Source organism: Amblyomma mixtum, chromosome 10, assembly GCF_055824585.1.
Source record: "Amblyomma mixtum isolate Tamu chromosome 10, ASM5582458v1, whole genome shotgun sequence".
NCBI lineage: Eukaryota > Metazoa > Arthropoda > Arachnida > Ixodida > Ixodidae > Amblyomma > Amblyomma mixtum.
Window position 1 is genome coordinate 186,874,203 of NC_143021.1, and position 71,523 is coordinate 186,945,725.

General features: G+C 48.3%; 1 protein-coding gene, 1 non-coding gene and 1 pseudogene across 2 annotated transcripts; 2 read left to right on the plus strand and 1 right to left on the minus strand.

Annotated features, from left to right (window-relative positions):
- The first annotated feature begins 6,935 nt into the window (after window positions 1-6,935).
- Window positions 6,936-15,168, plus strand: LOC149327970 (uncharacterized). The gene is made up of 5 exons (XM_089563660.1): window positions 6,936-7,719; window positions 7,803-7,844; window positions 9,952-10,038; window positions 11,741-11,988; window positions 14,101-15,168. Exons 1-5 carry the CDS (start codon window positions 7,611-7,613, stop codon window positions 14,275-14,277), a joined length of 663 nt encoding a protein of 220 aa, XP_089419786.1. The 5' UTR covers window positions 6,936-7,610; the 3' UTR covers window positions 14,278-15,168.
- Window positions 15,169-27,455: 12,287 nt separating this feature from the next.
- Window positions 27,456-28,424, minus strand: LOC149327971 (uncharacterized; annotated as a pseudogene).
- Window positions 28,425-39,439: 11,015 nt separating this feature from the next.
- Window positions 39,440-39,513, plus strand: TRNAN-GUU (transfer RNA asparagine (anticodon GUU)). Its single transcript has one exon. It is a non-coding gene; the product is annotated as a tRNA-Asn (tRNA).
- Window positions 39,514-71,523: the final 32,010 nt, after the last annotated feature.

Consider the following 71,523-nt stretch of genomic DNA (forward strand, 5'->3'; position numbering starts at 1 on the left):
CAGTGAACTGAATCTCAAAAGGGATGGTAACAAAATGAAAACAACACTCAATAACTATACACAGTTAATGTTACATGGTGTAAAGAGCCATAAAAGCGAATAAAAACATAACAGGGTGAAAAGGCTAAAAGTCACCAGAATCTGAAGGGGATGGTAACAAAAAAATACATGATGACATAAACAGTTAATGTGACAGGGTGTAAAGAGCCATAAAAACCGATAAAACATCCATAGCAGGTAACAAGGGTAAAACCGATAAAAACTGACGAAATGGAATTGTGGAAAGAATAAAAACTAACTGAATGTAACAACGTATGGCTAAAAACATGCACAGACCTTAACAATAAAACGATGAAACAGTGACACTCAACGATTGAAACACGCGTAGTCAACAATAAAAATTTAGCAATGTTTGGCTGTTTGCACCATGTGACGTTGACTGCATCTGACTATCTTTGCCACTGCCTTCCTATATATTGCGCGAGTTTCGCTCAATAAATTCAGTTGTCAGTCAGCGCTCTTTCCTGTCACTTCCTCGTTTCGCCTTCCGGCTTCTTCTTTCGCGCTGTTTTCACTAATGTCAGAATGAACCAACTAGCCCAGCAAAAACTTCTGCTCTGTAACATATTACCCGTCATTTTCAGCAGAAATTCAATCTTCCTCTTCATTGCTGCAATATTTTAAGCGCCGAAAGGAAAGGCCCAAGCAGCACATGACATCGGTCCAATGTAGGATCTGAGTTGGCAAACGACAGCCCTGTGAAGGCCCCGCGTTGCCTCTGTTCTCCCAGCCTTGGCTAAGCCATTTTTAGAAGTTGGCAGTATTGGACCAGTTTCTCGGACGTTCTCCCAGCCTTGGCTCAGCCATTTTTAGAAGTTGGTAGTATTGGACCAATTTCTCGGACGTTTTCCCCGCCTTGGCTCAGCCATTTTTAGAAGTTGGTAGTATTGGACCAATTTCTCGGACGTTTTCCCCGCCTTGGCTCAGCCATTTTTAGAAGTTGGTAGTATTGGACCAATTTCTCGGACGTTTCACCCGCCTTGGCTCAGCCATTTTTAGAAGTTGGCAGTATTGGACCACTTTCTCGAATGTTTCCCCTGCATTGACTTTGCCATATTTAGAAGCTGACCAATTCCTGCAATAGGCAACGCAACTTTGAAGTGCCGACTGCTATGGAGCATCATGCAGTTGCTATTGTGACTTCTTAGTTTTCTCAATTGCGGCGATAGGCGCGATATATATATATATATATATATATATATAGCTCGCACATTGTTAATTATTTATTAGCATATATAGTCCGGGGCGTAGATAATGATATCTTCGTAAAAACCCGCATAACCTCCTGTGAGATTTTTTAAATCTCAGTTTTTTAAACTAAAATATGCAAAGTTGCATGCATGCATGCGATTATTTCCCCCTTTAAGGTTGTGGTCTTCGTTCTGTGTAAATGTGAAAAGTCCAGTCGTGCAATGAAAGAATGCGAGTCGGAGAAACATATATGCAGCACCGATTTTCAGGCCTGAATTTCAAAAACTATAAATAGCATTTTATAAAAATAACTTCTCGTCTCTAACGTTAAATACGCTGTACCTTGATGTGCTTGGGCGTCGCAGTTAATGCGGTATACCTGCAGAACAGCACCAAAACATATATGCATGGCGCAACGTGTCGAGCACTCCATTAAAGCAGGAATGGGTAAAGAGTAACGTGCGTTTGCTCCATGATAGGACAGCTCTGACCATGCGCTTATATAAGAGATACATATAGCTTAAGAAAAAAACGTTACATCGTCTGCGGGAACTCGAATTGGAAGAATGCGAAGGCATTGCGCCTCCACGGTACTCGTTCTCTCCCTTTGCCTCGTATGCAGCCCATATGAGTTATATGTGTCAGTATATGTGCCTCATATGAACACATATAGGCTTCATACGAGTTCATATGTGCCTCGTTTGACTCATATGGGCACCATATGAGCCATGTGTCGACCAATGCGCCTCGTATCAGCACATATACTTCATACGAGTTCATGTGTGTCACAAATTAATGTGTCTCGTATGAACGCGTATAGGCTGCTTACGAGCTCATACGCGTCACAAATGTCACAGATGAACACATCTTCTGCATATATAGTAGTTCACGCGCTACGGAAAGGTGACTTGTATGGATTACATATGTGGCATACCTTAACTGACACGCGACACTCGTGCGTACACAAGAGCTCCGATATGCACCGTATCAGCTTACATGCATCAATCTCGTGCGAAACACATAGCCGCTGATGAGTGCCTCTCATAGAGTGGGCCTTGCTGTTTGAAACACGCGGAAAAGAAGGGATGAACAAGCGATTAACAAGTGCCCAACCAACGCATAAAAAAAACTCTTGGCCTGTTTCAAATATTTTTCTCCTTGATTCTCTGCTTGTGCCCTCTTGTTGTAAACCGCGCCTATCCAAACAGTATGACGTTAGGCGTTTCCAATGTGCTTGGACAAACGTTCAGCCAGAAGGCAAATGTTGCCTTCTGGGCTTAGTTGAGCTAATAACGCCAGGTATTTTCATGCAAGAGCTCCGACTGTAGTTAACAATATGTGCGCAATGAGAGTACTACGATCAATGGTGCAGGCGCTGTGAAAATTAAAATACATACAAATATCAGATCATTCAGTGCTTATCACAGAGCACATCAAGATCCACAAAATCAGTGGAAGTGCAATCGGCTGTAGTTCAGCTCCTTATACCTTAAAAATGAACATTTGTCCTCGCACCTAACCGTCGAATTCTATAGTGGGAAGCATAGCATAAGTCTTGTCATCGAAATGTGAAGCACTTTTCGCCATGCCAGCAGTGGTGTAGTGGGTAGTGTAGTGAGGTGTGAATCTCTAGGTCGGTGGTTCGAATCCGGAACGGCGCGTAGTTTTTTTTTCGCGTCCGAATTTTTTTTTTTTACTTTCTTTAGTTTACTAACTTCAATGGAAGCTATTTTAATGTTAATTGCCTTATAATTCCACCCCAGCCCTTCCCTTTCCTTTCCCAAAAATTGCAAACCAGACACATATGACACACATATGTGTCATATGTGTCATATGACACATACGAGATATTCCATAATCATACGAGATATTCCATAATCTCGTATGAACCAGACACATATGACACATATATACGAGATTTTTCGATAGGGACGTATTAATCGCTATCGGTTAATCGTCTTCATATTGATTACGGTCATAGATTTCAATCACGCGTCTTCAGCGCGCACTTCGCTTCTGCGTCGCGTGGTTGCTTCGGACGGTAGCAAGAGTTGGGGGGTGCGTACGTCAACTGATGTTTCGGAGTGCGATCGTTTCCTGCCGCCTTGATCCAAGCTTGAAGACGTAGATGCGACCGGCCGTTGTGAAATACCGAGATCTTGCAAGATCTCACGGTATTCTTTTTCAACGATACGGTACTTGCGTTGCTTTGCATTCATGGCGAAATGCAGAAGCTTTGCGGTGAAAGACGAGGACCGCAACAGCCGCACAAAGGGACAGCAGACAGGCAGTACGACCAACACCTCCACACCACAAAAGAAAAACAAGCGCGATGACTCGCGGGCAGGGTTGCCGTTGGGAACATTTTAAAAGGAGCCAAAACTTGAGCTGAAAGTAGTCAAAAGTAGCCATGCCATTCCATCTTAGCTGTCGCGTAAAATAAGATGTGTTGCTCATTAATAAATTGAAGTATAAAAAAAATTGATAAAAATTATTCTTGGCGGTGTTGTCAACACTAAGCTTCAAAGAAATTTTTCGAAACTAAACACCGCTTTACGCATAAACGTAGGCATCCGCTCTCGCTCCCACGTACGTTCCAAGCCAATCCCAATCCATAGCTTGTGGTCATTTCGTTTGGACGTTTGGCAGCAAAACGCGCGCTTGTGAATTTTTATTTCTTCAAGCTTTTTGAAGTTTGGTGGCGGCACGCGTGAGTCACCGAGGGGAACCAGGAGGCACTGCTTGCGTAAGTATACATTCTGTCCTTTTTTCCCTTTCATGTTAGTTGTCAGCTAATATTTACTTGTGAACTTGTCAAGAGTGAGGACAATGAGCACGCCTCGTATGTCGCCCCTTTATCTAACTTGTCTGTAGGCATCTGTCAGCAGTTGTCTTTTGATTAACTCAGCGGCGCATTGCAAGGTGTAACTGCGTGTAAGGGTTGGGGTAATATGAAGTAACACACACGTACACGAAGGGAAGCGCTTCTAAATGTCGTGTGTGTTTGTGTGTTCCTTCATCAGGGTGAACGCACTATCCCGGCAAATCTTGTTGGCGCATTGCTTCTGAGAGGGTTTGTTTCTCACGGCACATCGTACATTTATGTACGTGTATAGATATTATGATCATGATCGCAATGACAGTCGTCACGTGGTTACGGCGCTCGGCTGCTGACTCGAAATACGCGGGTTCGATCCCGGCTGCGGCGGTCGAATTTCGATGGAGGCGAAATTCTAGCGGCCCGTGTACTGTGCGCGATATCGGTGCACTCTAAAGAACCCCAGGTGGTCGAAATTTCCGGAGCCGTTCTCTGCGGCGCCCCCCATGACCAACCAGTTGCCACGTGCGATGCAGTTGAGTGTTTTTCATCGCCAATTTTTGCTTTTGTGAGGCTAATCGCTTGGTTCAGGCATGCATGTCAGACGTCATAGAGTCGCAGCCTGCATGCCTTGTGCTTGATTGACAAATGCTTCCATGGCAGTGTTGACATTGTTGCGTTGCGAGTCTCCGTGCGATGAGAGAAATGTGACAAGAACAGGATGAATGAACACAATTCTTCTGTACTGCCAGAAGTAATGCTGCTCCTGCCAGTGATCGGTTACAGAAAAAAAATTGAGAGTACTTTTTATTTATGTGTGTCCCTTCCCGCTACTCAGAGCCTTGTATTACAAAGTCTAGATCAGTGTGACTCTACATATAGCGAGTGCTAGTTTCGAGCTCGCTAATTGAACGCGCTTGTTTTCTCTCTTCCTCATTTGGTCAATCTTGCGTTTTACTGGTTTCTTTTTTCATCACTATGCTCCTGGTAGACTGCACTCAGTTTGATGTTCAATGCAGTGAAGTTGCACGCCACTATTGCTGGCTGTTATTTGTTTCACATGACAGCAGGCACAGAAATATTGTTTAAATAAGTCCCAAATTGCAGGCGCTCGTGACACTTGTAACTCTCAACTCATGAAAGTTCAGAAGTGCGTTGCGAAGTAGAACGAGATGGTTGTAAGAGTACCTGTCAGTTGTCATGGTAGTGTGAAGTTTTCGGCACCCAAACAGGCAAGTGCCAGTAGAGAATGGCACAGAGAGTGTCTGGTAAAAATCCTTGTTTGCCCATTAATCTTTTGTCGTGTTTCCTCTGTGCAGCATGTCAAAACCATTCGCTGTGGTGAAGTTTCCTCTTGAGGACGACTGCCTTGCAGTCATTCCTGTCGGATGGCTCACAGAGACAAAAGAAGAGTGCTACTGGCCTGTGGCCAGGAGCTCGGAGGTGACGCGGCTCACAAAAGCTGAGGCCGAGCCAGCTCTCGGAGGGGAGTGGATGCGTTGCCCAGTGGTCGTCGTTACCACTTGCCATAAGTAGTCTTATTGCAGACATATTGATGGTAGCTTCATCAGCGATTGTAAAGGCCTCTTTGCTAGATTCTGTGAGTCTGCACCTCTGCATGGCTAAATTACGACTAAGAAGTCATGTTGATAGCCACCGCTTAGCCAGCTGTCAAAAAGAGGAGCAGAATGAACTGTTAGCTATTGCACTTGTAAGCTGATGAACTACATCTGAAACTCATTAGTGCCTTGTTTTTGAAGACCTGTAGTTCCCAGAATTAGTGCTGCACTCAGTATGCTTAATAATATTTAGTACAGAAAGGTTTAGTATGGTATTTTTTTTTTTGAATTATGAAACATTTTTTGGCACACAAAAAGCACAGACAAGGAAAGAGCACACAATACAAATGCCAGACATCAATTGATGCTTTGCGTTGTGTGCTCTTTCCTCATCCATGTTTGTTGTGCACTGAGACAGTGTTTCATAATGCAAATTCAGAACCAACTCATCCAGCTGTTTACATTTAGTTCAGTTTGAATTGTTAGCCTGTCGCAGTAGCTGAGTGGTCCATGCTGCTGAGCCGAGGGCCCAGGTTACATCCTGTCTGTGGTGAAATGGAGCAGTGCAGAATGCGCTTGTGCTCTGTAATATCAGTGCATGTTAAACAACCCCATGTGGTCTAAATTAATCTGGAGTCTTCCGCTATGTCATTCTTCATAGCTTAAAGCTGTTAAATCCTAGAAACCAGAATCACACTTTTAATTGTAAATAAAACAATGCCTCTGCCACATGAGTGTTTCACAGGCTTTCAAACTGATAGTCTGTTGGCCTGAGTGTTGCTATACAGGCAGCTGAACGGGCATCAAGTCAGCAAAGCAGCCCTCGGACATATTTTGTAGCGACAATTCTGTTAAGTATGGATACGTGTTTAATTATGAGGAATTATGTGAGTTAGTTTTTGGAACCCATAGTTTGTACGAGATTTTGGTGCATGGTATTGAGGGTGCCTAAGACTGTATGCTGTTTGGGCAATTAAATATGTGCTCTCGAAAGTCTGCCAGTTTCCTTTCATAAGGTTTCTGATATAAACAGCAAGCTTCTTGTGGTAAGCGGCCGTGATGGTTAGCAGTCTATGGTTGAGGAAGGAAGGACCCGTGCTCTCACTGTAATGTAAGTTATCAATCGCTCGTACAGCTCTTTTTTGTAAAGTAAGTACTTTCACAAAATTGGTAGAGGTAGTCGTTCCCCAGATCAACAAACAATATTGTACATGCGAAAAGACTAGAGAGAAATAAATTTGTAGTTTGAATTTTCGAGGCAGTATTGTGCGAAATTTATTTAGGATACCAACAGAGCGAGCCATTTTAGTGCAAACGTAGCTTACACGATCTGTCCAGAGTAAATGTTCTTCAAAAATGACTCCAAGGAACATTGTAGAGCTGACACGAGTTATAGGAGCTTGCTCGAAGTGAATTTGGAAGTTGTTCGGAACTTCCTTATTTTTGGCTCTAAACAGTATGTACTTTGTTTTCCTGACATTAAGTTCTAACCTATTTGATTTTAACCAAACAGACAATTGGGATAACCAACTATTGGAGGCTGCTTGCAAAATATTACTATCTTGCCCTGAAAAAAATACGTTAGTATCGTCTGCATAGATTATAATGTTGTCTGCTGGATGAAGGTTGACGATATCATTAATATATAATAAGAACAACGTTGGTCCTAGAACGGAGCCCTGTGGCGCACCAGACACAATCTGACCGATCCCAGATGAAATACCGTTAATGATAGTTGTTTGAGATCGGTTGTCAAGGTAGCTAGCAAATAAGGTTAAAGGAACACCGCGTATTCCATAACACTGCATTTTTTCAAGCAATATCTTATGGTTAACCGAGTCAAACGCTTTCCTCATATCAAGGAATATGCCAACTGTTAGCAGTTTATTTTCTATGTTTTCAATTAGCTTTTCTTTGATTTCCAGTAAGGCGGCCTCAGTTGTTTTGTTTTTTTGAAATCCGTACTGTTGCTTGGAGATGACATGGTTTTTGTCGAGATATTGAGAATGTTTGCAGGATCCTACAAGAGCGCCGAAAAAAAGGTGCGGCGCTACGAGTTCACTTCAGCCCTAGAAAGCTCGGCAGTTTCTGGTAATTGAAATTCTCATATTTCTTTATTGATGAGAAATTATTTTGCATACTCAACAAGACGTTCATGTGCAATTCTTTTTTAGGAAATGAGGGCCACAACGATGTTGTACAGCTGCCGTCACCACGTAAGACATGAATTCTCATTTGTTAAGCCGCCGCGGTGGCTCAGTGGTTACGGCGCTCGGCTGCTGACCCGAAAGACGCGGGTACGATCCCGGCCAAGGCGGTCGAATTTTGATGGAGGCGAAATTCTAGAGGCCCGTGTGCTGTGCGATGTCAGTGCACGTTGAAGAACCCCAGGTGGTCGAAATTTCCGGAGCCCTTCACTACGGCGTCCCTCATAGCCTGAGTCGCCTTTGGATGTTAACCGCCTTAAAACTAAAACACCATTTCTCATTTCTATTTAATGTAAGGTCGACATTGTGTTAGTTTTGATTGGGGATTTATGGTAGTATGCTTGCAAAATCTGGGAAAAAAACTCCACCGTAGCTAATTGCACTTGCAGAGAAATGGAACGTGCTCAGACTTGGCATCAGCTTTTTACATTTGCCATGCTCTCAGATCAGCAGTGATTCTGCCAGTAACCATTTCGTGGCAAACTCTCTTACCCACGTTAACAGTACTGCGAACAGGTTTCTATTCACATGACATATATTCCGCTCTCTGTGTTTGGTTTCGCCATGACAGTTTCTTTTGTGTCCTTAAATGTACCGTATTTTCCAGTGTATAAGACGCACCCGCCATATATGCAGGCTGTAACTGAAAAAGTTGCTATATAAGACGCACCCCAGTTTTCCCAGTTGGGCTAGTGAGGATCAATTAAACACGCTTGCGCGACCATCACGAAATTCACCGTACTTGTGAGAAATTCTTAAGCAACGCTAAGTGGTCGAAAAAGGCAACACTCACGCCATTCCTGCCCACGTTTTGGAAAAAAAGAAAGAAAAACGAAAAAACTCTCCCACATGTCCATAAGAACATTTTATTTCTACTTAAAACCTTGGAAGTCTTCACCTTCGGATGCGCTATCAAAAAGTTCGCCCATTTCTGGTGGCAACGCGACTGAAATATTCTCTTCGCACTACGTACATGGAGCAAACAAAGTGGCAAAGGGTGGCTGAAAAAAGAACGCCGGCTTGTCCTGGCTTGTCTTGACAATGGCGAGAAGCGTGATTGTCGTCATCTTTTGGCATTTCACATTACTTTTGCTTGGGGCCTCCGAAACGGTGGTGTGTTTGTGATCCCGGAAGTCGTCATCCCCGTCGTTTCATGATAAAGTTCACCTAAAAAAAGTTGCGCACGGTGGTCCCCGTATTGAAGTATTAACCGTGTTACAACCGCTTCATTGCTAGTGATATTTTTTCGGTAAAAAAGGCTTGAACATGAACCTGAGTAATTTCTGAACTCTCTAAAAAAAAAACGAAAAATTCGCATATAAGACGCACCCTTGTATAGGACGCACCACCAAGATTTTTGAAAAAAGCCGCGTCTTATACACCGGAAAATACGGTACCAATGCACCATGCTGGTGCATGAGAAATGTAATTATTGAAGTACTATAGACACATATTTAAAAAATTGAAAACTGATTTTTCAGGAAAGAAAGTGGTGCAGTAATTCTCTCGCATTTCGGTGGACATTCATAAGAGAAGGGATAAAGGAGGGAGTGTGAGAAGAAAGGAAGAAGGAGGTGCCGTAGCGCCCTGGGATAATTTCAGCCGACTGGGGATCTTTAACGTGCACTGACATCGCACAGCACACGGGTACCTCTTGCGTTTCGCCTCCATCGAAACGCGCCGCCGCAGTTGGATCACAACGTTCTTTTATGTGTCATAGGTATCTGCATGATGTGACATTGTTTTTCACGTCAACTACTTGTCATGGAGGTGTCGGTTTTGATGGGTTTTGAATTATGAAGTCTTTGTACAGCCTGTGATTGAAACCAAATTAAAATATCTTTTCGGCCAAAGGAAGTGTTACTATTGCCTGGGGGGCATCTCTATATAACCAGGAATTTGTTTCTGAACTTCGTAATTTTGTGTCTATTGTGTTTTAAAAAGATCACCTGTATGAAAAATAGCCTGGCCATGCAACTGTTCTGTCCCTTCTCCAAAAATATCCTGAAGTAGCATTTCTGCATTCAATTAGGATAGAAATGTGACATTGTGGTTGTACACAGTAGTGTGTTCTGTACTTCCTGGATTGCCATCAATGACGCATGTTCATCTCCAGCCCCACTGAATCACGCTGGGGAGAGCGTGAACGAAAACAGTGCGCCACCCAGCAAGCTGGAGGGGTCGACAGCTGGGACTGTTGATGGTGAGATTTTCACTTTGTTTACTTTTGTGCAAAAAGAGAAATGCAAGCCAAACATGGGGACACAGTGAGAGGACAGAACAAATGCTGCTTGTCCCGTCTTTTCACTGTGTTCCTTTCTTTTAATTACACTCCTATTTTGTCTAGTATCAAGTGACACAACAAAATATAGAAGCTAGATCTGCTTTGCCTTAAAGAAAAACAGAGCAAATTTTAAATTTCTCATTGTCCCTGCTGCTGCCGAGCAGCAGTCAACAGGCCCAGAAAGACCTAGAGAATATACTTATTCAGGAAGATATTTGCACGGAGTTCTCCTCAGTGGCTCTTGAAACGGTGCTAGGAGCACATTTCTAGTTTCAAACTATGTGCTTTGAAAGGGGTCACTCTGAAAATCATCACATGTATTTCTCAAAAACCATTGTATTGAACTGAAGTGGTACTGGAATTTACAACCTAGTACTTCCATTGCTTTCTCCTCTTGTGATTCATAGTGGAGTGGTTGTTGTGTGCCCTTCCCAAGAGCTGTATGTTGTGCTTTTGTTGGGTTCTTTTGGATCCTGGCATTTCTGTTGCCTCTCTCGGCCTACATCACCACCAGGAAGCCACTCCTACGAATTGCACTCTACACAGTAGTCCCATGTTCTGTGCATTTGTTTCCTTACCAGCATAATTTGGTCGCTTGGTCGCGGTTGGTCAGCAAGGCCCATATTGTAATTTTTCATTGTCTTTCAAAGTATTTTAAAAGTTTACTGGTTGGAAGTCAATGCAGTGCCTTGGATGCAGCGAAATGTGCTGAAAAAAAAATTAATTGCGCTATCACAAAGCTCCCATAAAGGGTGCTGAAGGAGATAAGCAGCCAATAATAGTGGCATGCTCTGAAGGAGGACCTCTTGCTTAGGAAAGAACTGAACAGCCTAACTGCCTTGTGAGCACATCAGCTGGCTCCTAGTCTTGTCTTGCCTGCAGAAAATGGATGCGTGGTAAGAGATAAATGTGACCTTGTTTTATTTCTCAACGGTTTGGGACCTCCTGTGCCTAGCAAGAAACATTTGGTCCACCTCTTTGTTGCATTTCGCTTGTCAGCTAAGGGCTATAATTCCATAAGGGCTATCTTTGTTGCAGTTTTAATGCATTGATCCCTGCCAGCACTTGCAGTTAAAACAGATGTCTACCTCCAGCATTTTGGCCAATGTGGGTTTTGCCGTGAGCAATACTTTCCAAATGGTGCAATGCTATATTAAGGGCACAGGCCTGCTCTGCTTTCTCGCTTCTATTAGCACATGCTTCTCATGACACTGGAAGAATCCATTTGCGACTAACTGCTGCCATCTCTGCCATGGTGCAATAGCAGTGGAAATGCCCATGAAGCAATGTAAAAATTGGCGAAGCTCATAGACTGAGAAGTCCTTTACACTACAAGGCTGCAGGTTCTGTGCTAGCTATCACACATAGAGCAGCTCCATTTCACCTAGGTGTTTGTCAGTGCATGGTGACATTTATGGCATTTAAATTAGGCTAGCAAGGAATAGAACATGAATTAGAAGTGTCCTGGAGGATAAAAACTGGGGGAAGTTTAGGAGCATAGTACAGAGTGTGTTGCTGCCTACTGTTAGCCTCATACTGTTCTTTATTGTACCTCAGTGCGCAAATGATATTATTGCGCCCAGGTTAACCCTGCTCTCACTGAAATTGTTGATTGCTTCAGTTTCAGCTACCCTGCTGAAGCTGATGTGCCTGGTGCTGGAGGTCCGACAGCAGCAGCGCGACTTAATGCAGCGGTTACAAAGGCTGGAGGATCATGTGCTGCTGCGGTCGGACCGGCAGCTGGAGCAGAGGACTCGGCCAGTGTCCCCCTCGCCACCGCCTCCCACCCTTGCACTGCCCGCATTCTCCCCCGAGGAGTTGGACACTGTGGAAGCTGCCGTCCAGGACGACAGCGTGGCTGCTGGACTGGTGATTTAATGTTTCTGATAATTCGTGTCTGGAAAAAATGAATGCCTACTAACGAATTGCATGCATAATGTAATTCCGAGGTTTGTGAAGAAATCTTGAGCTCCAAGAGTATTTGCATGCCGTGCTCTGTGAATAACATGCTCTTCATAGATATAATTCCTACTGTTGTGCTGGAGTGTGCTGTCACAGTGTGTTTTGTTAATGTAAATGTCTTGTTCATGAAAGTTGCTTGCTGATATACACACTGGCTGTTTCAGTGAACATTTTCAGGAATTCCTAAGAATAGGGAGTTCAAAATAGAAGAAATATTTGCAGGTACACACGCACAGTTATGCAGTAAATTATGTCCACCACTGCTGAGAGATCGTTCCTCCAAAAAAAAAATTGTTTTCCCATATCGAACTTGCGCTTCTTTAGGAATTTTTGAGAGTGTTCACTGGAACGCCCTGTCGATTCCTTGTGTGGTGAGATTTACTGTTGGAAGCAAAAGTGGTACGCAATGCCCAGCCGGTAGCAGAGCTTGCAAAAACTGCATCACGTGTCGGGACAGCTGTTAGGGGACTCTCTTTATCTGCTCTTTGGCTCCTATCAATTTGTTGGGCTCAGTAGCAGTGCTGAACATGTGGCGCTCGCAATATTGCTTACGGCAAGTGCCAGTTGTCACATCATGTTTCAGCCACGCAATGCAAAGAAAATGCCACCTGCGAGACTGCTGTCGCATCAGAGCGTTTAGGCGAGAAGGAGCGCTAAACAGCAAACCAAGCTACTGATGCTGGTTCTGTGCGAAGCATTGCACCTATCACATCTTGTAGTAGCTTGGTATTTGGCGGTGCAGTCACAGGCTTTTTTGGGGCAGTTGCTCTCAGATGGTGTCACTCAATGTCATTCGATGTAGTTTTCCAGAGCTCTGCCGGTGGCCGGTCGTTGCATAACAGACTTGGTTCCAACAAATTTTTTTTCTCAGTCAAATATTTCTGTGATTACATTATTGTTTTACATCGATCAACAGCAAAAAAAAAATCCCCTATGCTTTTGTTGCCTGTGGCTGCCTTTCTTCGTATGTGTCTCATAACGAGCCCCTCATTTTCCTTACATTTGTCATTTATTGTTGTGCTGTTTTAATTTAGTTCAGCAGTGGACTTTGTAGCTAACATTAAGGATGTTGTAAGGTCTGTTTTACAGGAAGCTGAGCTTTCGGTTAATATACTGTTGCATGAACTGCTGTGAACACAGCTGGAAGTTGGTCCTCTCTCAGCGCGTCTTTAATTTCGGCTAGGTTTCCCAAATAATGGGGCAGCTTTAACCCACCTCTTCCCTGTCTTTTGCTCACATTATGCACATTTCATTACTTAATCTGCTGCCAAAAACAAGCAACATCGTTTAATTAAATGTGGTTGCTAAGCACGCAGCTTTACTCAGGTGCTTGGGGATTTAAATAAGCGCCCTTTGTATAGCATTAATTAGACTGCTCAATTTCAGGGTAGTGAGCCCCGCCATGGTGGCTCAGTGGTTAGGGCACTCGACTGCTGAACCCAAAGACTCAGGTTCAAACCGAGCCGTGATGGCCAGTTTTCCATGGAGGCGAAAAGCAAGGCGCCCGTGTGCAGTGTGATGTCAGTGGCGCATGTTAAAGACCCCACGTGGTCGAAACTTCCGGAGCCCTCCACTATGGTGTCCCTCATCATAGCCTGAGTCACTTTGGAACTTTAAGTTCTAAAAACCAAATCAATTTTAGCGTAACCGCTGTGCAGAGAAAACACATCCAGCACATAGATATCTGCAAAAAGCATTATAGTTATAATATAATAATGTCCAAGATGCAAAGCATAATGGGTAGGAGTTGGCCACCTTTGCTTAATCGCTAAAGTTTCCCTGCTCTTAGTAAACTGGGAAAAAAAAGAATGTCCATATTGGTGGTGGTGCTTTCTGCTGGTAGCAACTAGTCAAGCTATTGTATCATACAGAAATTATGCATTATGATTGTAGGTACTCGCATGGGCTGTTGACAGGTAGTCACACAATTGTCTTAGCTATTCGATTCTGCTAAACTAAATGAAATTATAATTGATGTTTGTGCCTAATAGCTTGTGCACCTGTGGTGTTTCTTTTCAGCGAAAGCAGCTGGTCCGCCTGGGGGGCAAGGGCCTGAGGGAGGTGGGCTCCAACATAATGACCGCCATCATGGGGGTGGCTGTACAGAGGATGTACAGCCTCCATGGGCGCAAGGGCAAGTGGTCATTTATTGCCCTGAAGTTATGCAAGGTGGCAACAGGTATGTTGTTGCAGTAGCTTTTAACTGAATTTTAGAAGATGAGTGGAAGAACATGCACCAGGTTCTGCTGTGCTTTGTTTTCTTTTCTTCTTTTCAGTTGATACTTTACCAGTTTTCTTTTTCATTACAGGTGAATATTTTGTTACTGTTTTTATGGGGGTAGTCATCTGCAGTTTTCTTCCATGTGCATCTGAAGATATATGAGTCAGCAGATGCCTTTCAAAGAAAGCCCTCCCATCAGTCACATCCATCTCTTGTCATGGATCGTAGTCATGCCTTGTATCTGCCAGCCATTTGTGCTCCCATATGTTAGTAGTGCAAAGTGGTCGACCGTGATGTCGCAGCAGCTTTATACAGTTGGTTAGAAGAGCTTGCAGGTGGATTTTCTCCTCAAGTTGTATTTGGATACTGTAGTCCTTTCATTTTGGCACGCACTTTGAGTTAACATGTACTTGTGGCCTTTTCTGTTTTCTCTGTTGCTGAAATAATCTTGATTTCTGTTAACGAGCAAACTTTTTCTGCTGGCCTAAAATGAACGCTTATCTTATGCAGATGCCATCTGTGAGAAGACGGGGGCGGATGTGGTGGAAGCGCAGGGGTTTATTAGGAAGTGGTTGCCAGGTTCGGTGGACCGTGGCGGCGGACGCAAAAGGCGTTTTGCCGAAGCGTTTCTGCCAAGTACCGCTGCCGGCCTGGCAACCACTGCGAGCCCCTGTGCTTCAGCCCCCAGCACAGTGCCCTCCCTTCCCCAAGCGGCCCCCACCTCCCAGAAATCCTCCTCCCGCGCGGCCCTGGCTCCTTCCCAAGGTCCCGCCTCCTGCGCGGCCCTCGCTGCCTCGCAGGACTCGCGCAACCGCGCGTCCCCAGCCACGGTGCCTAATTATTTAATAAATAGTTTCTCAGTTGGATTCTTTCGTTGCCTCATTTTGTTGTGCATGTGTATAGAAGAGATGATTGCAGCTTTGCAATGCCAAAACCCATGGCTTTCCCAATGCGAACATTAACTGGAATGTGAATATTCGCTGAACTGGAAATGCAATGGTATAAACTTCGGGCAAGCGTTAGCAGAAAGGCTGAACAGTGGCCTAATTGTGGTATGTCAAGCCGGTGTTGGTAGAGCAGCTGAAAGTGGGTACAATAGCGGCATGAATGTCGGTTCAGTGTTGGTAGAGCGGCTGAACAGTGGTCTGATAGTGGCATGAATGTCGGTTCAGTGTTGGTAGAGTGGCTGAAAGTGGGTACAATAGCGGCGTGAATGTCGGTTCAGTGTTGGTAGAGCGGCTGAACAGTGGTCTGAGAGTGGCATGAATGTCGGTTCAGTGTTGGTAGAGCGGCTGAACAGTGGTCTGAGAGTGGCATGAATGTCGGTTCAGTGTTGGTAGAGCGGCTGAACAGTGGTCTGATAGTGGCATGAATGTCGGTTCAGTGTTGGTCCGAACATCAGGCCAAGGTTGGAAAAAGTAACTTTTTGCCCCAATGCCGACGTCGGTACGACTTTCGAGCCGGTTTTGACCAGCATTATGCCAGCGTCGGTCCATTGTTGGTGTGCTGCTTGGGGGGGACATGAAAGAGTCAGGACACGGCGCGCTGTCATCTCCCCTTTTTTTGGCGCTTTCAAAGGTAAACTGCCAACTAGCCCAAGAAATAGCCTTGTTGCTCGTGCAGGCGATTTGCCCTCTGAGTGCCTCCGAGAAAGCTCGGGGCAACTGCAGTGATAGGCATGCTCAGTGCGCGCGCAGTCAGCTCGAGGTATGCAGCTGATACAGCGGTTTGCAGCGCGCTTCACAAGAGGCAGTGGCTCGCGCAGAGCACAAGCGAAAACCGCTCAAGGTGCGCAACTGGTACTGCGGCACAGCGCGCGCTTCACACTAGGCTGTGCAGGCTGCTGGCTCGAGCGATAGACAGTGCAGGCAAAGTTGTTGAAGAAACGCAGAAACATGCAAAATGTTTGTTGGTGCATACAATGCATTCTTTTCCATTTTGGTACTTACAGCGGTCCCCTCGAAGCCCACCCCCTTGGCAAGAGCCGTCCAGCTGGCAAATCGCCAGTCGATATCCTTGTATAAGGAGCCCCTCTGGTCCCAAATTGCAGAATGCCTTCGCACTAACTATATCAACAGTTCATTTTCGTTGATGCGGAATTGTCTGAATCCATTCATGGTTCCAAGTGGCACAAACTCGCGTTGCACAGAGATGGCACGGCTTGTCGGGTCAGCGGTCACTGGTAAACAGGGCACCACCATGAAGGCCGGGATACATGGAGTGTTTTTACCGCTGCAAGTCGAAGATCTTCGCCCGACGGCGCGCAGTCGACGCCCCGCATCGACAAAAACGCCCGCCGCCGTCCATCTCCCGCCAGATATTGACGCGCGGCGTCCGGTGAGACCAGAAGCGGCGGCTGAAGCGAGCCAATAGCAGCTCAGAAAGCCCGCTCTTTCGGTTTGGCTGCCTCTTCCTGCCGGCGTCAACATGGCCCTCATGGCCTACGAGCTATGCAGTGATTTTGGCACGCAAATGTTATTGTCGTGAAAGTAAACGCTTCGTCAGACACGAAATGTCGCCTTTTTTGGAGAACACGGACGAATCTTGGATCGAAATGCCTGCGTTTCCTTCCTGAAACGAATGTGTCGAAGAAAACCGCAGCCGCTGAAGTCCGCGGCTGAGCGCGCGTCCAAAGGTAAGCGACGGCATGCATTCGAGCATGCAAATCTTTATAGACACTTATGCACGCGGGCTAAAATTCGTACAGTGGTGTCGAAGCGAACACTCGTGATTTTAACCGAATGGCAAGCGTCGCTGCTCTCGCAGACCTCCTTGGTCAGTGGTGCTTGCCGCTTGTTGGACACATTTCCTTTCGCGTAGAGGGGGATACGCGGCGGCGCGCCGCCGCTTCTACACTCCGTCTATATGCAGCCGGGCATCGCGCCACCGCGGCGTTTTCTGCCACGCGAATATCGTCGAGAAAAACGTCGCATCTATCCCGGGCTTGATAATGTTAACAAAGCGGACATCATCATGACGCTGCCGCTCTCCGAGCTCGTATTCAAATTCACTTTATTTCTGGTAGAAAGCAAGTATACATCATGAGCAAGAGAGTTTAAAAGAGGATGATTCTACCAAGGAAGACGAGGCAAAAGGCGTTTCATCTACGCCTGACAAGGCCTCGCCTCCTGGCGAGATACATTGCACTCTCTATGCTACAAATGCCGTTGAAAAAAAGTATGGTACACCATTCATTACGTGCAGAAAACAGAAGCATTGTGAACAAGCATTATATGAAATTAAAACCGTAAGTACTACAGAAAACAAGAGAATTTTTCTTCAAAAAAAAAAAGCTTACATCACAACCTGTTAGTTATTATTGTGTCAAAAGGTAAGAACCACAGTTGCATAAATATTTATCTCAACAAAAGATTAGCTCCTAACCAGAAAAATTATTACAGTGTCAAAAGCATGAAGAAGCAACATTTGTATCGACATATTTCAATAATCTAACAATGAACACAGCAATACAAACGAAACACAAACCTAAATGAGATAACAAGGAGACAGATCATTTTTTTTCTACCAGGAGTACTTTTTTTATCCGTGCTTTATAAGTATACGGTGACTGTACATTCACTGCACTGTCAATAAGCTCTGGAAACAAATTTAAAAGGACAGGAATCTGGTAGTCTAACGGTTGTGTACCATAGGAAGTTCTGACTTTTTTCTTAGCAAATGAATCTGCCCTAAAGTTATAGCCGCATTCTTGACGTCGGTACTTCCCAAGAAATGAATTTAGGTTACTTTTTATTTGAGTGAATATGTTGAGTGCCAAGCGCTGTCGAAATATACTTGTAATTGCAAGTATTTCATTTTTTCGAACAGTGGAGCTGTGTGTTCTCGCAACGCTGCATTTTGTATGAATCGGATGCATTTCTTTTGAAGAATATGAAGACGTTCCAAATTACCAGTGGTAGTGGTGCCCCAAACTAGTATGCAGTATTGCAATCTTGAATTAATCATGGTGTAATAAAGCTGGTGTTTGAACCACGCTGGGAGCATAAACTTAAATCTATTTAGCATTCCAATAGTTTTCGCGAGGTCCATAGTCAAATAGTTTATGTGGTGTGTCCAGTTCAAGTTTTCATGGAAATGTACACCCAGAAATTTCTGAGCGCTCACACGGTTTAATGTTTGCCCCTCGAAGACTAGTTTAAGTTTAGTGTCAATCGCCTTATTTTTAGCCCGAAAGATAATGTAGTTCGTTTTGTCTGTATTGAGTCTTAACTGGCTATGCTGCAACCACGTCGTTAATTCTTCGAGCCATGTATTGGCATTCTTCATTAGGGTGATTAGACAATTGCCATGGAAAAACACATTAGTATCATCAGCATACAACACTATTTCGGTGGTTTGGGGTATTGATACAATGTCATTAATATATAAGAGAAATAGGAGAGGACCTAAGATGGAGCCTTGGGGTACGCCATATTTAATTACCTGTGCTGTTGATCTGCTGTTATGAATACTGACGAACTGGAGGCGGTTGTATAAATAACTTTTTATCAAATCAAGAGCTTTGCCGCGGATTCCATAGTCGTAAAGATTACTAAACAATATATCGTGTTTAATGGAGTCAAATGCCTTCCTGAAATCTAGGAATATACCAAGAGTATATAGCTGTCTCTCTATGTTTGTTATTATTTTTTCCTTAATACTCAGTAGTGCTGATTCAACGGATTTCCCTTTTTGGAAACCATACTGTTGTTTTGAAATTATACCCTTAGAGGACAAAAAACTGCCGATTCTAGTGTTGATTATTTTTTCCGCCACCTTCGCGAAAACTGGAAGCACGGATATCGGGCGATAGTTACCAAGATTGTTCTTTGCCCCGCTCTTATGTATTGCGCACACTCGGGCGATCTTCATTTCATCAGGGAATGACGCATGACGCATTATGCAGTTGCAGATATGACAAAGTGGTACGCTCAAAATGTCGCATGATCCTTTCACCGGACGGACTGCAATATCGTCATGACCACATGCGCAAGTATCTTTGAGGCTTTTGATGACTGTTTCGATTTCACTTGGCGTGGTTGGAGACAAGAATATGGAACTAGTTTCTATCTTAGTTATGTAACTCCTAGATGAACAGCTCTGCGTGCTCTGTGACGCACCAGATGCTAGAAAATGATCATTAAATTTATCTGCCAGTATTGGCTGCCTCTTCCAGTCGTTGCGCTTGCCGCGAGCGGACCGTCATTACAGAGTTTAAGCTGAGTGGGTTTGTGCGTCCGCTCCGCTCAGCCAGCTAGCGGGAGCGCTACTGCTCATGCGCAAAACGCTCAGGCGGGAGCGCGTACGCGGAACGGCTCCTCGGCACCGCTCCCGCGCGAGCCAAGCGGAGCTCGGAGCGGGGCAGCGAGCGGGCCTCGCGCAAAGCCTTCTGGACTGGCGCTAGCCGAACCGAACGTTCACATTCAACATGGCTGCCGCCAGCGCGAGTGCTGCAGACTCATGTATAGCAGAAGAACTTGCTTTGGGGCTAGTTGGTTCATGATTGAATTTCAGAATGACGCAAAAGACACACACACACAGGAAAAAAAGGGGATGACATAAAGAGCGCCTACTACCTACTGGGTTTATTGCGGAAACACCCTCTTTTATAAGGCAAGACATATCAATCACAAACCGGAAGCAGAAAAAACACATATTCATGGTTTGAATTCACATTTCGAAACACCATCGGCAGAAAAGAAAAAGCCACAAGAACAAAAAACAGAATCTAGAACTACACGTGCCCGTCTAAGAAACCCAGCTCCTGGCGGCATAGTTTAATAGATGAAGTGCTAACGCACGTGGACCCAGCTTTCTGTATATGATATGCTTCTATAATCTCTCTTTCAAATCGCTCCTTGCCTCTGCCGATAAACGTTGCCTGTTCCAGCATCGGTCCGCAATCTCTGCATTCCCTACAGTGATCCGGCAGGTTGCCCCTGTCATTGTTTTTAATTGTTCTTCTGTGCTTGCTAGCTCTCTCGTTGAAACACCGGCCAGTCTGGCCAATGTAGGCGGATCCACAGCTGAGCGGTATGCGATACACGACTTCGGACTTGCATTCAGTGAACCGTATCTGATGTTTGATAGCGAATCTTCGGGGTCGTCTGTTCATCATGGAGCAAATTTTTGCAAGCTTGCATGGTGCTGAAAACAACACATTTACACCATATCGACCCCCTACCTTCTTGATATTGTGCGCTATCTTATGCATGTACGGTATTACCACCATAGGCCTCTTGTCTTCCTGCTTGCTTTGCGTATCACCGCTAGAAGTGACCTTGATTCTTTGTAGCAGAGATTCACATATCGCTGTTATCATCATATACGGGTAGCCAGCGCTACCCAGTCTCACTAGCTGCTTGTCAAAGCCAGCCTGCACACAATGATCGCAGGATTTCGAGAGAGCTGCGTGTAGGCACGTGATGGCAATGCTGCGTTTGACCAGTTTGGAGTGGGCACTGCTGAACGGCATGAGGCTTTTCTTAGAACGGGAGCAAAAGTCACTCTATATAATGCGTAAAACCGGGTAACTAAACATCTTCTGGAATCACAGATAGTAAACTTTACACACGGAAGGACAGACGATCCAGGAAAGAACAAAACTATGATAGCAGAAGTCGCGATATGTACGTGGGTCATGCTGCGGTCGGTGACAGTTTGAAAAAATTTCGGTGGGGGGGGGGGGGGGCTGAAGCCCCATAAGCACCCCCCCTGGCTACGCCCCTGCGAGAAAGGATTTGACTAATGGACACCTCAGCTCTCATGCAGGCATTGCGGAATCAGGGCATGAAAGAGTTTTATGTGAAAATATTGGAAGATATTTGTAACGATTGCACAGGTACTATAGTCCTCCATAAAGTCAGCAATAAAATTCCAATAAGGAAAGCTGTCAGGCAGGAAGAGACGATCCCGCCAATGCTATTCACCGCCTGCTTATAGGAGGTATTCCGGGGCCTGAAATGGGAAGAGTTGGGGATAAGAGTCAATGGAGAATACCTGAGTAATTTGCGATTCGCTGATGACATTGCCTTTCTAAGCCACTGAGGACATGAACTGCAAAGTATGATCAAAGAGTTAGACAGGCAGAGCAGAACGGTGGGGCTAAAATTAACATGCTGAAAAACCAAAGTAATGTTCAACAAGCTAGCAAGGGAACAGCAGTTCGCAGTTGGTAGCGTGGTGCTGGAAGTAGTAAGAAAATATGTCTACTTAGGGCAGGTAGTGAGCGCAGATCCGGATCATGAGACGGAAATTACTAGAAGGATAAGATAAGGACAGGATAAGAGGTTTTCTCAGATCATGAATGACAGTTTACCAATATCCCTCAAGAGAATAGTATTCAACAGCTGTATCTTAACGACACTCACCTATGGGGCAGAAACGTGGAGGCTAACAAAGAGGGTTTCGATTAAGTTAAGGACAACGCATGATAGCTGTAACGTTAAGCGATCGGAAGCGGGCGCAGTGGGTGAGAACAAACGCTGGTTAATGATATCCTAGTATAAATCAAGAGGAAGAAGTGGGCTTGGGCAGGGCATGTAATGCGAAGGCAGATAACCACTGGTCCTTAAGTGTAACGGGGTGGATTCCAAGAGAAGGAAAACGTAGCAGGGTGCGGCAGAAAGTTAGGTGGGCGGATGAGATTAAGAAGTTTGCGGGGATACGGTGGCTGCAACTGGCGAAGGACAGGGCTAATTGTGGGGACACGGGAGAGTACTTTGTCCTGCAGTGGGCGTAGTCAGACTGATGATGATGAACGCCGAGATAGACTACAAGTGAGTTTTGAGCGGACAAGGTTGCACATTAAATCAACGAAAAAAGTCAGTAATTCACTAGTAGGGTATATAATATCCGCTGAAAAAAAAAGTTGTCTTCTGAAATATAAGCTAAAAAAGTAAGAATTTTTGTAACTTAAAGTTGATGTCCAAACCCTATGCATAAACATCCACACTGCACTTTGAAAAAGGATGTACACCCCCCGTCAAAAGTATACAGCCCAAGGGGTGGTGTACACAGGCATGTATGCAATTTTTTGTTTTTGGCGTGTTTACAGTTCCCTGTTGTACATGCATCCTTTAGTTGGAGAAGGCGAGTAGATTACAAGTCACACAGGACTTTTGAGAACTAAATTATGTTGTGTGACGTCATCCTGATGTGTTTTTAAACATTACTAAGATTTTTTCTTTTGTTATCCCAGCAGGTGTCCGAGGGCTACAAGAAATGGGTTTGGAGCTCCTGGTCCGCCGTGGGAACTACGAATATCAGCTGAGGAGTGCAGAACTTGCGCTAGCAAGACAGCGGCTAGGCCTCGACGTGAGGAAATTGGCTCTTGAAGAAGAGAGGCACCGCCTTGATATGCAACGCCGGAAAGAGGAGCATAGTTGTCTGCTTGCCCGCCTGGACCGGCTTGAGCAACTTTTGCAAGAAAAGAGCACCTCAGGGGCTTGAATAATAAATAGCAAAAATGAGTGGATGGTCATACCCATGTTTTGTGTAGGTATCAAGAGCACCTGTAATATATGCAGGCCATCAATCACAGTAAATCTTGACGGAATGTTCATTTACTGCTTGCAAGTAGCAATGATGTGGTTGTGGTTTGTAGGGTTTAACGTCGCAAAGCAACTCAAGCTACGATGTATGCAATGTTAGAGAGCGGCGGAAAATTTCGACCACGTGGGGTTCTTGAATGTGCACTGACACCGCACAGTACACGGGCCTCTAGCTTGCAGACACGTATAAGTACACTGGTTAAAACAATGTGATCTCTTCCGTGCTGTTTTTACGACTATAGTTCGAGACGACTCAAGAACGAAGCAGCTTTTCCCCTTAAACGACCCCCTTCGGCCGATTCTCACGGCAATGCGCGGAGTGGGAGATGAAACGGCATAGTCCCCTCCTTGCATTGTGAGGCTAGCGGATTCACGAGAATCGGTCGACACCATTCGGTCGAAAGCCACTTCGTACTTGAGTTGTATCCGACTATAGCTCAAGGGGCCCGGCGCAGCGGGAACCTTGTAAACAGAAGTATAACAGACAAATGGCACCCAATTTATATGCTGAAGTGTGGCATTAGCGAGGGGCTAGGTACACTTCAAGTGATGGGGGTCGACGCCGAAGTACTGTGAAACATGGGCAGTGTACAAACGTGTGGCAGTTGGCAAGGAGAGAGCACTTCCTTAGAAGAACCTTGACACATTTTGGCGGTGGATCTTTTGGTTATTTTTGAAGTCACAAAAGGGAAACACTCCAACAATCTTCCCGAACCCCCACGCAACTGCCTGTCTCACGGTGCTCATGGCATTGTTGAAAGCTATCTGTTGTGGTGTTATATGGGCACCACCATAAGGCTTCATCAGGAGTGGCCTCAGTGGGTAGGCTGGGGCTCCATATATGCAATAGCTTTGACCTTTGACTAGGCTCTTCAACTTTGTGTACACATCGCTCTTCCCGAATTTACCTGGAACGGTATAAAAAGAAATTAAGCCTTACAATTAGCACAGAAAAAGCCGGTCTCCAAGCTGCGGGCTTAGGAGCAGCTTGTTACACAGTGTGTGCCCGTTGGGGCTTTTAGCGCGGACGTGTTCACTCACCGGCGTCATGTTTGCTGCCTGGATACAAGTAAATGGCAGGGGATTCCATTCGGGCACATGATTGCCTGGCATTTGAGAGCATGGACGCGGTTGTGCCCACTGAAATAGATCTATTGGTCTTTCGGCCGGCAAATTGGCTGTGCCGTACCGTCGATAAACCCGCAACTATTCTTCAGCGGGACTTTTTTGGCGTGAGTGGCCTGAAAACAGTAGGGCGCTTGCGTAAGCAATTTTCATTTGCGCAATTTAGCTGCATCTCCTTACCTGCGAAAACCTCTCCAATGTGTCAATGTTTGGCCAAGAATGATGGTTGCCATCATCCAGGAGATGGAAGAACTTCTCTTCCAGGTGCTGAAGAACGGTGTGTGTTACAGACGATAGGGTCGAACTGTGCCTCCAGAAAAAGCCTTCGAGGTCGCGGAGGCGGTTGGGATACGCGAGCCGACGTAAGGTGACGCAGAGGGCCTCATCCCCGGGCACTGTCACCCTTTGCGGAGTGGCCAGCGCATCGGGCATTAGCAACGCCCGCTGCAGCCTGTGTATATCGTCTTTCTCGAATCTAAACGCACCCCACTGTCCATCCTATCGATGTTCATGAACCCGTGCACGGAAAGCAGGTCACGGTGATTTTTTCCGAACACTTCTAGAGATAACAAGTCCTCTATTTCGGAACACTTCAACTGTGAGAGTAGGAGCGGGTCTTGTAGAATGCTTTTCGGCATAGCGACCAGGCGGTGTCGGATAACCAGCGACCCAAACTCTAGGAAAACTCAAACACGATGCCCGCAGGCGCACCCAACGATCGCACACGCTCACGACAAGGCGCTCCGAGGAATGGCTTGCGTGGTCTTGACTTGGCTCTCGCAATGGCAAACTTCCCCATTTTTCGTAATACGAAAACAGCGCTGCTAAAACCAAACCATTGCTGTTGCGAAAAATAGACTGTAAACGTAATCAACTATAATTAATTTATTCACTCATAAATTAGACAGTCTTGCTTACAACCATTTTTTGGTAGTTCTAATTACGATCACTAGGGGGTGCAACAGGACTCCTCGCTTACCTTGCTTGAGCGGACGGGGAAGACGCGGCGCTAAAACTCAACTCTTGCGCGACTCTCTGCTGTAGCTCCGCTGGGAACTGCGAGCAGAGCGGATAGTAAACCCGCTCTGCTAAAACTTTCTGTTGACTTCCAGCAGGTTGGACGCAGGCGACGAGCTGCGATCGGACGTCGCGACGTCGATCGTAGCGGCGCGCCTTTACACAGAAAACTGATCGCGTGTCACGGACGCGAGGAGAAAACGAAAACTAACGTGATACTGTCACCGCCATAGACATGGTGCTCGCGTCTCTGAGATTAAAGTGGCGACAAAACAGGGTCGCATTCCTGGAGCAAGATTTCCGACCCTCCTTATCTAGAAACGTTGGGTTTAGCCAATGTTAAATCCCATCGTCGCCACTGCCACACTGCCCCGCGAAGCCGGTGACACATGTGCGAAAAGCGAGTGCGATGCACTGCGGCGCGCCGTTGCGAACGGCGTCGCAACGTCCGATCGCAGCTCGTCGCCTGCATCCCACCAAAGGTAGATATACCATGGTAGCGAAGGCTCCATAGTCGCCCAACTGGTACAAACAAAATTCGCTGTGGCTTAGCTTGGTTAAGCCCGGTAATTGCGAAAGCAATATCCGTACCTACGCCATGGTACAGCTGGTAGTGCAGCTGGTGGTGGTGCTTGTGGTCCAATTCAATTCAATCCAATTCAATCTAATCTAATCTAATCTAATCTAATCCAATCCAACCCAATCCAATCCAGTCCAGTCCAGTCCAGTCCAATCCAATCCAGTCAAATCCAATCCAATCTAATCTAATACAATCTAATGGAATCTAATTCAATCTAATACAATCAAGGTCAAATGAAGGTCAATGGTGGTCACCGCCGCGGCACGGCAAAGGCGTGAAAGTGCAAGTAGTATTGCTTTCGCAAAGGTCAATGGTGGTCAGCGCCGCGGCACGATGGTGGCCACCGCCGCGGCACGGCAAAGGCGTGAAAGTGCAAGTAGTATTGCTTTCGCAATAAAATGGCGGCTCATGGGGCACCCCAGCGCCCCTATTCTGGGGGGCAGCCTACGTATGAGTGACGTTGAATGACGTCACGCATACGTATGCTTATGACGCGAATTGTAAAGTGGTCTGTTTTATAGAGCGCAGGTTTATTTCAATATGGTAAACCAACTCGCCCAACAAACCACTCTACTCAACCACTCTGTTTTTTAGAACCCGCATTTTCGAGCCGGTACCTCTTGAAGGTTGCCTTTCAGCGCGCACTAGCCTTTGCCAGTCAAATGTGCTCGAGTTCCTGCTAGTTGTGGCCTTGTTAATGTGCAATTGGGAACCCAATGAAAATGACTGGCAAAGGAGGCAGCATACATAGGCAGCAACACTTTCATACGCTGGCTAAGCATGCATGATTCGTAGTGGAAACCTTGGCGGAAATACTGGTGCTAGTACTTTTGACTACATCAAGGTATATTGCACAAAGCACAGGCTCAAGTGCACAGTTTGGAATACAGTGTGCGGCAAGTATAGTTTTCATATTCATGGTTTATTACAGCAACCAAACCAATGCAGTGATAAAGCACAGCAATAAAAAATGCACGTCACAGTCAGCTCAAGTAGTAGTTTTTTTTTAAACTGGCTATTGATCTCAATGGTAATAGTGCGGATAGGAAAAGCCCTGAAGTTCCACAAACGTTGCCAGGTAGGAAATTGAAAAGTATAGAAAACAATGCTACGACAACTTCAATTGAGGCAAACATGACATGACATAAGTAGGCGCATCGACACATAGACCATGCAGAACACTCGGATTACTTTTCACATTTCATTTCTTCAGCTGAAAGATAATAAGAGCTGTGTTTACATCTGCAGGACAATGTTAAAGCTAGCTTTAGCATCAACAAACCTGCTCAACGCAAGAGCATACCATACATTAAGCCTGCGTACAACCTCCTGAGCTACTTGTAGTCGTTAGCGGGATCAGTTTAAAGTAATTCTGCTCCAACAAAAGCACACACGAAGTACAGCTTACAGTGAGGTTCAAGGACATTCACGTGGCAGTACAGCATGTAATCAGTGTACTGTATGCGACAACATAGCCAAATAAAGGTCCAGCGCTGTTCTGCTCTTCGTTGACCCTACTAAAAGCTCCCAAGATGCAACAAGCCTTAAAGGTGGCTTGGTAGCCAGTGGTGCTGAGTAGTAGTTATGATGACAATGGTTCATTTCAATATACCTGCGAGCACGAAACTACAGGGGGCGCGCAGGTGGAAAAATTAACCCCAACGCCATCAAACTAGGTTAATCCATTGCCTAGAAGGTCTCCTTTGGCCGCCATTCGCTTTATCTTTAGGGAGGTTTATCTGACAATATTCCGCAAGCACATAGGGGACACTTGAACAGGCTGCAAATAGCATAAAAGTACCCTAAAAGAGTGACATAGTGGAATGAAGGATGAAAGATGCTACTTTGCACAAGCTGCAAAACAGCCTGCAACTTCACAAAACACTACCACTAACTCCGGAATTGCATAGTTTTCATTTGCTCAACCTCAGTGCCTGCTTCGTAGCTTTCCGTTTAGTAGTTTTACTGTGCAGTTGAAGATTTTTGCTGCGTGCAAGCCAATGCAGCCTCACCGTGATGAACAGGGCAAACAAACTATCATAAACGTCATCCCCACACACAGTCAGCGATTTTTCTACCTTGGCTTGAAGCAACACGCACAGATCATGCCCTACTTGTTCTTTTCCTATAACACTGGAGGTAGATGCAACGAAAAGCTGCTCGCAAGCATTGATGAAAGCTACAAAGGAAGGTGCACGAACCGATAGGCTTCCAAAGTAACCTTCTCCAGGATTTTTAACACTTAGGTACAAGAGAACTTGGCTCTGATCGGCAAACGTGGCGTTTTCTAGCCTCAGTTCACATGTATGCGACCCTATAACACATCTGTGGTCATTCAAAAATTTGTAGGCGAACCACCCAGCAAATTAGACAATGTTGTTCTCTGCCATTGCAGATGGACAAGGCAAAACTTCAACTGCGACTGGCAAAGATGTGGTAGCTGTGCAAAGAGAAGGAACAGATTTAGTAAAACAAACTGGGAGAGTGGCTAGAAGGCTAGACATGTCTTCAGCATAGTTGCTGCTTTCCGACAGTTTGAAGAGGTTGCTGACGAAAAGATGTCTGAATGCTGCTTGAAACTGGCGGCAGGACGAGTTGCTGTTTGATCCTGATTTTGACCTAACAACTGAAAAAGTGTTTTCAAGCACATCCTGGTTCAGGTGTCTGGTAAGGAGGTATGTCAAACCCTAGCGAGAGTCCAGGTGGTTCCATAACAGCAGCACAGCCCTCATAGTTTGGCAGAAGCCACGGATGCAAAGAGGCTGCCGTGCGCAGCCTAGAACTTCTATGTTTTCAAAAACTGCAATAGAGTCTTCCAAAAATTTTTGTGCACAGATCCTGCACACATCGCAGAAGCGTGCGGATACTTTCCCCGCTTTTGCGAAATATTTAAACTATCGAAGAGTCTATCGATTCTCTCAACAAATCTGGCTGTTTGGATAGCCTCTGCTGACAATTGCTGGAACATTACCAATGCGCACATTGCAGCAGCGCAATGATTGCTGAATAACTGAGCTGCGAGTTTAAAGTCATCTTCGAAGCAAAAGTTACAGTGAAGTGCCGGGCACCCAACTTCGTGATGGATCGAATCTGCATTTCTCTATCCCCTCTCATAAGCCTGTCGTATGTAGTACGAGCTCTTAAGAGTGTCACTGTCTACCCTGGTGTTGTACTTGAAGAACATATTGCGCAAGCACTTGAGTAAATGTGGTAGATCAAAAATAAAGAAAAGTGGTTCACCATTCACACTTAAGTAGGTCTTCTCAATGGTCACAAGGTTTGAGAACAAAGAAACATTCTGGTTCCCCTGATCACAAACCACTGCCACAGGCTGCAATCCAGCTCCAACCAACATTTCGTGGCATTTACAGAGGTCATGCGGAACAGCCGCAAGCGCCGCCTTATCTGCAAAGAAATAGCCGAGAGGCTGCTTCCACGGCGTACATACTCCTTTGGCCATGAACACAAGCGCCTTGTTTGCAAGATTTGGACCTTGTTCTGCACTGTACTCTTCAAGTCCTTCAAACCTGTCAGACAGTGGATTGTACGACAGCTCCTTTGAAATATCCATTTCCTCAAATATTATGGCGCAAGTCCTGTCCTGTCGTGGAAAAGACGCTGCGCGTCTCTCGATCAAAGCAAACATTTCAGGATAAAATCCAACCCTCAGTGGTATGCGTGCAAGCCACAGCTGCTGAGACCTAACAGATGGAAGTTTTAGGAGTTTCCTGCAATACATTTCGGGCTGTGGAAGCATAAACCTAAAGCAAAGGCTTTATTTTGGCTGTACCATCGACGGCCAAACCTGCTGACATTGTCTTCAATTGAGCTTCAACAAAAGCAGCAACAGCTGGAGTTAAACGCTCACGCACACTCTCTACCATGTCAGCAGTGGTCTTCATCCGTCTGCGCTGAGGCAGCCGTCCTTCCAGCCTCTTGTTGCGGTTACCGAGCTGCCTGAGCTTAGCTCGAAGTTTCCCAAGTGGCCGCCTGGCATTGATGAGGCCGGTGGAAGATTCTGCAAGGAACGGAACCGACGGAAGAGCAATAAGTTGCTACGTCTGGTTTAGCCATACCTGCATGTAATCTGGCAGCAACAAAGTGTGCGCAGTATTGTGAAAGCGTTGCAAAAGTGCTAACCTTCGTGAGAAAGAGACGAACTGATGAACGAAGCTCCTAGTGACAGGTCAGCAGTCACTGACAGTACTGTGGCCACCCCTGCAGTGTCATGTTCAGCGGCCGTGTCAGTATGACGTAGGCGTGTTCCTCGGGGCCGGGCCGGCCTGCCACCCTTGATGGCCCCCGACGGTGCCTGAAAAACGCGCGAGTATTAAGGCGGAAGCCTATAATGGCTCATTGTCAAGCTCATATGTCCGTTAGCAGAACCTGTCAAGTCTTTCTGGCGTCCTGATTTGTCTCCTCCAAGCCGTGACGTCACTGTCGCTAGACGCATGTGCGCGCCTCCTGATTGGCGCGCGTGTGTGACGTCACCGTCGTCGGGCGCGGGTGTCGGAGCGGCTCGGCGCTGCGCGGGCTGACTCACGGCGTCGGTGCTCGCGGCGGCCTTGTGCTCGGCGGCGCGCCCGCACGTAGCTGTCGCGAGGCGCTTGTGGCGGCCCTCTGCTTCGGCGCGCCGGCGGCACTGTGCTTTGCGGTATCGAGCGGAAAGGATGCCTAGTCCCGCCATACCAGCGTCGCCCAACACGCGGCCAACACCACGTGGAAGGTGAGTACAGAGCGGCCCGCGCCGCTCTCAGGTAAAGTCCCCTAGGTTCGAGAAGTGCCACGAGATGGCTGTTCGCTCGGCGGCCCGAGTCGTAGTGAGAGGCAATACTTTTTTGTGGGGAATTCGCGCTTCGTGAACACCATTTTCCCGAAAACTGTTGCCGGTGAAAAGAGGAAAACACTCTTGCCGGTTCGCTGCCTACTGCAGTTTTGTGAAGCAGCGGCTTCGCGCTGGTTTACTTGAAGGCGATGAGTTCTGGCGGGTTTTTTGAACCTGCTACACGGATAAGTGCCGGCGCTCTGATAACCGAACATTTAACCATCGCTCGTCTTTTTTGTTCTCTTCACCTTTGGCCCGTCGGTTCGTGTGTTAGTTGGCGGTTCATTCGTTCGCCTGCTGCGTGCCCTGCTCGTTCCTTCGCTAGTTAGTTCGTTCCTTAAATAATTGTAGCATTTGCTACAGCTTAGGTGCGCGCCGCTTGTACGTAATTCCATACACTTGCTTATTATACCGTTTGTTTACTCAGTCGTTTGCTTGCTCTTGATTTGTCCGCTCATTTGGATGTGTTTTTTTCGCCTTTCCCCCGATAGCGCACTCAAGCACGCCCATGTTTTACGGGATGTTTTTAGCAGTCCCGTTGCTTTAATTTACGCTAACTAAAAGTGCAACAACTATGTTTCCAGAGCGCCTACTGTAAAAGAACCATGCCTTATTCGTCGGGTGATATGCTCCGCACTCCACCACATTGCAACATCAAGCGCGAAATTGAACTTCTCGTTGCGCTGTCGCTGTTAGGCGCAACGAAGGATTAACCTTAACAATATTAACACGCCAATAACCAATTATTCTGGTCTTCGCTTCTGCCACTGATGCAAGGGTGCTCTCAAACTTTGACTGCGCCACAGTTTGCACTGAAACGAGATGAATGTAATGACTTTTATTTATTTTTTTCTGCACATTTCATTCGTAACACGCTTTACTGCGCGTCACTTTTCCGTCACTGAATTTTGCTGGTCTTGCCTGTTCATCCCATGCCACTAACTCGTCTCACTGCATATAAGTACTTCTAAGGTGGAAGCCTTTAATGCCTCATCGTTGTAAGCAGGAGTTGTCAGAAATGTCACGCTTTTCAATTGCTCGAAATGGTCGTGACGTCACAGTGCACGAATTTCAAACGGGGCCAATTGTACTTTGGCTACTAACCATCAATTAAAGGGATCGTATAGTGATGCTTCAAGTGGGACTGAGTTTAGTTTTTTGCTTAATTAACCAATTAGTCTAATTAACCTTTATAGTCAGACCATATAAATAAATAAAACCGAGGAGGAAATTGGTCGAGATCGGGAATCGAACCCGGGTCTCCGGAGTGCGAGACGAGCACGATAGCCACTCCGCCGTGCCAGCTCGATGGTTTGGAATGAACTTGGGGCGCGTCTAATGAATACCGTGTCTTCGTTGACTCCCTTCTTCCTCCCTTCCCTTTACGGCGAGGTTCAGGTGTCCACCGAGACATGCGAGACAGATACATTTCCTTTCCTCAAAAAGAAATTTACCGACGAGCAAGGCGTACAGCCGAACGGGCGATGGCGTTCTGTGGACTCCCTGGCAGCGTTGCAAGACGCTGTCACGTTCCAGGCAAAGGTCAACATCTTAACCACACATCAGTGACACAAGCAGTAACACCGCGCTTAAGGCTTCCGCCTCACCGCACTTTTGGTCAACAAAGTGCCCCCCCCCCCCTTAAAATTTTTTCTTATACTTACAAAGGCAATAAAATCGCGCACATTTTACTGGCCGATACTTGTGAACGGCAACCCCGAAAGACTTTTTTTCGTAATCAGGCGCTATTGCTAACAATGTATGCGGTCGGAAGAGTTGCATCCTACAGTTTACCAAAACGTTTGCTCATTGTCGCTCGGTAGGTAGCGGTTTCAGTAAGTTTAAGCAAAAGATTGAAAATTAAACAAAGTGATTGCACTGAAAGATGTTGATGCGCCGAAAGCTACTGTTGCAGTTTTCAACAAAGGACTTGCGGCCCATTGCTGCAGTTTACCGACCACCACCGTGCCGCTCGGGAAGCACTGGCATAAAACCGCACCGCCGTGGACCGCAATCAGCTTGCTCCAAGTGCCACGACGATGCTACTGGAGACAGCGCAAGGAACAGTTGATGCCATGCGAACGGCTTTTGTGACGTAAACGAGCCGTGCGATATCTGCATGGTTGCTATCGCAACGAGATAGTTCATTTATGTTTTCTTTCGCCCGGCGAAGTTTCACCGCTTCATCGACACTGACGCTGCTATCAGCGGCCCGGTTCGGATGACGGGGCTGGTACTTTATCTGGTCGCCCGCGCAGTGTCCTCACCTATATAACACCGTGCCCAACACGCAGCGTGCGAGGGCCGTCGAGTGGAAGCGGCGCTCAAGGGAGGCCAAGCCGCATGCATCATGGCGGCGAGGCTCGTCCGGCAGCACAGTGTCTCGGGCCAGGCTTCCACCGTTTCACAGTTTAGTCTTGACAAAGTGTCTTGCGTAATTTTTTCATTGTTCACGTTCATAGCAAGCCCTGGGATAGATGATGTCAAATATGCATCATTTATGACGATAGCTGGCCAATACCGTACTGCTGGTAGAAGCATAAAGTGGAGACTGCGATACAAGGAAATTCATTCCATAGCCGCTTTGGTGCTGCTGCTGCCTGCCGTCTGCTGGCTCCGTTGCCGAAGGCGTCGCGGAAATCGAGCGTATCTTTTATTATGAAGCGAGTTGACAGTAAAGGGGTGCCGAGCGTAGCAGCTTTATTTGAGCGCTGGCCAGTTTCGAAGCGCTCTCATCTGCGGCATCCATGCGTAACCAGCTAGGCTTAGCGACGACCAGAGCAGCCAGGGAGCAGCGAGGAGTTTGTCACCCGGCGTTTCCGCAGGCGGCTTCGTTGCCGAAAGCTCCACTCTTGCACAGGCATGCTGTCGTTGCTCGAATCTAGTAGCTAGACTTTCTAGTAGCATGGCTGTTTTGTATTTCTTTGTGCGAACGTGAAGTACACCGAGCCTGCCGGCCTGTCGGCCAGACTGAATCCCGTCTGCCGGCGTCATAAAAATGAGGTAAAGATTTTTATAAACCATCGTATTATAAACCATCGTATAAGAAATTGGAAAACTATCGTTTTTGAGGATCGCTGACCATTACTGAGTTGCTGGTACAATTAACAACTGTGCTACGAGCGAATTTCTTGCCACAACCGCCTCGCAGCTGCCGCTGGCCCGACGTTGGGGTCTGGCTCGCTTGGCGCCCGCTAGCTCCGCTGCCGAATTTACCATATTGTCACGTTGTAGTGACGGCAGTCCAGCGGTCAGGAAGACACCAACCAGTCTCGGAAACGAAGCTCTTTATTTGGGCTGACTTGCGCCCACAAAAGAACTGAATCACTCGGCGGCGGCGTAGAAAGAGAAGTTTATTTTTTCTGTTTTAACATAGAAAATACAAAACAAAACAGATCAACTTATTGCTCTGATCAGTCAAGCACATGCTCAGTGACGCAGCACTGAGCACGTCAGTAATGCAGTAGAAATGCCGATACTCGACCGCCGCGCAGGACGATAAAGTATGTCGACCATTTGCGCAAGAACTCAGCCTCGCTCATTGACAGAGCGTCCATGCATGCTTGTTCAAAGAGGCGCGTGCGCAGGCGCTGCAACATTGGGAACATTGTTCCTTGCGGACGCCCATTTAAGGATGCCACTCCACGCTGCCGCCACAAAACGAACATGCCGACACACAAGAGCATATTTTGAAACACTTCGGGAGAACTAGTGCGCGCTTCCAGGCGGGTTAAAAACATGCGTGACACTAATGTCCAAAAGGTGCGCGCAACTACACACTCAAACATTGCGTGCTGCAAAGTTTCAAGCAGACCGCACTGCGGGCATCGGGCGGAGGGCGCCACGCCCCACGCCGCAAGGCGGTCTCTTGTGGGCAGGACCCGCCAGCCTCGCAGCCAGCCGAAGTCCCTGACATCTGCAGGAAGCGTAGCTGAGGTCAGTTGGCGCCAGCGTCCCCGTCTCGTTTTCTGGAGTTGTTCGCGGGTCAGCGCAGCGACCGTTAGTGCTTCACACATCCTGGAGGGCGGGGTTTCATCAACATCCAGATCGGGCACGCTGGCAGTCAACGACGTCAGTGTGCGACGCACATTAACGAAAAATGCCGGGGGCTGCTCGGCTGTAGGGCCAACCACGTGTTGTGAAAAAAACTCGTTACGCGCTGTACCCAGAAAGTATGTGAGGAGTGTTCTCCCGGGATAGTCTGGGTTGCGTACAAGATCTCGTACTCCTCGCAAGGCGAGCACATTGCACATGGTGCGGATACAAGGTATACCAAACCCACCCATGTACGATGGAAGGCGCATGAACATTCGTGACACAAGTTCGCTTTTGCCCGCCCAAACGAAAGAGCCACAGGCCGAGGTTAGCCTGCGCGCAAACGTGCGCGGTGGGTTTGCGACGCGGGCGACAAAAAAACATGCGGCTAGGATTGTGGACTTAACTATATAGCAGCGCTCTGCCATTGAAAGGCGGAAAGTTGACGCCACCGAGAGGCGTTTCTCAGCGTTCGTGCGGAGGTTAGTCCAGGTTTCGCGGGCTACTTCTCCGCTGGCGAGGAATACTACTCCCAGGACTTTCACTCCCTGCACCCACTCCACCTCGCCCGCAAAGTTCGGTGTGAAGGTGCCAAACCTTAGTGCCTTGCTTTTTTCCTGTTCAATAGGGCCCCAGATATCTCGCTGTACTCGAGAAACAGCCGCGAAAAAGCGGCGTAGCTATCCTCGTCCTTGAGGAAAAGCGACACGTCATCGGCGTAGGCCGATACCTTGATTTGGCCCTGGCCAGGCAGAGGGAAGCCGCGTATGGATGGGCTGTCGTTAATGCGCCGGATGAGTGGATCCAGGCATAACACGAAGAATGTTGGGGAGAGAGGGCATCCTTGCCTTATGCCCCTGGTGACTGAGAAGGGAGCGCTCTGGTGGCCGTTTACGGAGAGGCGAGCATTCAGGTCTGCGTAAAGTAAGCGCAGCCTGCTGACAATTTGCGGAGGGAATCCAAAGGCTTCGAGGACACCGAACAGATACGAGTGTTCCACCCGATCGAATGCTTTCGCCTGGTCTAGTGAAACAAAGCACCCGCTGAAGCCCGTCCTGCTGGCAAATGTGAACAGGTCTCTAGTGAGTGCCAATGCATCAAACACAGAGCGGTCAGGGACGCTGCTGGTTTGAGCCCGATGGATTAGGTGAGGTAGGATCGTCTGCATTCTTGTGTTCAGTAAAGATGTGACTATTTTGTAATCTGCGTTTAAGAGGCTTATGGGCCGCCATGCTTGCGGGTCGGAGGGGTCACCGCCCGCTTTCGGAATGAGTATGATGCGACATTCGCGGAAAGAGTTTGGACGTAACCCATCCGCGAGGAAGCCGTTGACCATCTTCAGGAGCGCTCCTTGGATCTCGTAAAAAAAGTCTGAATAAAAACTTGTTGGAATGCCGTCTGGACCGGGGGCAGAGGCTGCATTCATACTCTGCAGGATGGCGTGTAGCTCTTGGCTTGTGGCTGGTGCGCAAAGGTTTTCATGCAACTCTTCAGCTACTCGTGGCAAGTTTCCAAAAAAACTTTGTAGAAGCCCGTCATAGCCATCCTGAAGATGTAGCCAACTGTCCGTAGAGAACAGGTTCGAAAAGTGGCTTGCGAAGATCGTGCAGATATCGGCCGTGGTTTTGCTTTGGGTGCCGTCTGGGAGTGTCACGAAAGGCACAGTAGCGGCAGCGAATTCCTCTGCCGTGCCTGCGTACGTGTCGTAGCACAGCCGGGTCTGATATCGGCCGCCCGAGCTGGTGTGCACGACTAGCTGCCCGTGATGACTGGCAGAGCAACACGTGGTAACGTGCTTTAAGTAGACTCAGGTAATCGCTCATGGCAAAGGTTAAGGGTGCTCCCCTTTGCACTATACGGATGCGCTTGAGGGTGTCATTCAGTGCATGAGTTACCCGCCGTCTGCGGTCTTGACCGGCCGCCACCAGAGTTGCCTGCCAACGAGCCTTGAGTGTGTCCCATGAATCAGTCGCAACGAAGCTCTTGCACGATGCTGCCAACGCCGTACGCAGCGACGCCACGCTTTCCGGGTCCGCCAGTAGGCTCGTGTCCATGCGCCACGTAACAGTACGTGGGGTGTCCTCACCAAAGTCGAGCCTGACTGACAAGGGGTGGTGATCGGAAATCACCGGCGTGCCTGCAGGGAACGCGAGAACTTCGCAGCTAACGACAAACGAAGCGAGCTCTGGTGGAAAATAGAATTTGTCTATCCGACTCGCTGACTGTGCTCTCTCAAACGTCGCTCCAAAGGCATCCCCGTGAAGCTGCACCCACGCGTCAGACAAGCGGAACTGAGTCACGAGATCGCGGAGCGCGGGGGCACCGCAATAACGGCGACCGTGACCCTGTCCGCGGACGTCACGGTCGATGTTAAGTACACAATTGAAGTCACCGACGATGAAAGTGGGGTAGGGATCAAGGAGGAATGAGTCGAGGCGCTCAAAAAAATCAGAACTACTAGTCCGCCGTGCTGGCGCATATACAACCAACGCACGTACCCGCCGCTGGTTTAGTGTGAAGTCGACCGCAAGAGTGCGGCCGTCCAGCCCGAAAGTGCAATGAGCACCCGCGCGCAGGCAGGGGTTTACAAAAACGACACCAACACCGCACATATGAAAATCAGTCAACGAAAAATAAGCAAAAACAGAAAACCGGGTGGTGAAATTCAGCACATCAAGTGAAGTACGGAAGTTGCATTCCTGTAAAAACAGGATGTCGACGCCCCTAGCCCTGGCAAAGTGCATCACCTCTCTCTGTCTGTCTACGGATTGAAAGCCCCGAACATTCAGGGAGAGGAGATGCACAACCGCCATGACTGCCAAGAGCACCGACGGCATAGCATACAACCTAAAGAGCGCTGCCATGGGCGGCGCTTGGCGCGCGCGGCACTTTTTTGCTAGAACGTTCGTTAACAGTCCCTTCGGATTCCGATGATTGGGGGTGGGCACGTTTGAAGTCTGGTCGGGAAAAGTCCATGTTTTCGGGGCCGTCGGCGCTTGTGGCCTCGCTCACCGGTTGCTGCGTGGTCTTGGCGACGCTCGCAGCTGAAGCCGATGCCGACGCCAGGGTCGCCGATGGGAGGGTGTGGCTGGCTGGTGACGGGAAGCGCGCGTCGTCCGCACCTCCAGGAGTCGTCGGTCCTGACACCTGGCCGCACGTCAAGTCGCCTGTCAGGCGAAGCGGCGTGACTTTGTCCGGTACGTCCACCAGGTCGCCCGACGCCACGCTCGACTCATCGCCGCTGCTGCTCTCGGTGTTGAAGGAAGCTGTACGGGGTAGCGGCGGCAAGGGTTCCGAGAAAACAGCACCGAACGGCTCCACCTCGTTTGAAGGCGACCCCTCGAGCTGCTCCTTCACGGGCACCTCCGTCGCGGGGGTGGGCTCGGGCTCCCTCGGGCTGCTGGTCGTAGGGACCACGTCGGCAACAGGCGTCCGGAGGGTTGGTGTGCTCCGTGTTTCCGTGGCCACGTTGTGTTTGCTCGGGGCTTTCCTCGAGGCGGCGGCCGCCGCATACGACCGTGGCCGCAGGCAGTCCGCTGTGGCGTGGCTTCCACCGCAGCGCCTGCAAGCCGCTCCGCATCCTGCCGTGTCGTGGCCGAACACCTCGCAGCGAGCGCACCGCGGCGTTCGACACGCCGCGCCGATGTGGCCGTCCTGCCCGCAGCGGGAACACACCTTCCGGACGCCTCGGTAGTCAAACATGACGCGGTGGCCCTGGACGGTCAAGAAGTTCGGCACCGCCTGCTTCATCTCGATCCGGACCACGCGCGTCCCGTTGCCGACGTGACGACGGCCCTTGAGGACGGGGTGGGTGATGTCCAGCACCTTTCCGTAAGAGGACAGTGCTGCCGCCAGCGCCGCGTCTCCCACGAACAGCGGCACACGAAAAGCCGTCACGTGGACCACGGCGGGTCCCACGCAGGCTACTGGGACGGAAGTGCCATTCACGTTGAAGGCGCCTTCCACTAGCATTTTCTCTGCCGCCGCAGCCGAGGCCATGGCGACGCAGAACTTCATGCCTCCATGGTGTTGGAGGCTCTCTAGCCCTTTCGGGCCGACAACCGACTCGATGCCGTCGACGATGTCGTCAGCCGTCGGGTCGGAAGTAACTACGAACTGGAAACAGTGCGCCTTTGGGGGCGGCGCACGGAACACCGGAGGTGCAGCAGGTCCCGGGCCTCCCATGACGTCACGGGTGGCCGGCTGGGCTGCTGCTTGCACGAACTTCACACAGTTTGCCCGAGCACCGGCAAAGGCACGGCGCCTGGGCGGGGAGGCTGGTTGCGGAACCTCCGGGCCGCAGTGGATCCGGGGTCCGCCTGCACTTGTCGAAACTTCTCACGAAGCCAGCGCCGAAAAAAACTTCGCTGGTTCTGGACGAGCTCGGGCAGCAACAAGCGTGCTCGGCGGTCGTCGAACTACGAATGTCCGCCGCTCGCGGCATCGCTCAATTTAAAGCCGGCAAGGAAACTTCCAGATAACAGGCCAAGATCATCTACGGTAATCTGGAAAAACCTATATGCAGCCTTTCATGGCTGCGAACAATCAAGATTAGTCTGGTCGCTTCTCGCGCCACGAACAAAAGTGATAACGACCCTTTCCTGCTGCCTTGAGCGTGAACGAACGCACACTTTTAGGGGATTCCCCTAAACATTTGACCAACAATGTTCCCACTTCGAGTTATTGATCAATTCGCTCTCGCCCTACCATAAGCTTGCCGTCCCGGTTAGCTCAGTTGGTAGAGCGACTGCTCCGGTGTAGCGGTGGTCCCGGGTTCGAACCCCGGACCAGGACGAATTTTTCTTTAACTACGAAGTTTCTTAGAAAGCTGTATAGCTTTCCTTTGTAGCCGTATGGCTGCGCTTGGGTGGATGACAATGAGTAATTACTCCCTTATTACAAATTTACACTCCACCTTGGGGGATTCCCCTAAACATTTGACCAACAATGTTCCCACTTCGAGTTATTCATCAATTCGCTCTCGCCCTACCATAACCTTGCCGTCCCGGTTAGCTCAGTTGGTAGAGCGACTGCTCCGTTGTAGCGGTGGTCCCGGGTTCGAACCCCGGACCAGGACGAATTTTTCTTTAACTACGAAGTTTCTGAGAAAGCTGTATAGCTTTGCTTTGTAGCCGTATGGCTGCGCTTGGGTGGATGACAATGAGTAATTACTCCCTTATTACAAATTTACACTCCACCTTGGGGGATTCCCCTATACATTTGAGCAACACTGCAATGATACGTGGCATTACCCCCCTTCCAAAGAAGCATCGTCTCGATGCTTTAAAATGAGAATAAACACGGACAATGAAAACTTCCAGCCCTTTAGCGTTCATAATATGGCTTCAGGCGTACAACATGTACGACTTCCGGGCGTGTGCGGCGTCGCTGAGATGCTGTCGTGCCGTCGGGGATGACTTCGTAGTCGAGGTCACCGATGCGACGGCGAACCTTGTACGGGCCAAAGTAGCGTCGCAGCAACTTTTCACTCAATCCACGGCGGCGAACTGGCGTCCATATCCAAACACGATCACCTGGCTTGTAATGCGTGTCTCGTCGGCGCAGATTGTAGCGTCGGGCGTCGGTGTGCTGCTGGTCTTGAATGCGAAGCCGCGCAAGTCTTCGGGCTTCCTCGGCGCGATGAAGGTAGGCGGCGACATCGAGGTTGTCTTCGTCAGAAACGTGCGGGAGCATTGCGTCGAGTGTTGTCGTGGGCTTCCTGCCGTATACCAGCTGGAATGGGGTAAACCTGATTGTCTCCTGGACGGCAGTATTGTACGCGAAGATCACGTAGGGCAGAATGGAGTCCCACGTCTTGTGCTCGGCGTCGATGTACATGGAGAGCATGTCTGCGATGGTCTTGTTCAGACGCTCTGTGAGTCCGTTGGTTTGTGGATGATAGGCAGTTGTCCTCCGATGGCTTGTCTGGCTGTAGTTTAAAATGGCTTGCGTCAGCTCCGCTGTAAATGCCGTCCCTCTGTCTGTGATGAGCACTTCGGGGGCGCTTTGTCGCAGGAGAATTGCTCGACAAGAAATTTTGCGACTTCTGTTGCGGTACCATTAGGCAACGCTTTTGATTCGGCGTATCGGGTCATGTAGTCGGTGGCCACGATGATCCACTTGTTACCTGATGATGAAGTCGGAAAGGGGCCGAGGAGGTCCATTCCAATTTGCTGAAAGGGCTTAGTTGCAAGTGGTATGGGGTTGAGGAGTCCGGCTGGTCTAGTCGGAGGCGTTTTGCGTCGCTGACACTCACGGCACGTTTTCACGTAATGGGAAACGTCGGTAGCTAGCCGCGGCCTATAGTACTTCTCCTGGATGCGGTGAAACGTGCGAGCAATCCCGAGATGCCCTGCAGTCGGCTCATCATGACATGCCTGCATAATTTCTTGCCTAAGATTCTTGGGCAAGACAAGAAGATGTACTGTCCTGTTGGACGCGAAGTTCTTCTTCAGGAGGACATTATTGTGAAGGACGAAGGACGACAGTTGGCGCTTGAACTCTCGGGGAGGCGATGCGGTCTTGCCTTTCAAATAATCAACTAGGCTTTGCAACTCAGGATCCGAGCGCTGCTGCTGCGCGAAACTGCTGGCGCTTACCGGTCCTAGGAAAGCATCGTCGTCTTCTTCCGGTGCTGCGTCTACGGGGGCTCGCGATAGGCAGTCTGCATCGGAATGTTTGCGGCCAGATTTGTAGACTACAGTTATGTCGAATTCTTGAAGACGCAGGCTCCATCGAGCAAGGCGGCCGGAGGGATCTTTCAAATTGGCCAGCCAGCAGAGAGCATGGTGATCGCTCACAACCTTGAATGGTCGTCCGTATAGGTAGGGGCGAAATTTCGACGTGGCCCAAATAATGGCGAGACATTCTTTCTCTGTCGTCGAATAGTTGGCTTCGGCTCTCGACAGTGAACGGCTAGCGTACGCGATAACTTTCTCCTCTCTGCCATTTTTCTGAACGAGGACCGCTCCTAAGCCCACACTGCTTGCATCGGTATGAACTTCGGTTTCGGCGTTTTCATCAAAGTGCCCGAGCACAGGAGGGGACTGTAAGCGGCGCTTTAGCTCGTTGAAGGCTTCCTCTTGCGGCCTTTCCCATTTGAAAGGCACGTCAGCCTTGGTAAGTTGGGTCAAAGGTTCAGCGATGCGCGAAAAGTTCTTGACGAATCGCCGGTAATGAGCGCACAATCCAAGGAATCTGCGTATAGCTTTCTTGTCATTAGGCTGTGGAAACTCTGCGATCGCAGCCGTCTTCTGGGGGTCTGGGCGAACTCCATCCTTGCTTACGACGTGACCAAGGAACAGCAGCTCCTCGTAGGCGAAGTGGCACTTCTCTGGTTTCAGTGTCAGGCCTGAAGACTTGATCGTTTCCAGCACTATCCGAAGCCTTCTGAGGTGGTCTTCAAAGTTTGAGGAGAAGACAACAACGTCATCTAAGTAGACGAGGCAAATCTGCCACTTCAAGCCTACGAGCACCGTATCCATTACACGCTGGAACGTCGCTGGTGCAGAGCAGAGGCCGAATGGCATCACCTTGAACTCGAAGAGTCCGTCTGGCGTGATGAACGCAGTCTTCTCGCGATCTCTTTCGTCGACTTCAATTTGCCAGTAGCCGCTCTTCAGGTCCATCGATGAGAAGTACTTAGCGTTGCATAGCCGATCCAGTGTGTCGTCCATGCGGGGGGGGGGGGGGGTGGACATCCTTCTTCGTAATGCTGTTCAGGCGGCGGTAATCGACGCAGAAGCGAAGGGTGCCGTCTTTCTTTTTCACTAGGACAACAGGTGCTGCCCAGGGGCTCCTTGATGGCTGGATGACGTCGTCACGTAGCATTTCCTCAACTTGCTTGCGAATAGCTTGGCGTTCTAGCGGCGATACGCGGTAGGGGCTCTGTCGCAGTGGTCGGGCGTGTTCGTCTGTGACAATGCGGTGCTTGGCAAGCTGGGTTCTTCGCACATTCGATGCTGATGAGAAGCAATCGCTGTACTTTTGAAGAAGACTGCGTATTTGTTCTTGTGTGCTCCGTGGTAATGCCGGGTTGATATCAAACGTTGGTTGATGGCCTTGGTTAGATGGTTCTAGGGGTTGGTCGGGTAGGGCACATATGTCTCTGATGTCTGCCAGCTCGTCGAGGAAAGCGATCGTCGTACCTTTGTTTAGATGCCGGTATTCTTCGGTGAAGTTGGTTAGCAGCACCTGGGCTTGGCCATTTCGGATTTGGGCGACTGCCCTTGCGACGCCCAGTCCTCGATCAAGGAGTAACTGGGTGTTCCCCTCGACGACGCCTTCGGCAGTTTCGACGTCTCCAGTACCTATGCAGGCGAAGACACTTGATCGGGGCGGCACGCTCAATGCTTCCTCGAGGACGTTTAAGGCAACGTGACGAGTCGCGCTCGTCGCAACAGGTATGGCTTTGTCCGTGGAAAGCTTGATTAACTTGGATCGAAGGTCGATGGTCGCCCGATGTTCATTCAGGAAGTCCATTCCTAAAATCACGTCTCGCGAGCATTGCTGTAGGATCAGGAAGGTTGTCGTGTAGGTTCTCCCATTTACAGTAACTCTCGCGGTGCAGCGTCCTGACGGCGTAATCAGGTTACCACCTGCGGTGCGGATCAGCGGGCCATCCCAAGTTGTTGTTACCTTCCTGAGTCGGACAGCGAGTGGCCCACTCATGACGGAGTAGTCAGCTCCGGTGTCCACCAAGGCAGTAACCGCGTGATCGTCGATCATAACTTCAAGGTCACTTGTTCGCGTTTTCGCATTGCACGTTGTCTTCGGTGTACGATCTCGGCTTCGTCGAGTAGTGAGGCTGCGGTGGGCGTACTGTGACGTTACTTCACTGGGCAACGGTAAAAGCTTCAAGTCTGGCCGCGTCGTCGTCGTCGTCGTCGGTGTCGTCGTCGTCAGAGCTGTCGTCGTCGGAGCTGTCGTCGTCGGTGTTGTCGTCGTCGGTGTTGTCGTCGTAGTTGAGGCATGGTCTTGAGTACTCGTCGATGGAGGATCTTTATCATTGCGCTTAGAAGCAACCTCACCTCCAGAGGCTGCTTTATTCTGTTTACCCGTCGGGGGCTGGGGGAGCGTGCACGCATGGCGTAACCTCGGCTAGGAGATAGAAAGCGCGGGGACGATGGCGACGGGGAACGTGATAGGCCGCTCGGCGATGAGTATTCTTCCCGACGCAAAAACTCCTCGATTTCGGCTGGTCGCTGGCCGGTGTTACGTTTCGCCTCCTTCGTGAGAAAAAATCGGCGTGGTAGCAGCGGAATGCCGATGAGTCACGAAAGGCACGCGGGGCCAACGCCTGATTTAGCCACGGAAGCGGCGTCAGTCATCCACCCCGCATCTGGCCAGCTAGCTCTGCAGTACAGAAAGAAGTTAGCTGCCACGTTCGGCAGTACTAGGCATTCCAAGGGGCACATCAAGTTGACAGCAGCAACCGTCTTCCAGGGAGAAGTGGTCAACGACCGTTTCCCCTACCCCGAGCACGTGCGACCACATGAAAGGCGCAGGAACGCTGTTCGAGAGCCTTCCAGAATCTGCGCGGCGCAGAGGGCATCCTTCTCTCCCAACACGTGACGGGGACGTGTTCCCTATTGAGAGTGTGTGTGTGTGTGGGTGCCACAGTGAACATTCAGGACCCTCCTTTCCCGACAAGCCCGGCCCCCATCTAGGGAGCCCAGGTAAAAGAAAGGATATAAAACTCGGCGCCTTGGACGGCCGAGTAGCTCCTGACCATCTGAGCTCATCGTCTTGTAGCTTTGCTCCTTGTTTTGAGACTCTCTTACTGAGACGTTCTCCCAGTTGCTTTTTGTATTTATGTAAATTCCCTTGTATAAAGTTCTTCTCCTTGTCTTTCCCCGTCTTAAACCTCGCCTCCGACCTCCCTCATCCCCTCTTCGACCCGACCATGCTACGAGAGCAGCAACAACTGGTTGGCAGCGGTGTGATGAACCGGGTGACATGGTGCTGCATCTGCGGGTGAGTGTTTGGTTTTTGCTTTGGATCCTCCAGGCTTCAAATTCTGGGTTAACAATTTGAACTGCTGGTTGATCGGGTGTTTGTATGTCTGTAGCACAGGGGTAGTTGCTCAGATTCACCATGAGCGAGCAAAGCCAATATTTAAAAGCAGCGACCGTGGACCTGACGAGGTTGTCGAGGACAGAACTGTTGTTCTTGTGCGATGAGTTAGGAGTGGATGTGGAGGAAAGAGCGAAAGATTCAGATATTGTCCAGGCAATCCAAAATTTGGAAACGGAAGAAGATGATGATTTTGAAATTGCTTGGAATATTACGCACGAGTGGGTAAAAGAAGAGCAGCTTAAAAGAGCTGAGGAAGCGGAAAGACAGGAGCGTAAAAGAGCTGAGGAAGCGGAAAGACAGGAGCGTAAAAGAGCTGAGGAAGCGGAAAGAGAGGAACGAGAGGCACAGCACCAGGAGCGTATGGAGAAACTAGCAGTGGAGCTAAAAGAGCTTAAACTCGAGGCTGAGAAAAGGCGGCTCGCAAAGCTCAACGGGCTTAATGGGAACGAAGTAGCAATGAGCGACGCTATCTCCGTCCAGACAGGGCCCTTAACGTTCCAGTCCATCGCCGAGTTGGAGAGACGTGACGCCGTAATACAGGATTACGAAATGGCGCACTACCGGCATGGATGGTACGCGACAGAGCGCGGCCAAAGCAGAGAGGCTACAGAGACAGTCTCAGAGTTAGCTAGGTGTAACTCCGCCAGAGCTCGTTCAGAAAACGAGTGGAGAAGGCACGGATGGCGTCGGACAAAGCCGAGCCAAAAGAGACCTCCCAAGCTAGCCATACAGCCCGTCGCCCAGCTCGATAGCAAACCTGCGATTAAGGGCAGAGAAATGGAGTCTAACCGGCACCGACGGTTTAGAAAAGAGAGAGCTCCGAATCGAGGCTGTGCAGTGAGAGTAGGAGCCGTCGCCGATTTGGTTAAGCGCGAGGACGCTAGAAAGGGGCCTGTACAGGCGACTAACCGGCACGGATGTGAAAGGGATAACTTCCCCAAAGGCAGAGGTTTCAAAAGGGAAACAAAGGGGAGCCCTTTAGAAATTGCGAATCGTGGCAACTCCGATTTGAGGCGTCACTGCGGTGCCAGTGACCAGGCCAGGGTGGTGGCTACCTTGGCGAAGCTGGCGTATCAAGCGTGTGAAGCTGCTGTTGAGTTAAAACGCAGTATTGAAAGCCAGGCTGAGACAGAGGAAGAGAGCCCGATTCTAGAAGAGCAGTGCGTTTCAGAGGAAAGCACTGAGAGCGATGAGCCAGCTGCGGAGGACTACCTTCAGGAGAGCGAACTGCTCATTTACGGGGCAGCTGAAGGTCCGTCTGTCAGCTCTGTGGAGATGACCATCTGTTGCGAAGGCAAAGAGGTCAATTTGCCGCCTAAGGAAGGATCAGGCAAGTCATGTCAAGGGCTGGAGGAGACAGTCTTGGTTCAGGCGACGCACGCGGAAAGTTCTAAGCGAAAAAGGAAAAGGGTAAGAACCAACAGGAAACGGAGGAAAGGTCAAGCCCTAAATTCGCGTGCGCGCACAGGTGCTAGTGTTAGCATAGATGAAAATGCGGCAGAAGGGAAAGGAAAGCCTTCCCGCATTAGAGCTCGCAAGTTTGCGGCTAAAGTTACTGGTCAGGCGACACGCGAGGATTGTCCTAAACCTGACCGCAGTAACAGAAAGGGAAGACCGCACCTTCCGAGCAGAAAAGGAGCGCGGTTTTGCAAAGGGCATCGGCCTGCGAGAATGCTCAGGCCACACCGACTTGACAAGAAGGCGGTGAGGAAAAGGGCAAAGCGGCCCGAGAGACCGGAAGACGCTAAGTTGCGTGACCCTCAGAGCATGCGAGCGCGGGGATCAAACAGAAGAGACGACGCAGGCAGGCATGTGCAGCGCGCGCCATTGAAAAAAAAGGTGCGTCCTTCACTTTCGGCACTGGATTCCGGGAAGCGCGCAGGGCGAAAGCATAGCCGAGCCTCGTGGTAGGGGCGAGAACAAAGAACAGCTTCTCGCGCTGGTCGCTGCTCGTCGCCAAGGGCCGGTTCTCGACTTCGCATGCGCTACCAATGCTTTCTGAGCGCCTCGAGGGGGCGCGGAGACGACAGTGAGGGTAGGAGATGGCTTTTTTCAGGGGCCTTTTGTAACGAAATGACAGCAGTGTCATCAGCCAGAGCGCGACCCCAGCGGGCGCGTCTGAAGGGCTAATCTCTTCAACGCGGCGGAGGTGAGTGAGTTTTCACCCCCGCGTAGCCATTCGAAGTAGCTGTTTTTTTTTTGTTCCTTTTTTGTGTGTGCGAAATCAAAAAGGGAAAGGCTACTTAGTTTTGGGCTGAAGATTTATAGTTGATCGGATAGGGTTGTACTCCCTCATATCTTCAGCAAAGATTATCGTCTCGCTGAGTTAAAAATGAGTGTCAGTTTGCCATGCTACCGAGAAATAAGGGCACTGACAAGAGTGTAGCGAACAATCCCGAGTAGACGATGTGCTCCTTGCTAACGTGGAACCGTTTAGAGCAAGCAAGTGTCTTTGTGTTGGAATCTCGGCGCACGATTCCTTTGTATCTTTAGTAGATTCAGACGTGTCTAACTTGGTTGAGATACCAAGATCTTGTTGCTACATTAACGACAGTGTAGCTAATGCCTTGCGAAAGGCAAAGTGGATGTATTTCTGCCCATTTGCGTACTCGTGTTTACTGGCACGTGGTTAGTTATCCGATGGCGGTATTCGCAGACTAACCAAATGAATTGAGTGCGGAATTTTGTAGAGAACAGCTGTGGCAGCTTTGTGTCTAGATGGTGAGGTGTAGTACTGACGCAGTGAGTTTAAGAGTAGCCTTTGGAGTGAGTAGGGACTCTGATGCGCAGTCGCATCTGTGAGGTTAACTGGAGTAGTTGATTCTCAGTCTTGAGTGATCAAATTTCTTTGAGAAGAGTTAGTGGATTAATTTGAGCGCGGGCCAAATTTTAGGCAGACTTTCGATATTCGGGTGGTATTGGGGATCAGAGCTTGATTGATAAGGAATGGAGTTTCTATTCAAAATTTGTAGGCTTTGACACACCACCGCTTATCGTACCACGTGGCAGTCTGTCTTTGGCGACCTCAGATGTGACGCGGACGCTCGCTTTGACCCTAAATTGGGGCGAAATTGAGGGGTCAGTATTCTGGAGCAGGATTTTGTTTGATACTAAAAGGAAGCCTGGTGGGTCTTGAGTGAATTCCGAACGCTTGCGCGTGGAGTGGTGCTTTGTTGTTTGGAACGTCCCATCTGTGCTTTCCTTTGTTGTTGGTTTGGTGTTTTGGGTTTGCCTTGGAAGTTGATGTTGCAAGCCAGGATATCAACGTGGACGCGAGCCCATTTCTTCCTGCCCAGCGGTGGGGAACGCTGGCCCTTCGAGATTTTCCGGGCCGCGAGAGAAGCCTTCAAGGTTCGCTGGACTCAAGAGGCGCCGAGAGACGACCGACTACGGTTAAGAGCAGCCTCGAGCGACATCCCTCCGGACAGCGGATGCAGTCCCCTGTTCATCGGGATCTCCTTCTCCCGGCGGGGCAGTCTGTTACGTTTCGCCTCCTTCGTGAGAAAAAATCGGCGTGGTAGCAGCGGAATGCCGATGAGTCACGAAAGGCACGCGGGGTCAACGCCTGATTTAGCCACGGAAGCGGCGTCAGTCATCCACCCCGCATCTGGCCAGCCAGCTCTGCAGTACAGAAAGAAGTTAGCTGCCACGTTCGGCAGTACTAGGCATTCCAAGGGGCACATCAAGTTGACAGCAGCAACCGTCTTCCAGGGAGAAGTGGTCAACGGCTGTTTCCCCTACCCCGAGCACGTGCGACCACATGAAAGGCGCAGGAACGCTGTTCGAGAGCCTTCCAGAATCTGCGCGGCGCAGAGGGCATCCTTCTCTCCCAACACGTGACGGGGACGTGTTCCCTATTGAGAGTGTGTGTGTGTGTGGGTGCCACAGTGAACATTCAGGACCCTCCTTTCCCGACAAGCCCGGCCCCCATCTAGGGAGCCCAGGGAAAAGAAAGGATATAAAACTCGGCGCCTTGGACGGCCGAGTAGCTCCTGACCATCAGAGCTCATCGTCTTGTAGCTTTGCTCCTTGTTTTGAGACTCTCTTACTGAGACGTTCTCCCAGTTGCTTTTTGTATTTATGTAAATTCCCTTGTATAAAGTTCTTCTCCTTGTCTTTCCCCGTCTTAAACCTCGCCTCCGACCTTCCTCATCCCCTCTTCGACCCGACCATGCCCCAAAAGAGCCGCAATACCGGGTCGGGGTCGTGGAGCGTCGTAAGAGAACCCTCGGATGCCCAGTCTTCTGTATGGGCAGTGCCGGAGGACGTGACCGGCTTCGCCACAGTGGAAGCATAGTGGGCGGCGCTGGTCGGGAGTTCTCCACTCGTCGCATTTCCTCGGCTGCGCGCGTCGCTCGTAGGACGGGCGGGTTGGGGCGAGTGGGCGGCGGTCCAACGCAGCTGGCTGAGGGTGATAGGGGCTTGGGTCCCGTCGTCGAGGTGCAGGACGGCGCACAGCTGCGGCGTAAGTCATGGCTGGGGGCTGCATAGGCTGCATGGGTGTCGGCGTCACGCCCAAGGCCTGTTGAACCTCGTCCCGGATGACGTCAGTGAGCGATGAAGGTTGCGGCTGCGTTCCCGTTGGCAGCAATCGTCGGAGCTCCTCTCGCACAACTTGACGTATAACCTCCCGCAGGTCATTGCTGTTAGCGATGTCCAGGCAGCTTGCTGAGAAAACGCGCTGCTGGCGGTCATACTGGCGGGCTCGGGCATCAAGAGTTTTTACCATCGTGGATGCCTCTTCTACAAATTCCGCGACAGTTTTCGGTGGGTTGCGGACGAGGCCGGCAAAGAGCTGCTCTTTAACTCCTCGCATGAGCAGCTTTACTTTTTCTTCTTCCTTCATGTTTGCGCCGGTACGCCGGAAGAGACGCTTCATTTCCTCAGTGTACACAGCAACGGTCTCGTTTGGGTGTTGTATGCGAGACTGTAGCAGCTGCTGGGCTCTCTCCTTTCGCACGACGTTCGTGAAGGTCTTTAGAAGCTGCTCCTTGAAGGTTTCCCAGTTCGTGAGGTTAGCTTCCTCATTCTCAAACCAGACTTTTGCTGGTCCCTCCAAGGCGAAGAACACGTACCTAAGTTTCGTGGCATCGTCCCAGTTGTTGAAGATAGCCACACGGTCGAACTGCTCCAGCCATTCTTCGGGGTCGGCGCCAGGCGAAGCGTCGAAGGTTGGTGGCACCCGGGGCTGCTGAAGAATGATTGGAGCCGTCGGCTGGGGCAAGCTCATGGTGGACGTTCCTGCTGGCTTTCGTTTCCGGGTAGGTGGTGGTGTATGGGGTTTAACGTCCCAAAGCGACTAAGGTTATGAGAGACGCCGTAGTGAAGGTCTCCGGAAATTTCGACCACCTGGGGTTCTTTAACGTGCACTGACATCGCACAGTGCACGGGCCTCGAATTTCTCCTCCAAAGAAATTCAGCCGCCGTAGCCGGGATCGAACCCGCGTCTTTTGGGCCAGCAGCCGAGCACCATAGCCACTGAGCCACCGCGGCGGCGTGTTTCCGGGTAGGGTCAGGCAGAATCTCGAACTCAGGTGCGTCTCCTAGCAGACGTCGGCTTGCGCGGTGGACTGAACTCAGGTCCTGCGGTGAATGACTCGAAGGGCTGGCGTCGCGACTTGCTGGGGGTGTCCGGTACATGGAAGGCTACCCAGCATCTCCACCAGATGTCACGTTGTAGTGACGGCAGTCCAGCGGTCAGGAAGACACCAACCAGTCTCGGAAACGAAGCTCTTTGTTTGGGCTGACTTGCGCCCACAAAAGAACTGAATCACTCGGCGGCGGCGTAAGCAACAAACGTGCTCGTCGGTCGTCGAACTACGAATGTCCGCCGCTCGCGGCATCGCTCAATTTAAAGCCGGCAAGGAAACTTCCAGATAATAGGTCAAGATCATCTACGGTAATCTGGAAAAACCTAGATGCAGCCTTTCATGGCTGCGAACAATCGAGATTAGTCTGGTCGCTTCTCGCGCCACGAACAAAAGTGATAAAGACCCTTTCCTGCTGCCTTAAGCGTGAACGAACACACATTGCAATGATACGTGGCAATATGGTTAAGGGGATGTTACGGGGAAGTGTGTATTGACGGCTGCGCTGCGATGGCCAGAACTCGGCTCAGACTCCAAGGGCCAACCTTCACACTGTCAGCGTCGTCGTCGTCCAGCGCACCGCCACTTCGTCGTCCACGATTGATTCACGAGTCGAGTCCACTGGTACGGTAACCAGTTCAATGGTAGCACTATCCCCCTCGGCTTAAGGCAACGTCCCGGTGCGTGTTAGGAGTGCGATGTAGAGGGTGGGTGATACGGCTCTAGGCAAGTTCGGATGTCAGCGGAGCGCCGAGGACTTTGTGTGGAGCGGCGTGATTTCATAAGTTACGTCAATCACTGCCGGTAATACACGATAAGGACCTGTATAGCGCGGCAGAAGTTTTTTACATAACCCCACACGGCGGGATGGGAGCCACAGCAAGACTGGTACTGAGAGATCCCGCAGGGTGGCGCACATCACAATGCAGACCATCGTAGCGATGTTCTTGAGCCTCTTCAGAGGCGGAGAGCTTTGACGAGCAACCTGGCGGGCGGCCTCTGCTCGGGCGATGGTGTTACGCGCATAGGTAGTGAGAGGGCCGGCTGTTGGCAGCAAAGTGTCGAAGGGCAGTAAGGGGTCTCGTCGAAAGAGAAGGTAGAAGGGAGAGTAACCAGCGGTATCATAACGTGAAGAGTTACACGTGAAGGTGACAAAAGGCAAGCTGATGTCCCAGTCCCGGTGGTCGTCGGATAGATACATGGCGAGCATGTCGGTCAGCGTGCGGTTGAGACGCTCCGTAAGGCCGTTCGTCTGAGAGTGATAAGCCGTGGTGAACTTGTGAGGAACGGAGCACGAACGAAGGATTTCGTCAACAACTCGGGAGAGGAAGCAGATGCCACGGTCGGTAAGAAGTTGAAGGGGAGTGCCATGGTGTAATATGACGTCGTGCAGAAGGAAGTCAGCGACGTCAGTGGCGCAGCTGGTTGGAATGGCGCGAGTTATCACGTACCGCGTGGCATAATCGGTGGCGACGGAAATCCACTTGTTGCCTGAGAAGGACTCCGGGAAGGGCGCAAGTAAATCAAGCCCAACACGAGAAAACGGGTCGGCCGGGACGGGAATCGGCTGTAGGTGTTCAGGAGGAGGAACGGGGTGCTTCTTTCGGCGCTGACAGAGGTCGCAAGCGGCCACGTAGCGTTGGACGTAGCGGTACAGACCAGGCCAGAAGACACGCCGGCGCACGCGGTCGTACGTACGGGAGACACCAAGATGACCAACCGTAGGTGCGCTATGCAGTTGTTCGAGGGTAGTGGAACGTAGGTGTCGGGGAACGACTAGCAAGTGCTCAGCGCTATCAGGTCGCATGTTGCGGCGGTAGAGCGTGTTCCTGTCCAGCAAGAACCTGGCCAGGGAAGTATCGAGCCAGCCTATGCTGAGGTGTTCGATGAGAGAGTTCAGGGTGGGATCGAAGCGCTGTTCGTCGGCAATGTGGGAGAGGTCGGAGATGGAGATGACACAGGCGTACAACTCACAGTCTGTAGAGGAAGGGGGATCGACGGGATAACGTGACAGGCAGTCTGCATCTTGATGGAGTCGACCGGTATTGTGAACTAAGGAAAAGGTGCATTCTTGCAATCGCAGGGCCCAACGGCCAAGACGGCCAGTAGGGTCCTTGAGAGAGGAGAGCCAACATAGGGCGTGGTGGTCGGTTATAACAGTGAATGGTCGACCGAACAAGTATGTGCGGAATTTTCCAATGGCCCAAACGAGAGCCAGGCACTCGCGTTGCGTAATCGAGTAATTCTCTGCGCAAGAAAAAAGACGGCTTGCGTACGCAATCACGCAGTGCTGGCCGCGTTGTCGCTGAGCACGGATCGCGCGAATTCCGTGACCACTTGCATCGGTGCAAATTTCAGTCGGGGCAGACGGGTTGAAAGGGGCCCAGAGAGGAGGGTTGATTAGGACGGCAATAAGGCTGGAGAATGCAGTAGCCTGTGCTGGTCCCCAGGAGAAAGGAGCGCCTTTCTGCAGCAGATTGGTGAGAGGGCGAGCGACGGCTGCGATGTTCGGGACGAACCGGTGTAAGTAGTGGCAGAGACCGACGAAACTGCGGACATCGCTGGGCGAACAGGGTCAGGGAAAAGCACTGACGGCTCGAACTTTATCGGGATCGGGTTGTATGCCACTTGCATTCACCAATTTGTCGAGGACGTTACGTTCGCGGCGGCCGAAAGTGCATTTTTTTTAGTTGAGTTGAAGATCAGCGCGGCGGAAAAGTGTCAGGATGGACGAAAGGCGAAGCAGGTGGGTTTCAAACGAGGGCGAGAAAACAATCACACCATCTAAGTAACAAAGACAGGTCGTTCACTTGAAGCCGCGGAGTACGAGTCCATCATCCGTTCAAATGTGGCAGGGTCGGTATAATGTCCGAAAGGCATGTATGTATTTATGTATGTATTGGTTGTTCTTTGTTGAGTTTTATGACACACAGGTAACTAAGGCCATCATGCGCCAAGCTCACGGTGTAAGGAAATTGTCTTGTGCAGAATTTTATAGCAATATCAAAATCATCGTCAGTGTAGAGAGCCTATAACATTGGTATGTGTTACCTAGTGGGGACAGAGGAAAAAAAATTATAAATGGCTAATGAAAGCTTTCAAGAAGGTCAGGTAGGCTCAGCGGCCAACCTTGGCTCCCAACCAACCAAATAAAAACTTCAGTCCTCTTCTCAGGAATGAGAAAGTGGCTAAAGTGCATCTAAAAGTAAATTGGGGAAAATTTAGCTTGCCGAGCAAACCTGCATCTCTTAAAAAGCCAAACACGCAAGCTTTGTTAACAGTTGCATCTTCTCCGAACAATAACATCGGGTACAAAGAAATATAGTGATTATAAAACTGTTTACTATACTTTTCTCGTAATTTTCTGACTTTCGCGCATTAAAGTAAAATGTGATTAACTGTTAATACTTCTCCGCACTTTTCACAGAGAGGTTTTTCTTGTTTTGTCAATAGAAATTTAAGAGTAAGGTGTGTATCTCCTATACGAAGCCGGCACAGAATTACTTAAAACGTTCCTTGTGTGTGCATGCCTTTAATTAATTTAAAAATGGCGTTATCAAATGTAGTTTATTACTTACTTCATTGTTCCAAGTTAACTGCCATTTTTCTCTTAATTTACGGTGTACTAAGTGGATGAAATCATTAAAGGGTATGGTTACTTTATTTATTTGCTTGCAACGGGCTTTAGCAGCACACAAGTCTGCTCTCTCGTTGCCCTGAATTCCATTATGACTTGGTACCCAGCAGAGTTTTATGTTTTGTCCTTCAGCTATGGCTGTTATGTTGTGTATGAGGTCACCAAGTAGCGGACTGATTGCATTTCTAGAGTGAAGGGCTGTAAGTACATTAGTGCGTCTGTGTAAATACTGTTTGCGAGGTTCTCATTTACTTTCTTTATGGCTAAAGAGATGTCGTGACATTCAGCAGTGAAGATGGATGCACACTGCGGAAGCCTTACTATTTGATTCCAATCTCCTTATACCACTGCGCTTCCAACATAGAGATCTGTTTTTGAACCATCTGTACAAAATTCTGTGGAAGCACTGTACTTTTCCTCAAGTGCAGGAAATTCTTGTAATATATGTTGTTGTGGAGTTTTTTTTTTTATGGAACTGTGTAAGAGTGAAATCACAGATGGCAGGCATATTGTACCATGGAGGCAGTGCATGTCGTCTTTGCGCAATACCAGGCACTGCGTTTAGTACGTCAAGTTCTTGGCACATCTCTTAAATTCGCAATAATAGTGGCCTAGGAGCTTGCGGTTTCTTGTTAAAGGATATTCTAGATGGGCACTTTGTGGCTATAGAATAACATAGATGTTTCTGCAGTGACCAGATTTTTAGAACGTACGAGTATGTTTGCATGGCTCTTCTGTCTGTAAGGGATGGTTCGTTAGTTTCTACATGCAGACTGTTAATGGGCAATGTCCTGTATGCACCAGTGGGAAGACGCAAACCTAAGTTATGTACTGGATCCAGTCGTTTAAGATACGATGGTCTCGCTGATCCACAGACTATACAGCCATAATCTAAGGTAGAGCGCACTACAGAGCGATAAATTTGTAAGACACGTCCTATTGGGACCCCAGTGTTTTCTAGAGATTACCTTAAGTATGTTCAAGGATCAAGAGGCTTTCTTTTTGAGACCGTTAATATTGTTACGTGGCGGCTAGCCGAAGAATGAAGCGTGATGAACGATGAACAAGAGGTGATTTAATGGCGGCTGGCCTAGCCCGAGCGCTCCCTCCCGCGCCACTGCCAGCTTCGTCTTCTTCGTTACATTACCCGGGGCCACCGAGCGATCGTCCCGATCGTAAATAGAAGAAGACATCGATGAAGGGACGCGCGATACGGTGGTGGGCTTCAAGGGCAGAACAGAAATGGCGAGGTGGTGAAGTGCTGGCCGCCACGGTGGAGGACCCGGGAGGTGGACGAACGGCACGATCTTTGTCAGGGTCAAGCTTTAGATGAGAAGTGGCCGAGGACCTCCGCTGGCATAGCGCGAGCGCTGCCTCCCGTGCTACTGTCAGCTTCGTCTTCTACGTTACAATATGAGGTAGGAAAGTTAGTTTTTTGTCAAAAGTGATGCCTAGAAATTTTGTTTCATTTTCTATAGGTAGTTCCGTTTCGTTCAGATCTAATGTGGGGTTGGATTGCAGGCCGCGTTTTAGCGAGAATAAGACACCCACTGTTTTCTGTGTGGAGAATTGGAATCCATATTTTTGTGCCCATGTTGCCAGTTTATTTATTGTTAGCTGTATTTGTCCCTCAGAGGTTGCTATGTTGGAGGACGTGCAGGGTATTGGAAGATCATCGACATAGAGAGCATACATAATAGACTTCGGGATTATTTTGCTTATGGAATTCATTTTTACCAGAAAGAATGTTGTGCTTAAAATACACCCCTGAGGAACCGCGTTCTCTGGAATGAAGTCCCTGAAAAGGGTTGAACCCAGGCGTACTTGAAATGAGTGGTTCGACAGGAAATCGTTCAAGCAGTTTAACATCCTGCCGCGGATGCCAAGTTCTGCCAGATCGCGAAGAGTCCCAAACCTCCATGTTGGGTTCTATGCTTTCTCCAGGATGAATACGGCTAGGCAGTCTTGTTTGTGTATGAAAGCTTAGCGCACAGTATTTTCAAGGCAAGCTAGATGGTCGTTCGTTGAGCATCCCTTTTTTTAACCGCATTGATGGATATCAAGGAGTTCACGCGATTCAAGGACAAAATGCAATCTTATATTAAGCACACTTTCAAAGGATGTGGCTAAGCAACTCGTGAGGGCTATTGGTCATAACTGTTAACGGAGGTTGGTGGCTTTTCAGGTTTAAGAAACGGTACAACAATAGCTTTCTTCCAATCTTCAGGTGTCCTCCCTAGTAACAATATTTTGTTGAAAAACTTCAAAAGTGCCTCTATAGCAGGCTGGGAGGATGGGCCAGCATTGAATATTGTATTTCGTCAGGCCCGGAGCAGTTTGTTTTCCGGCAAACAACACTCTATTTCTTTGAGTGTGAAGAGACTATTGCATTGTTCATTTATGCTGCCACTAGTTGGGAGTCTTTGCTTTTCGGTTATATTTTTGCATTCTAGAAATGACTGGGTATAATGTGACGAATTATAAACTGCAGTAAAGTGCTCCCCTAATATGTGTGCCTGTTCCATTATACTTTTTGTGTACCAGATGTTGTCAAAAGAAGAATTGTGAACGGGGAGAAGCTGCCATTCAATTTTATAACGTGCTCCCACATTTTTTTCGATGTGACCTGGTCGTATATAGATGAGGTGTAACTTTGCCAAGATGCTTTCTCGGCGCTACGATGGATGTACCGAGCTTTAGCTCTGGCTTTTTAAAAATTTATGAGGTTCTCTTGTGTCGGGTACCTGCTAAGTATACCCATGCTTTATTTCGTCGTTTCTTTTGCTTCCTTGCAGTTTTTTGTCCACCATAGTTGCGGTTTTATCGCACCACTCCAGAAGACTGAGGAATAACTAAGTGTACGGCAGCTAGAATGCAACTTGTGACATTTTTATTTGTCTCATCGATGTTAAGATTATCTAAGGGTATTTTTTCTATAGCGGCTTTTGTTCTATAAAGTTCCCAGTCTGCTAAATGAAGCTTCTAGCGTCGCGGTTTTGTTGGGATGATTTGTGTTAGAGATGTTAAACTGATTAGTACCGGAAGGTGATCGCTGCCATCTGGGTTGTTGATGACATGCCATTTAAAATCCTTAAAAAGACACGGTGAACTAAAAGACAAATCTAAACAACTCATTTCCCTCGAGATTATGGAGGAATATGTACTTTTACTAGAGTTTAACAAATAAATACTGCTGCTAAGAATAAGATCATCTATAATTTGACCTCTGGTTTGTTTTTTTAATTCCCCAGAAAAAAGAATGTCGATTAAAATCGCCAACTGCGAAATAAGAGTGCTAGTTGCGCTAAAAGGTTTTCTAGCTCTATGCTTGTAACTTGCAGGTGTGGCTCCAGGTATACAGAGCACGCTGTCATAGTTTTATAGATAAGTAGAGTTGTTGCTACAGCCTCTAATTTAGTTTCAAGTTTCACTTCGCGGGCTGCTATTCCACTTTGCATAATGATGGCTAACCCTCCTGATAGCCTGTTTGCATGCTGTCGGTCATGCCGGAATAAGTTACATTTTTTTAGTAGATTTTTATGCTGCGGACCTAGGTCAGGTTCCTGCAGGCAGAACGCAAAAAGGGAGAATGAAGTTAGAATGTCCTTTATGTCGATGAAATAATTTAAAAGTCCCCCACGGTTCCAATTAATTATGAATGCCATCTTTTGTGTGGAGGGTGAGAACTGGGTTTAGGTTGGCCCCATGATTCGGGGCTCGTCTCATTTTTCCGATCCAGGGAGTTCCGCCCTACCTGCGACGTCGACGGCACGGAGCTACCCTGGCTAGTGTCCATCTCCTCTTCAAAGGCGCTGGACGATTGTGCAGACTGCACGTGGCTCTTTGTGACAGACCTCGCCTCGTGGGCAGAGGTCTTGAGGTGCGCTGCCTCGAGAGGCAGCATGACCTGCTTTGGAGGTGGTGGAGCAGTGTTAGCTACTTCCACCTGGGGCGAGGATTGGTCCGCCGCACCTCACTGTGTGTGGTCTGGGCAGGTTCCAGAGGCCGGTGTGATGGATCGGCCCGTGGCACCACATCGGCAAAGCTTGTATATATGCTGAGAGAAAAATTGCTTGCCATACTGATACGTGTTCTTGCTTCTTTAAATGAAATGTTTTCTCTCGTTTTCAGAGTAATGATTTCTTTTTCCGTCTTCCACGATGGGCAAGACCTGGAGTAGGAGGGTGTTCGCCGTCACAATAAGCGCAGCGGAATGCTGCTTCGCAGTTTTCTGAGGCGTGCTCTTTTGAAGCGCATTTCGCACATGTTATGCGTGCAGATTAAGAAGTTTGCGGGGATACAGTGGCGGCAACTAGCAAAGGACAGGGTTAATTGGAGAGACATGGGAGAGGCCTTTGCCCTGCAGTGGGTGTAGTCAGGCTGATGATGATGATGATGATGATGATGATGATGCGTGCACGACAACTCTGAGATCCATGGCGAAATCTTTGCTTTGGTTTATGGTTTGGTTTATGGGGTTTAACGTCCCAAAGCGACTGAGGCTATGAGAGACGCCGTAGTGATGGGCTCCGGAAATTTCGACCACCTGGGGTTCTTTAACGTGCACTGACATCGCACAGTACACGGGCCTCGAATTTCTCCTCCAAAGAAATTCAACCGCCGCGGCCGGGATCGAACCCGCGTCTTTCGGGCCGGCAGCCGAGCACCATAGCCACTGAGCCACCGCGGCGGCGTGAAATCTTTGGAAATTGAAACAGCGTCTGAGGTTGGGAATGTAAGGTCTCACGGCAATCTTCGTGTACCCCACTTCGATGGAGTCGGGGAGTGTACAACAAGTGAAAGTAAGTACAAGGTGCTTCGTTGGGATTTCTTTGTTTTATTTTCCTCTTTTGATCCATTTGACTTTGGTAACATTTTCATCGGTTAGGCCATCCAGCGTTGCCTCTTCGGTCATACCCAGTAAGTCGATTTCAGAGACCACTCCACGGGCAATGTTTAGTGACCTGTGGGGTGTGACGGAGACACAACTGTCCCCAAATGCCAGAATGTTTGAGAGTTTAGAAATGTGAACTTTCTCGCGCATTTCTAGGAGAAAGTCTCCGCTAGCTAGGTTGGCCACCTTGTAATCGGGGCCCAAGGATTTTTTAAGACACTTCGCAACTGTAAATGGTGATATTTTCCAGTATCTTCACTGCGGACTACGTGATATTTCTGGACGACTTCTTTCGTTTTGTGTACGAACTGCTTGGTTACTTCGGTCCGCCCTGTCTTGCGTGGGCGATCGTTTGATGAAGGAGGGGGAGCCATAGGATATGTATATTATTCGGCTACGGTGCCAGCCGCCCACCATGGAGCCCAACAAGGGGACGGGGCAGGTACTTGCAAGCAAGTCCTAAGCACGCGAGCTGTACACCCCAACTTTAACCAAATACGACGCAACTCAGGGTGAATGGCGACACAAGGTTAACCGTTGCCGCCAGGAAAAAGGAAGAAACCAAGAAGTGAGTAGAAGACAGGAGACTGGTGAGAAAGGAATAGGAAAAATTAAAAGTTAGAGGGGAGGACAGAAAAAGGCGACTGCCGATTTCCCCCGGTCGGGTCAGGCCGGAGGTGCCGTCTACGGGAAGCTGGGGCCAAAGTGGTTTGTGGCCTCCGCCGAGGGGCCTTAACTCGGGGGCCATTTGGAACGAGAACCATTTGGAACGAGAACACTAATTTATTTACCCGCCGTGGTGCCTTAGTGGCTATGGCGCTCGGCTGCTGACCCGAAAATGCACGTCAGCAGCCAAGCGAAACGCGAAATTCTAGAGACCTGTGTTCTGTGCGATGTCAGTGCAGCTTTAAAAAGCCCACATAGTCTAAAGTTTTGGAGCCCTTCACTACGGCGTCGCACATAAGCCGAGTCGCTTTGTGACACGGCACTCCCATTAACCAAACCAAGCAATTTTTACTTGATGTACTAAAATATCTTTCATCCCATTGTGGTGCGCTGAAGATGGCGATCATTAAAGGCGTTCACGGAATATAAAGCATCCACTTGGAATTATTTTCGTGAGATATTCTTAAACATTGCTTCAGATCTTCCAGGTTGGCCGATTTCTTGAAAAGCTCATTTTTAACATGTACACTAGAAAAATGTCGAGGGCTTTGGCTCCACCACACCCAGTCTATTGGCCAGGAAACAACTTGTCCGTGAATTTCCCAGCCGATCAAGAAAAATTGGAGAGCAATGCAGCCAGTTGAACTGAAGAAATTCAAAAGCATTTAAGTTTAAGCTTCACCAAAGTTTTTTTGCAAGTCATCGTTGTCACGTTAAACTTATGAAATGACCTTTGGATTGCGTCTTAACTTTTTTTGCGAGTCATTGTTGTCACGCGACCCTTATCAACTGACCCTTGGATCGCGCCAGAACTTTCTTTTGTAAGTCATCGTTGTCTAACTTAAGTAGTACATATCCCCAACACACTTTACCGTTGTACGCACCACAGCGCGTTCACTTCTTGCCTCACAAGACACTTGAACCAATGATGCGATTTGGTTTGTGATGTGCTGCAAAGTACGCTGTTTTAAATTCCTGCAGTGCTCTATACCCTGTGGCCACTCAGTCTTATTTCGAACCTTACGACATGTTTTTTTTTCATTGTACTTCGCAGCCTGTGGAAAACGCACATGTTAAACCGCAACGCTGAACCTCTCGTTTCACCCGGAAGCTAATCGGGCCGAATATTGCTCCAGGTCTGGGACATTTAAGGTGAAAGAGATTTCACACCGAACTGCTTTCCGCTGTTTATTCATTTATTTCTTACAACACCCTCAGGGCCCTAGGGCGTTAAGAGGGGGTGGATGAAAAAAGAAAAAATACATAGTAAAAAGTACAGGCAAAAATCATGATGCAGAGGATTGTTCGATGACATTCTTGGTGATAAGTGGCTTGAAGGATGGCGCATCCTCAATGAAGGTGATATGGGATGGAAAGGGGTTCGACTCAGTGCTAGTCTTCGGTGCGAAAGAATTAAAAAGCATATTCGTTTTCCAAGTAGGGGAGGCAACTTTATGCGGATGATCAACACGTGATGATACGTATGATGGTATATAAGAAAAAAATTCCTATTTTAGTTTCCCATTATGAAATGAAATGCTGTGGAAAAGACTGAGGCGTGAAATATTTCTATAAAAGGCGAGATTAGTCAGACCAAGTTTAGATTTCATTAAAGAAACACTAGATGTGTGGGAATAATTGGAAAGGATTAAGCGAGCTGACTAATTCTGAAAAGATTCTATAGCATCAATTAAAGTGAGTTGCACGCAGTTTCATATTGATGATACGCATTCTAACTTTGGCTGCATTAGTGTTGATATAAAAGTAACTTCAAATGGGATGGAGCGTGAGAGAAATTTCTGCGTAAGTAACCAAGGGCACGATTTGCCTTGTTCATGACATATTCTATGTGCATGCGCCAGGATAAGTTGTGAGTGGTGTGAACACCCAGATATTTATAAAACATTCTCTAATGAAACTTAATTAATCTTGTAATCGAAAGTTTTAAGCGGGTTAGATTGGCATCAGATGGACATGATTTTGCAGTTTGATGGATTGAGAACCATGGACTATCGCTGACAACAAATTAAGACGTTAACAACATCGGACTGAAGGAGGGAACTATCGTTAGCGTTGTGTATTGCACGAAGAAGAACACAGTCATCAGCAAAAAGCTTAAAGTCAGAGTTAAAGCCAATCAGAAGGTCATTAACATACAACAAAAAATCTCTGCCTCTCCCGTAACCGAGAGTAGAGTAAGCATGAAATGTTTACGGGCATAACAGATTGGTTGTAGATGGTACTTGTCAAAATCTTGAAATGGGTCTAGTGTTCAAGACACCACACCACACTCTTCTTGTTGCGTCGAAGCGATCGCCTGCAATCGAGCGGGCTTAGGTAGGCAGCCGCGAACCGTGGCGGCCTTGTCGCTTTCGGGAGCGGACGCATAATCATGGCGTTGTCTGCAGGGGCGAGCAGTCTTCTGCTGTGGCGTATCACTCACAAAGCTATCGCTTTCTACAAGACGTTTCCTACCTCTGCTTTCATCAGGCTACATTGCTCGGCTTAATCAAGCAGCAGTGACGGTGGTGGTATTGGAATGCAGGACGATGCAGAAGCGTACGCGGACACGATGAGACGCAGGCCTAACAAGAATGTATGTGGACCGCGTCTGAAGGCCAAGCGGCCGGTCTTTTACATGCGTGAGTGTGGGACCGCAGCGCCATCCTTGGGGAGGGAGCGAAATTTTTGCGCCGAAAGCCCTTCTCGTCCTGGAGGTCCCCTCTTTCTCTAAACGGCCTTCTCTCAAAGCCCCTAACAGATCACGTATGACAACGAAGTGTATCGTGGCATGTATGTGCTTTTTGCACGCATTATCAGAAATCGGAAATTATAATTCCGTACATTATCAAATGCACACCTCGAGTGATATCTTGATGAACTTTGAGAAGACACTGGCAGCAGTTATTTTTTGTGACTGGTTTGGAGAGCAACCGGCGCTTGTATGCCGGTCCCGTAGGAGGGCTTAGAGAGTCTCGTTGAATCTCGTTAAATCTCGTGCAGTGCCGGATGTTCTCGCTTCAGTGCCGGGATGAGTAGAATTCAGTGCCCGGATGAGTGGAATTCAGTGCCCGGATGTTGGATCTCGGTCTCGGCGTGACGTCACCACACTGCCGACAACGGGAGCTAAAAGCATTTAATGCTTAAAAAGACTCTCAGGGCGTATGCGCTGCGTGCCCGCCTGGCACGCACGGGGCCTGGGTTCGGACCGCAATGCCGGCGAATTTGTTACTCCAATTGTCATTTTCGTACGGACACGCTCTGGTGGCACGCTTCGATGAGAGGTCCTGTACACGCCACTCATGAGACAAGAAATGATTTCGCATTAAAATGCTGCGGTGCTCCATCTGCTGGAAGCACATTTTTTTTTAAACAACCAGTAGCAACACTGAGGCGAATTGAGAAGTAACCATTAAGAGGGTTTAAAATTGGGCTAGTTGGTAGTTAATATGGTCACACATAATTGCGCTTTTGAAAAAGACTTGGAACAACACAGGAACGACACAACCTCTGGTGCGCTAACAGTCAACTGAAGGTTTCATTGCAGTGAGCACACATATATAAGCTTCACATGTCATAACAGAAATCACCAAAAAACGCAGTTAAGCAGCAAATTTGCAATGATGTCAACAGGCATCGAAAAACATTTTTTCTCAGCTGATTGGATTCCATTCGTTAATACTGATCCAAGAGTTGCATTTCCTGCTTGGAAAGCAAAACCGGAGGGGTCACTAACACAAGTTTTTTTTTTCCCGATTCCACGCAGTAAGCTTCCCACAGCTCCCTGATTGCACTATCTCTGTATTTCAGCACAACTGTGGTCTGTTGGAAGTGGGGTTTGCTGCTATCGCACCTGGCGCATTGCGCCGTCAGATTATCAGGTGAGTTAATCTGGCGACGGTAGCGATGGTGCTTTCTCAGTCTTTCATTTAGGCATCTGCCTGTCTGGCCGACATATGGTCCGCCGCAAGATAGCGGTATCTTGTAAACCATCTCTTCACAGCACTCGACGAACTTGTTTGTGTGCATTACGCCACAAGATTGCTCTTCTCTAGGACTGGTGTCTTTGTTCACCTTCGGGCACATTGCTTTTAATTTTCTTGGTGGGGAAAAAAACTGCTTTCACCTCATGCCTTTGAGCAACTTTTTTCAAGTTGTGGGAAAGGGCATGTATGTACGGAAGTACCACAGGCCTTTTGTTTTCTTGCTTTTTGCCTTTGTCCGTTCCTTTCAAAATTCTTTTAAGCACTCTTTCTGCTACTGATGCAAGCATAGTTTTCGGGTAAGCGGCTTTTTCCAGTCTTACTGCCTGGTTGTTCAGGCTACTTAGCATCTTGTGGCTGCAGGACTTTTTTTATGGCCTGCTCAAAGCAAGACATTGCCATGTTTCGCTTGATCAGCTTTGAGGGGGCCGAGTCATGTGGCATTAGGCCTTTTTTGATGCGTGTTGCGTACTCCCAACACAAGTGGGATTCTAGAGATATAGCAGATCAAGGAGCTGCAGGTTGCCGTATGTGGGAACTTCATGAGTGAACGACAGCCCTGGGTGGGCTAACTTGAATTGTTCCGAAGTTTTTTCTACCAGGTTGGGTATGGCCACAGTGTTGTCAGCGCAGACTAAAAAGTCATCGACGTAGCGGAAGCACTTTGTGACACCAAGCGGAGCCAACGAATCTTGAAGTTTCTTGTCTCCTGTAATATGCAACAACAGTGACACAATTTTGTGTGTATTCTGTGTATCCATGTCACCTCTGTGTGTGTGTGTTTATTTTTTTGTTTCTTTCGGCCATCGCAGTGCCATTTTCTGTCTTTATTCTTTTTTTTTCATTCCTGTAAAGGGAGAACCTTTCCATGTGGTCCTCATATGCGAACCTCATCTGGTTTTAGGGCTCACGTGCCACTGTGTGGAGACACTTATCGCAACCGCAACTTGTGCGTCCTCGTACTACCTTCTGAGGACGCGCGGGGCCACACAGATGCGGCTAGAAGCGATACAGACGCACGCAATTGGCAGGCACTTCCCTTCTTTTGTTAACCACCCCCACGCTTTTTTTTCGTCTTCCGAACTAGTCGTGTGCCTGCCCAGGCCCGCTTCCCTTTTTCACCTCTCACGCGGCGCCTTTGCTGGCGAGACTCGCCCTGCGACCGCCGACCGGAGCAGATGTACGCGGAAAGGGCTCCCCGCCCGACTCCGACAAGCTGCGAGTTGCCTGCCCCGACGAAACCGGTCGCGCTTTCGGCCGCCGGTGACCTTTCATCCCTTCGCGACCCACGCCGCGTGGCTCCGCTCTGACGGAGCCGCGCCGTACTCCCGCTATCCCTAACGCCAGGCAGCCCGCTATGGCAGGCCCGTTTACGGACCCATCGACTTTTACGGACCTGGGACCACCCCAGGATTTCAGCATAGAGGGAGACTCCGATATGGACTCGCAAGACGAGGATTTTTCACAATAGTCTACCCCCTCACATAACGTACGGCGCTGACGATCCCCCTCCCCTCCCCGGCAAAGGGCCAGGATGGGAGTTGGCCGTTAAAAGAAGCCGGGCGAAGAAGCACCGGAGGCAACTAGAATATTGGCTGCAGCCACCAGCAAGAACACGGAATCCAACGTGAGTGCTCATCAAGATACTCCCCACAACGATCAAAGGTGCCGCCCGGGTCCCCGTCGACCTCGTCTGCCGCCTCAATCAATCAATCAACTTTATTCAGCATTTTTGTCCTGAACAAAAGAAAAGAAATGCTAGGGTAGGAGCAAAAAGCCACAAACTCAGTAGCTTGACGAGGCTCCCACCCCTAACTGACAAGGCCAACAGACTGTCACGTTATTACATATATATATACACACACACACACACATATATATATATATATATATATATATATATATATATATATATATATATACATGTAGGACTTACAACCAGCGAGAAAAAAAGTAGGCAATGGAATGTGCAGTAAGACAGGTGCTATATCTGAAATAGTTTTGATGTGAGAAATGAACATGTATCTGTGTTAACTCGTCGCAGACTATTTATACATATTAAGATTACAATTCAACGCACAGAAAATGAAAGAAACATATCTAGCAGGAAAACAAAAAAAAATCGCGTCAGCAGCTCCAAAGGGTCAAATATAATCGGGCGTACACAAGTTCACATAATAGAAGCAGGAAAATAGACGATGATAAAAAGATACAATACATCCGCCGTACAAAAGCAGTTTGTGTCGGAAAAACATAATTAAACTCATATGTCTTCAAGAATAAGGTATTTCTGCCACTTATATTTGCTAAGGTTATGTATATCTATATTTTTATTTTGTTGGAAATTCAAATATGTAGGCATGTGGTACTGCAGCATGTGCCGACCCTGATTAGTGCGGGAAGAAGGTATAGACCAGTGTTCTCTGTTTCTGAATATGTAGGGCACTTCCAAAGGTCGATGTAAATTACATAAGTTGAGGAAAGCTTCGTTGTTAGTTTGAATACTGTGTTTGTACTTCATAACGAGGTTAAGTTTATGTATGTGGTGTATAGGGAGTACATTAAACGAAGCAAAAAGTTCTCTTGTATGGGCGTCATATGAGGCATTTGCTACATGACGAATTGCTTTCTTTTGTAATAGCATCAATTTGGTAAGGTTGGATTGAGTTGTGTCCGTCCATACAAGACTGCAGTAGTTAATATGGGGAGCGAAAATTGAATTATAAAGGATTAACTTAATTTTAGTCGGAAGCATCGTTCTAAACTTACACAGTACGCCACAAGCTCTTGCCAGGTTTCCCGCCACGCGTTCCACGTGGGCATTCCAGTTTAGATGTTGATTGAACGTCACACCCAATGTTTTTATTTCTTTAACGACTTTTATTTTTTCGGAACCGAGTTTTATGTCGATATCCCGACTGATAACCTTCTGTACAGGAGTAAATAATATGGCTCTTGTTTTAGCAACGTTAATTTGTAAACTGTTTATTTGAGTCCATTGAGAGAATTTTTCAAGTGTAACATTTGCGAAATCAGTGAGTTCTTCAATACTGGCTGACTGGAAAAAAATGCTTGTGTCGTCTGCATAAATGATGTAAGATGCAAGTGTGCTGGTGTTTACTATATCATTTATGTAAATATTAAATAAAACCGGTCCGAGTATACTGCCTTGCGCCACACCTGAAGTGACATTTAATAGGGAAGAGTGAGCTTTGTTAATCACGACGCATTGTATACGGTGGTTTAAATATGACTTGAGAAGGTTACCAGAAACTCCTCGAAATCCATAATGCTCTAACTTTGTAGATAAGATTTTGTGGTCAATTCTGTCGAATGCTTTCGAGAAATCGATCAGAATACCTAGGGTCATTTTGTTATTTTCAAACCCTCTAAGTATTAACTCCTTCTGCGTCAACAAAGCTAATTCAGTGGACATACCTCGACGGAACCCGAATTGCTGTGGAGATAAAAGCTTGTGCTTATCACAGAAACCGGTGATTCGCTTGCATATTATTTTTTCTAGACCTTTGGAAAAAACGGGTAACACTGAGATCGGTCGATAATTTGAAAAGTTATTTTGATCGCCTGATTTATATATCACTCCTACTCTTGCACACTGCATAATATCTGGAAAGGTACCAGTATGTAAACACGTATTGTAAATGTGACAAAGAGCTGGAGTGAGCAGGTCTAAGACGTATTTAACGGGTTTAATTTCAAGATCATCAATGTCCCGGGCTTTACTATTCTTTAAGGACATAAAGGTAGAGTAAATTTCTTCATCAGTAGTCGGTTCAAAAAAGGCAGACTTAGGATTGGGTGCACCTAAATATTTTTTTAATTTCAGCGCTGTCTTGTATAAGTGTTCCCGAGGAAAGATTTGTAAAGTATTTGTTAAACTCGTCCGCTAGGTCCTTCCCTTCTAGTGTTTTAGCATTTACTGTTAGTTGAAGTACTTGATTGTTACGTGTGCCAGTATTCAATAGTTTGTTAAGTTCGCGCCATAGAACATCAGTCTGACTAGTTGAATTGTTAAATAAGTTTTCAAAATACGCATTTTTTGTTTTACGCAAAGTGGTTGTGACAGAATTTCTGTATTTTTTGAAAGCTGAGAGGTCATCTAAGCTCCTTGTCTTCACGAACTTTGCGTATAGTTGTTCCTTTCTCTTAATCATTTTAAAGCACTCATCTGTCATCCAAGGCTTGCGTAACTTTTTAGATTTGTTTACGGTTTTCAGCCTAAAACATGAGTGATAACATGACTTAAATAATGAGAGAAATATTTCATATGCTTGCTGAGCAGTTTTGCACGCAAAAACCGGACTCCAGTTTAAACTGCTTATTTCCTTCCTAAACACATCTAGGGTCCTGGAACTTATATCTCTGACAGTGTACGAATCGGAGTGGCTAATCTTTCTCTTAAGAAATGTATGACATTTGTAGATCATGTATATAGGAAAGTGATCACTTAGTCCCGTAATTATTCGGCCCGACTTAACACAGTCACTCATATTATTAGTCACAAATACATCTAAAAGGCTCTCTGAATGATCGGTGATTCGTGTTGGCTCTGTTATAACATTGCCACAAGATAAAGAAGTAAGCAAAATTTGAAATTCACGCGAGGCAGCAGTGTTACCCAACAGATTAATGTTACAGTCACCACCTATAATGATTTGCAGCTTATTTGTAATTGTGAAATTCAAGAGCGTTTCTAAAAACTTAAAAAAGCGGTTAATGTTCCCATTAGGTGGTCGGTAAATGACAGCAAACAACTTATTTTCACTTTGAGTCGTTATAACCTCGTAATCAGCATTAAGTTCAGAAAAGTCTGGCTGTACAGCACATGCAAACTGTTTTGATACCAGCTGTAGTACACCGCCACCACGTCGGTGGGACCTATTCAGAAAAAAACTCTCGTATCCCGGGAGATTCAAAACATCAGCTGTAGAAGAATACCACGTTTCGGTAACCATAATAACTTGAAACTTGAAACGGAATTCGGCAAGAAACATAACCAGTTCGTCGTTTTTCTTTCGCGCACTTTGGGCGTTGCAATGCAGAACACTGATATAACTGTTGCCAGAAGGACAGGTAACATCGTTAGGAGCAGCCATCAAAAATAATCAGACAAGTACAAAAGAGCAGGCCGTAGACACTCAGGGAGAGGCGGTTGCATTGGGAGAGGCGGTTGCGCTGCGCATCTTATCCAGGTCGGACTCACAATCAATTCGGATAACTCGGGACGTTTCCGTTTCCGTGCGTAAACCCTGCCGTTCTTTACCCATGCGTAACGCCAGCCCACGTCCCGTTTCCTGCCAATTGTCATCCCAAGCAACTTTTTCATTTTTGGGCACAGATGCTCATTAACAAAGACAGACTGTTTCTCTGAGAAACCTAGTTCATCTGCACCGAACCGAATTCTCCGTGCTTTCTGAAGAATGGCATCGTGCTTAGCGCGGTTGTTGAATGCTACTACAATGTTGCTGTTTCTATTCGTGTTTTGCTGCGGCCTTTCTTCGACAGTATCGTCGTCGCCGTCTTTCTGGTCAGCGGCAGTGTTTCGCACAGGCACCCGGTGGCAGATTTCAACATTTTCTTGCGTTATAGATTCGCCAAGTGCGTCACCAAGCCTGCCAAGAACATCAACCAAATTTTCGTTTTCGTCCTCAGGAATGCCTTTAATCTCAAGGTCTTTTTTCCTCGAGTACTGATCCTGTGCGGTGATCCGCACCGAGTTTTCATTTGCCATCTTTTTTAGTTGTTCAAGTTCTTTGATCAGCTCCTCATTTTTCACTTTCAGAGCGGCATTCTCTTTTTTCAGATCAGCATAGTCTCTACGAAAGTCCTCGACATCTTTGTTCATGTGCTCTAGACTAGCCTTCAGTTCCCTTATTTCTTTGCGCATTTCACGCTTGAAATCAGCTATCTCAGTTCCCATGGTGAACAACAAACACGTTTACACTGGTCGTAGGTAATAGCAACTGGCAATAGCAACTGGCAGCAGAAGCAACGGGAAAGACTTAGAAATAGTAATGCAACAAAGTTGCGAGAATTCCAACCTGCGAAACAAGCAGAAAATGAGCGTGTGCTCGGTCCGTTGCGTCCGCTGCCAAGTGTCTCTCGAAGCCGCTGCGTCGTCCTTTTCACAGCCTCGGGTGAAGACGATGGTCACGTGGTCAGACGTAGGGGGCGTCTCCGGCGTCCAGCACAGTCGCACCAGTTCGTCAGTATCAGCTGTTTTGTTTCCCGCTGGCTTGCACTTGATATGAGGCGTATGTGTTCACGTGCGCCTGCGAAACAAGCAGAAAATGAGCGTGTGCTCGGTCCGTTGCGTCCGCTGCCAAAGGTGGCATCAAAATTGTGGTTCGCCCGACCGCAGGTCTCAACCCCCGTAAAATGCAGACACCCGTACTCTCAGAAGCCGTGGTTCGCTCATGTTGACACCCAAAACGGATCCAGGGAAGGTACATTGTTCGCCCTCACCCAGGCTCAAATATCATCGTCATCAGCACGCCGTGCGAAAACTCGGCGGCCGAGTTTAGCGACCTCTAAGGGCTCAAGTTGGACGGCAAAGTCCACCCGGTACGGTACGGTACCCCGCTCCCCACAAGCACACTCAGAGGAGTCATCCACGGACTCCGGTCCACCGAAACCCAAGAATCACTCATGGCATCTCTGTGGGTGAGAGACACAAGGATCGAAATCCTACACGCCCGGATTCTCGGTTCCTCCACAACGGCTCTTGTCGCTTTCACGGAACCATGTCTGCCTCGAACGGTCTATCAAGGAGGAGCAGAGTTTCTGTGCCATCCGTATCGTCCGGCGTGGCAGTTCTGCTCGGCGTGCATGCAACCGGGCCACCGACCGGACGTATGCCCCAACCCCACAGTCAAGGTGTGTCGTCTCTGCGAAGCCAGCGACCCACCTGCGAGCCACAAATGCCAACACAAGTGCGGCCTCTGTGGCGACCAGCACGAAACCGGCGCGAGAGGATGCCCGCGACGCCTGAAAGCTGTGTGCCAACCTCCCGTCTCCTCCAAGACAGTCATCCCAGGCCAGGGCGGGAAGTCCTGCAAGTACGGGGTGCCAGGAATCCACAAAGGCCGCTGGTTCTCCTCAGACGACGAGAGCGTGACCAGCCACGGCAGCAGGCGAGCGAGCCAGTCTGGGAGCCGTTCCCGATTAAAGACCCCGGTGCTGCCCCTGGCCCCACCGAAGCCGGCGCCGAGGATAAATAAGCCGTCACCGCCGCCGACGACGAAACAGTTAGAAGGTTACGGCCTGCCCTCCTCCCTCGTTCACTGACACCCGAACTGCTAAACTACAGGCCCAAATCGCTGCCCAGGAAACCCGCCTAGCAACACATGAAAAGCTTATACATAAATACAGACATACATACATACAGGAATTTTATTGCAAGATATATATACACAGTACATAGCGTGTGCCCGCAAAAGCGCAAGCGCTTGTGGGCGGGCCACGGCAGTTACAACAGCATGCGGTGAATACAAAACCCTGAAAGTGCACAATTTACAATCCATAAAGAAGAAAAAGAAGAAGAGGAAAGAAGAAAAAAAGCAATAACACAAAGCCGAAATATTACATATAGTTCAGTCAACAAATTTAGCGATTGATAATTATGTAAAGCAAAGAAAATCTGCAGTTAATAAATGGAACACAAATTTAAAAACAAGATAGAAATTACAAAGCAACCCGGTATTTCCTTTCTTTGAAACTTTCAAACCACGCTTGCAGTCCAGATTTCACAGCCGTCAACGAATCACAACCAAACACCTTAGCAGGTAGTTTCTTAAAATGGTAGGGTATGTAGAACTGTCGTGTCCTTTTACCATAATGTGTGTAAACCCTGGGAACTTTATAACGCGCTATATGCCTAAGTGACCCTGGTTTTTTATCTGGCTGTTTAAACTGCGCTGAAAAGTAATTTCTCAGAACTACCACCTGCAAGTACAAGTCATGCAGAGGAATAACTCCTGCTTTAACCATTCTGGTGTTATGGTCGGACTTCTCGTGAGCAGTGCCATACAATAAATTAGTGGAGATTCTGCACAGGAAACTATCTGCCTTCTTAATCTTACAAGGTGCGCAAGAACCATACTCTGAAACACCATATCTAAGGATAGATTCTCCTAAAGATCTATACACAGTCTGACGCAAGTTTATAGGTGTAGTGTATTTTATACGATAAAGCTGGACAGAAAGAGCACGGAGTCGTTTT

Bases quoted from the DNA above. Each gene is read 5' to 3' on its own strand.
- LOC149327970 (XM_089563660.1), top strand. From the start codon at position 7,611: ATGGTTTTTGTCGAGATATTGAGAATGTTTGCAGGATCCTACAAGAGC. The intron at 10,039-11,740 runs GTGAGATTTTCA...TGATTGCTTCAG, and splicing joins GACAGCTGGGACTGTTGATG to TTTCAGCTACCCTGCTGAAG. The intron at 11,989-14,100 runs GTGATTTAATGT...GTTTCTTTTCAG, and splicing joins ACAGCGTGGCTGCTGGACTG to CGAAAGCAGCTGGTCCGCCT.